This window comes from Chelonoidis abingdonii, chromosome 1 (genome assembly GCF_003597395.2).
Source record: "Chelonoidis abingdonii isolate Lonesome George chromosome 1, CheloAbing_2.0, whole genome shotgun sequence".
Taxonomy (NCBI): domain Eukaryota; kingdom Metazoa; phylum Chordata; order Testudines; family Testudinidae; genus Chelonoidis; species Chelonoidis abingdonii.
Window position 1 is genome coordinate 244,506,135 of NC_133769.1, and position 72,089 is coordinate 244,578,223.

Genomic DNA, 72,089 nt, shown 5'->3' on the forward strand with positions numbered 1-72,089 from the left:
GGTGCAGGGTGTGGCAGGGAGATCAAGGCAGGGAGTTGGGGTGCAGGGTGCAGCAGGGGGCTCGGCAGGGGGCTGGGGTGCGAGGTGCAGGCAGGAAGCTTAGGGCAGGGGGTTGGGGTACAGAAGGGATTCAGGGTGTGAAAGGGGCCTCAGGACAGGGAGTTGGAATGCATGGGGGTACAGGGTGCAGCAGGGGACTCAGGGCAGGGTGTTGGGGTGTGAGGTGCAGGCACGGGGCTCAGGGCAGGGAACTGGGGTGCAGGAGGGGTGTGGGATGCTGCAGGGGACTCAGGACAGGGAGTTGGGGGGCAGAGTGCAGGAGGGAGCTCAGGGCAGGGGGTTGGGGTGCAAGGTGCAGGCAGGGGGCTTAGGGCAGGGAGTTGGCATGCTGGACGGTGAAGGGTGCAGCAGGGAGCTCAGGACAGGGAGTTGGAGTGCAGGAGGGGTACAGGCAGGGGGCTCAGGGCACGGAGTAGGGGGCAGGGTGTAGGAGAGGTTCAGGCTCCGGCCCGGTGCCGCTTACCTGCAGCAGCGTGCCCCCTGACTGCCTTCCCTGGCCCCACGTCCTGCCACTCATCACGTCCCTGCATGACCCCTGGGGAGGGCAGCACAGGGCTCCACGCACTGCCCTTGCCATGCCTCCAGGTACCTACCCCGAAGATCCCATTGGCCGTGGTTCCCCATTCCCGGCCAATGGGAGCTGCAGGGGGCGGTGCCTGGAGCAACACAAGGAGCCCTCTGCCCCTCTCCCCCTGGGGCCCCAGGGACGTGGTGCTGTGCCGGCTGCTTCTGAGAGCAGCGCAGTACCTGCGGCACCATGGGGGACAAATCCCGCAAGCATTAGGGTGTGCCTGGGCACACCCAACACATCCCGTGAGCACACCTATGGTAATTAAAGGCCTGTCAGTCTGACATAAATCCTGGGCAAAATAATGGAGTAGCTGATATGAGACTCAACTGATAAAGAATTAAAGGAGAATAATATAATTAATGCCAATCAACATGGGTTTATGGAAAATAGATCCTGTCAAACTAATTTGATACTTTTTTTTATGATATTACAAGTTTGTCTGACAAAGATAATAGTGCTGATATAATAAATTCTTAGACTTCTGTAAGGTGCCTGACTTGGTACCACACAACATTTTGATTAAAAAACTAGGATGATATAAAATTTGCATAGCACATATTAAATAGATTAAAAGCTGGCTAACTGATAGGTCTCAAAATGTATTAAACAGGTATGCTTGTAGTAAGGTCCTGTAGGAATAGGTTCCTGGCTCTATGCTGTTTGACATTTTTATCAATGACCTGGAAGAAGACAAAATTATCAGTGATAAAGTTTACAGATGACAGAAAAATTGGGGGAGTGGAAAATAAATAAGATGACAAGTTACTGATACAGAGAGATCTGGATCATGTGGTAAGCTGGGTGCAAGCAAAGATATACATTTTAATTCAGCTAAATGTAATGTATACATCTGTAAAAAATATAGGCCATTCTTACAGAATGGGGAACTCTATCCTGGGAAGCAGTGACTCTGAAAAGATTTTGAGGTTGGGGTGGATAATCAGCTGAACACAAGCTCCTAATGTAACACTGTGGCCAAACGGGCTAATGCAATCCTTGGATGCACAAATAGGGGAATCTCAAGTTGGAGTAGAGAGGTTATAATATATCATCTCTGTATTGGCACTGGTGTGACCAGTAATGGAAAACTGTGTCCAGTTTTGATGCCCACAATTCAAGAAGGATATTGATAAACTGGAGAGGATTCAGAGAAGACCCAGGAGAATGATTAAAGTATAAAAAAGCATGCCTTATAGTGACAGGGTCAAGGAGCTTAATCTTAACAAAGAGACAATTAAGGGGTGACTTGATTACAGTCGATATGTATCTATATGGGGAACTAATATTTAATAATGGATTCTTCAAGCTAGAGGAGAAAGGTATAACATGATCCAGTGCCTGGAAGTTGAAGCTAAACAAATTCAGATGGGGAATAAGATATAATTTTTTAACAGTGGGGGGTAATTAACCACTGGAACAATTTACCTGTGCAACCACAATTATACTAAGGGCGAGGCCGAGGTCAGATGTTCCTACTTCTCCCCAGTCAGAGCCAAGGTGCCAAGGCAGCTGCTCCAGTCTCTTGGAGTCCCACTTTCACCTCTCTCCCCTCCCCACGTGCAATTTACAGGGAACAACATGCAGGGCTATGGTAGCGGAAACATGACAATATGACCATTGTCGGACCATTAGCTCTCCCCATCCTCAGTTCTGCCACCACTGGAAACGGTGGCCTCTTGGCTTGTCTGAGCCCTGCAGTGAGCAGGAAGTGGGAACCTAACGGGTCTCCCCAAAAGCCATGAGCCCAGCTGCAGCTGCTACATGGCCTGCTAGCTCCAGCCCCACCAGGGCCCCAGCTGGCCAGCTCAAGGAATCATGGCCCTGGGACTTCTTCTCCCCAGGAGCTCCTGAGAAGCACAGAGCAGGGGGAGCCAGCCTGGGCCCTACTCAGCCTTCGCCAGCTCCAGGAATGACAGCCCTGGGGCTACCCCTTCCCTGGGGGAGGCTGAGCAGAGACCAGGCCAGCTCTCTTTGCCCCTCAAAGCTAAGGGAGCTTCCGGGGAGAGGAAGCATTGGGATCATGATTCCAGGAGCTGAGTGACTCAGACCGTGGCTTTCTGAGTGGGGTGGAGATTGGTAGGCTCTGCAGTGTCTGCATTTGAACTTGGCGTCCTGGAGGTCTACCCACACCCTAGTAGCCAGGCCCACTCCTTGCAGGCTGCCAGGCTCAGACATGCTGAGTGGTCACCACTTGCAACTGCTGCCCCTGACATCTATGGGCATGGAGTAGAGGAGGCTAGACCTTGGCTTTCTGTATCTCCGTCTTCCCCCACTTTTGCATCCCTGCAATTTGCCCAGCGTTGTGGTGGATTCTCCATCACTGAACATTTTTAAATCAAGATGGGATGTTTTTGTAAAAGATCTGCGCTAGGAATCATTTCAAGGAAATTCTATGGCTTGTGTTAAATAGGAGGTCAGGCTAGATGACCACAATGGTCCTTCTGGCCTTAGAATCTATGGATCTATTAATCAAGACAATTATCAGACCTGGAATCATTTTGAGAGAGTTCAGTTGTTCTTCAGGACTATCCCACTTATTCTGGTATAGCAGCATTTAAAGTAAAGGGAGCTAATCAACTGACTTGGTCAGTCTAAATCAATGAGAACTGCGAGTTTATCAAAATGTGTAACAGTAAGAAAAGTGTCACATTATACATGTATCTTAAATGTGCACAGTAAAATCTGTGGAGGATTAGTAGCAATCTAGGGCCAACTCCTTAGCCTAGCTCCCAGTTTACTGGAATGCATGCTGGGGTAGCTGCACAGGGGAAATAAAGGGAAGAAATTTCTCCACTCAGACCTGCAAAGTGGCTGTAGAGCTCTTCCTAGGAGGATACTTCAGCACAATCGTTGTAGCTCAAGGTTTCCCTTCACAGTCTACATACAGTGAGAGAAAGAAGAGCAGATGGCTCTGTGGAGCAACATCCACCCTGTGTTTGACTGCCCTGGTCCTGACTACATCCCTGGCCATGCAGGAGCCATCCTTGAGCTGGGATCCAAGATGGGCAGGGAAGGCATGCCCTCTGCATGGCCACACACTCAGCTTTCCCCTTGCACAGTCAAACTGTAATGGTTCATTGCCAGGGGGTCCTCCACCGCGGCAGACAAGGGGGCTGGATTTGCCCCTTCATAAATAAGCAGGTCTTAAAACTGACCTCTTTCTCCTTACTACACCAGTGTCTATTTGACCAGTTAGCCTAGTCCAAATTATAATTAAAGAATGTAGATTCAATAACCTCATGAACAGCCTCCAGACAGGTCATCTTACCAGCAGGGTCACCCTCAGAACTAGGGCTATCACTAAACAAGCATTGTATCTTTAGTGTAGTAGGGAAAGGCCTGATTTTCAGTTTCTCCATTCTTGGGTAATGCAATGGAGTGGGGTAAGGATGCTCCCTACATTTTTGGGGCCATGCAGGGATCTGCTGGTCCCAGTATAAGTTAGAGCAGCCTCCATACTATGTTTCCCTTGGACAGTGAGAAGCAAAGAATAGTGATAATCACGTGCACTTTGGTGACACATCTATTCTACCTGCTATCCAGGGAGCCAGCAGGACTTGGGCTGGTGCAGACACCATTGCAGTAGCTCTGCACTTTCCAGGGAAGCCCTGTGCGCAATGGGTAGAATCAGGGGGGCCTGCATCTGTAACTTTCACTCTGTGCATCTGAAGAATTGGGGTTTTTACCCACAAAAGCTCATGTCCAAATAAATCTGTTAGTCTTTAAGGTGCCAACGGACTCCTTGTTGTTTTTGCGGATACAGACTAACACGGCTACCCCCAACACTTGACATTAGTGTAATACACTATCCGGCCTAGGTTTCCTGGGAAGGTGTGACATTTTTAAATGCAAATTAATTTTTAAAAAGCACTAACTAGCTGCTTGTTTCAATCTGACTCCACAGCAAGACTCACTAGAGTCAGTGGGAGTTTAGCTATTGACTACTGTAGAGCCAGAATTTCACCCATGCTGACGGGCTTTAGAGAAATTCAAAACTTTATTGTGAAAATCAATAACACTCCTAAACAATATTTCTACACAAGAGCAGTGCTCATGTATTCACCCAAGGATTTGCATTCTGCAGAATGAATGCCACCAACTGACTCCCTTGGAGCTGTTAACAGTGTTCCCAACTCCCACAATTTTACCATGAGTCTTGTAATATTTGGTGTTTTCTTAAAGACCCAGCTTCAGAAGACAGATAAAAACATGATTATCTAGCCCTCATGGTTGCAGAAAAAAACTTGGAACATGCAGTGAAGGCTCAGAAACTAGAAGGCAAAGAATCCCAATGTAGTATATTTTTAATTAAAATCTCATGATTTTTAAGCCAATCTTATGATTTTTGAATTCTTGCACCTGGCAATATTGAGTCAATCGCTTCTCTTTACTTTTAAACTCAGCATGAAAAGCCAGTCTGGCACCTGACAGTTGATTCAGTTTTTGTATGCAAAAGTGAGAGCAGCCAAGGAGAGAGAAATGCTTTGAGACCATATACAGCCATCCTGTTGTATGCAAAGCTCCCTTAAGATTTCTGCATGTGCTCTTCAAGAGCAGAGGATAAAAATAACTGACCTAGGGTTTGATCCTGCAAAATGCTGAGCATGCTGACCTCCATCTTGCTAAGCATGAGCTTAACTTTATGTGTATAGGTATTCCTAGTGATTTCCCTGAAGACAATAGGATTAGGAATGTGTTACAGTTAAGCACATGCCTGAGTGTTGTTGTGGATAGAAGCCAGAAGCATTTGGGTTTTTTGTTGGTTTGTTTATTCTTTGAAATGTATCCCTGGGGTGAAACCTTGGCCCCACTGAAGTTAATGGCAAAACTCCAGTCGGATCAGGATTTTACCTCCAGTCGGGTCACTTCAGTTGGGTCAGGATTTTACCGCTGGCCTTTAATTATGCCTTTCTATATTAAAATCCAACCAAACATGTAAGAAAGGGAACTTACTCACTAAGTGGCAAGTGGAAGTTTTAACAACTCTTCTAGAAACTAAATTTGCTCTGCACAGTTGTTGTCTTTATAAGACACAGGGCCTGAAGTTGGGAGACGCCAATGACCTTCAGCACAGTGAGCACTGAGGGCACTTAACACCATGCTGGAAATACCTGGCCTCTCCCAGGACGAGGCCTAAAGCTTGCAACAGCATGGGCTTGCTCCAAAGCTCATTGAAGTCAGGGGAATCTTTCTCCTGATTTCAGTGTTCTTTGGGGAAAGCTCCAAATGAGGCAGTTGAGTCTAGAGCTGGATGAAATTTTTCATCCAAAACATTTTTTCACTAAAAATGCAGATTTGGGTCAATCAAAACATTTCAAAAATTTGTGTTGATTTTTATGAATTGTTTTGGTAAAAAATATATATATATTTGAAAATGCCAGGTTAGGTTCACAAAAAGGAGGTGGTCCCCTTATACCAGATAGTGAGGACACTGATCTCAGCTGTGGGAGACCCACATTTGAATCCCCACCTCTGGAGCAGGGACTTGCACTGAGATCTTCCATATATCTGATAAGTGCTCTAACCAGCAGGCTATTGGGTAATTGTAGCATAGGACAAGCTCTTGACCTTTTCTGTTGAAGTGGTTCTACTTGGTATAAATAACTAAATATTCATTGGAGCAGGGTCTGGAATCTGGGTGTGCCACCTCCCAGGAGGATGCCCTGACCTCCATAGCCTATAGAGTCACTGTTTTTCTCTCTGGCCCAATAAACATTGAAGGAATTCAGACAAAGTGGAGCAGCTTCAACAGAAGAGATTAAGCAGACCCACCACCACTACCGAATAGCCAATAGCTTGCAAGGGAGGAGGATTAGGATTTGGGAGACCTGGCTACAATTTGTTGCTTCAGAGTAAGGATTTGAACCTGAATCTTCTACAGCCTAGCTGAGCATGCTAACCACTGGGCTATTGGGCATAAAAGGAAAGGCACCTCCTGCTCAATTTTGTAAAGTTAGGTTTCATTTCCAAATTTTCTCTGCTTTTCTTTTAAAAACAGTTAAAAATGCCCTAAATCAAAACAAAACATTTTGTTGGATGCAAAATGATTCTTTTTCTGATTTTTCAATTCACTGAAAATTTCTAAAAAAATTTGGTTTGGGATTGACCTGAAACTAATGTTATTTTTAATTTTTCAGAACTCCCTATGAACCGAAAATCAGTTATTCACACAGCACTAGCTGAGTCACCAACTAGTGGCATTGGCCAACCTCTAAGGTGATTAAAAATTGTCATCTGAAGTTTCCAGATAACAGCAATTTACTCCAAAGAAACTAAGAATGTAATGGATTCTAAACATACCTTTGCTGCAAAAAACCTTAAATGTACAAGTAATGCAACTTCAAATACTTATAACAATAAAATCTGTCTTCAGTAAGCACCAAAGCACCAAGCAAGTATTGATTCTATAGAGGAGATGGACTAACTAGAAATTGAACAAAACAGTACTGGAAATAGTGACCACATGGAAATATCCCTATGATAGCAGTTTGCTTCTAGACCAAGGCCCAGACTTTTAAAGGTATTTGGGCATTCCTGTGCTCAGCAATTGCAACATAACTGATTTAGGAGCCTAAATCTCATTTTCAAAAGGAATTTAGGCACTTAGGATGGAATTTTGGCTCCTAAGTACCCAAGTCTCTTTTGAAAATGAGATTTAGGGGCCTAAGTGCCTTAGGCACTTCTGAAAATTTTAATCTACTATTTTCTCTCTATGGTTTGTGCACTTGCTACTCTAGGGCAGAAAACATCTTAGAAGCTCCATTTCCTTTTACTACGTGGAAATATTTTCAGGCTCACCATTTCCCTTGCAAGCTTCACATTCTCATTGTGAAACAAGTCAGCTGGAGAGCACAGGCATCATACAGATTTACTGGGGGATGAAGAAAGATTTTCTGAACTTAAAAAAACAAACCCAAAAAAAAAAAAAAAACCTGAGGGGCGTATCAAAACAGTTAACTTTCAGAGTGAGGAAATTAACCGTTGCAGAAATATATGGTCATTTCCTGAGCCCGATGATCTGAGAAGTAACCAACATAAGACGTTTTCTAACAGCCAATCTGTCATTTATAGGCTTTTCATGCTACACCGTACACACTGGAGCAGGTAAGGACAACTTTTCACTTCTTTTTCATGCTCTTTTTTTAGAGTAGCTTTTCAGTAGGTGAAATACAGATTGGCTCATTTCCCTCCTATCCCCATATTCTTTACTTATGTAAAGAGCCCAAAATGGTCACTGAAAAGCAAAGAGCTTTATATGTTTGCATCACTGATGATTGGGCAATGTAGAAATAAAATGATTATTTTATGAGTTAAAGTGACTACATATTATAAAAAGGTAACTTTGCAATCAGTCAGAATTACAGCAGGCACTGTAGTAGGAAAAACAGCTAAAATGTTCACATAATCTATTATAATAAAGGGGCAACAGGTGTAAATTTTGCTTTTAGTAAGAAGAACAGTAAAAGATGTAATGCACTCCAAGTGACATCATAAAAGTGGAGAATCAGCTTCTAGTCTTTGATAGAAACCCAAATGAATAAACTTTGTACCCAATTTCTTTGTAAATCTGGACTAGATATGTATCTTTAACCTTTGCAGCGTTGCGATTTAAAGTCATTCTGAGATTGCGCCAGCAAAATATGTGCAGTGAAGTTTACAGCATGTGCACATGCACACAATAAGAATCATAAATATGCAGTCACACCATAAGAATATATAGTTTTACACTGGCTTTTGGTGACTGCCTCACAGCATAAGAGCAGAACTCTACAGACTAACACCAGACGGAAGTCTTCTTGTAGCACAGTGCACTTTTGCATCTTGTATTTGTTGTCTTTCACAATACACTATTTCTAGATGAAAGATTTTCCATATTTCAAAAAGGTCATTTGTAGGGCAGTTATAATAATGGCATGATGCCACCAGCCCATCACTACTCAATGATCCCTGGAAAGGTTCAGCTATTGTAGGCCAATGTTTTAAAAGGACCTTCTCTGCCCACAATCAGTTGTAGCATTAGACACTGGCTACCTGACTGTGCCTGCCATTTCGAATGAGCAACTTCTGGATTTTATTAATGGAAAAATACCTACATAGATTCTAGATAAGAGTTTCAAAAGCCCCCATGGGAATTAGGAACAAAAGTCCCATCAACATCCAATAGGGTTCCTAAGACATTTCTGTCTTAGGTACTTATACAACCCCCATTATTGTAGAATCTGAGCATCTCACAGTCTTTAATGTATTAACCTCACAGCATCCCAGTGAGGAAGAGAAGTGCTATTATCCCTATCATTCAGACAGGAAAGAGAGCTCAGAGGGTATGTCTAGACCAGTGGTCCCCAAACTTTTTACCTCACCTTTCTCTGTACCTCTGAAGCCAGGGCTGGGAACAGGGCTGCGGCTCCAGAAGGAGACATGAGTAACGGGGGGCAAGGCTGGGGCCACAGCTGCGGGCAGGACCAGGACCAGGAATGGATCCTCAACTGGAGGCCAAGGCCAGCAGCTCAGGCCCCAGGCATGGGAGCAGCAGTCAAAGCCGGGGGCAGAGCCTCGGGCACGGAACTAGTAGTGAAGCCCAGACATGGGGCCGGCAGCCGGCGTCCTGGAGTGCGGCCATGGGCATGGGGCCAGCAACCAGGGCCAGCAGCTAAGGCCTAGGTCAGGAATGGAGCTGGGTGGTGCTCCCTCCCCACCACTCCAGCCCCTTCCCAAGATTCTCTGTGCATCCCTAGGGGAGCACGCCTCACAGTTTGGGGACCTCTGGTCTACACTACAGCTAAGAGCAAACCTCCCAGCCCGGTACACAGATTTGTGTTAGCCTGGCTCACATTAGTGCTCTAAAATAGCTGGGTGGACATTGCAGTACCAGCGGAGGCTCAGGTTAGCCATCCAAGCTCAAGCTCAACCTGACCCCTGGGTCTGAGCTCAGGTAGCTAGCTTAAGCCTTTGCCATTGCCACAACATCCACACTGCTATTTTTGGCATGCAAGAGTGAGCCCTCGCCCCCCACAAATCTGTCTACCTGGTCTAGGAGGCTCACTTCCAGCTGCAGTGTCAACACACCGAGAGAGGGAGAGTGACTTGCTTAAGGTCACACAGGAAGTTGGTGGGGAGCCTGGAACTGAACCCACGTCTCCAGCTAGCACCCTGCACCTTTCTGCAGCCTTTTTCAAGATACTTCCAGGTATTTGTGACACTTTTACCCGGTATCATCTATACGTGCAATTAACTATGCAGGCAATTTTGCTCTCTGCAAAGCTTGCAAGTGCAAAAATGAGAGGCCAAGTTGAGGGTCTTTAAAAATTTGGCCAGTATATTCTTGCTCAGAATAAGTATTCTTGTTTGATGCTGGAATACCAGGTTGGAAGCAGGAGCGTGCACACAAAATTTAAATTCCATTCCTTTGGGGGGCATGTTCTGTGCCCCCACTGTGGCCCGGGCCACAGAAGCTCGTTCTCCCTGCTGCGGTCCCAGGACTGGAGGAGCTCAACCTTTCCAGGGGAATTTGCTCTCCCTGCCAGGGCCACGAGGCTGCTGTCAATTATTGGGGCAGGGGGCACACCTCTGCTTGCCCGCCCTCCCGCCCCTTGAGTACACCCCTGATTTGGAATGAGTACCAAAAGGAGAAAGGGGTAGGTTAGCTGTAGTGACAAAAATTGAAAGATTTACAAGAGAAACTGCCAGTGTGGTCTGCCACCATAATAAACCGTGTGTGGGCAGAAGGGTGGGGAATCATAGAACCATAGGGTTAGAAGGGACCCCAAGGGTCATCTAGTCTAACCTCCTGCCAAGATGCAGGATTTGTTGTATCTAAGCCATCCAAGACAGATGGCCATCCAGCCTTCTTTTGAAAACCTCCAGTGAAGGAGCTTCTATGACTTCTCTAGGCCGTTTCTTCCATTGTCCTACTATTCTTACGGATAGGACGTTTTTCCGTAGATTTAATCTAAATCTGCTAGGCTGTAGTTTGAACCCATTGCCTCTTGTCCTGCTCTCTGTGGCAAGAGAGAACAATTTTTATCCATCTCTTTTATGGCAGCCTTTCAAATATTTCTAGATGGCTATCATGTCTCCCCCTTGATCTTCTTTTTCCAAACTAAACATGCTCAGCCGCCAGGCCCCAACAACATCTCTTTAAGAAGCTCTGTTGTTAGGCTCGTGAAGCAGGCCTCCCATGGTCTCTTGCTGGAGAACTTCCACTGGAACATGGGGAGCAGGGCTCCTATGGCCTCTCTGTGAGTATTTGCACCCTAGGGTAGGCAAGAAGGGCTGTTAAATGAGCATAGTGGAGTTCCATGGCTATTATCTCTCAGTCATTCCTTACTGTTTGCTTTGCTTACAAATAAAAGGATGGTCTTAAACTGAAACTGAGGAGGCCAGATTCCATTTCCCAGTACTACAGTTCTGATTCAATTTCCGAACCTTCAGATTTGTTCCCATATTTTTTGTCTCTTGTTCTTTTGCCTTTGTCCAAAAATGTTTCATTCTGTTTAAGTACAGTTTGAAAATGCAGTTGTACTCCGAGAAGTGACTCTGTAGAACTGGCATCATGGGTTCCAGGTTTGCTGTGCCGTAACGAGCTGCAGATCAAACATGCTGGATTTACAAGTAAAAAGAAGCTTGTTTGCTTGTTCTGACCACCAGCCCTGAAAACTGCATGGATTCTGAAAGTCAAGCTGGTTTTCTTTCTGGGTCATGTATTACATGAAGGAAGCCTGGTAGTAGCTTCATAGTTAGGACTGTGTTCTAAAAATGGATGTAAAATGAGCAATACACTCCAGTTTTTTGCTAAAAGAAATTTCTCACAGGGTTAGATTTGATGCCCTTTGAATTGTCTGTGTAGTTTTTGTTGGGTTTCTTATACATTTTTAATGGGAAGCCTTTGAGGGCTCTGGCTGAAAAACCTACTTTTCATTGTTGATGAATATTTCTTTTAAAAAAAAGCCATCATCTACTTCCACAAAACTTCGTAATGAGGTGGATCTTGAGTAGGTCTGGTACAATAGCTAATTTTTAAAAAAATGTTGGGTCAGCCATTATTTATGTTATAACTGAAAGTTTATGCCCTACGCACATTGCTGATGGATGGGAGTAGAGTGCCTGGAAGCTTAGTGTATGGGGGCTAGACACACAAACCCTTTTTGCATAAAAGGCTACATTTTTCTATCGTATTTTATCCTATAACTGCTATGGGTACATAATCAGTTGCTGATGGATTCTCGACACTGCTTCCACCACAGGACCCCTTGCAGAACCTCCAATTAAGTACTGAAATAATTAGAAAATTAATACACAAAAAATCTTCACTGTGAAGCATTTAGAATTGCTACATACACAAACCCACAGAAAAGCAGGCAAGTGAAACGTGAAGTCATCTAATAGCACATACCATGTAGGCCACTGTCACAGATCCGATACAGCACCCCCTCCAGGCCACCCAGCAGATTGCTGTAAAGGACTCAGCCCCTGGGTCCCCAGAGTGTATTAAGCCTCTGGAGCCTGAATGAAGCCCAGACACTACCCCAATCTTTGGGTCCCTAGGCACACCCTCAGAGTGCAACCCAGCGTCCAACATTCCCTTCTGAGAGCTGGAACCCACTGTCCAGCTGACTAGCTCCTGGACTCATTGCTGACCCTTCAGACTCTCCCCTACCTAAAAATATCCTCTCCCAGAACTCCTCTCCAAGATGTGAATCTTCTCATTTACAGTTCCCTCTTTCCGGAGGCATGTGGCAGTTGTGAGGAATAGAACACACAGACACTTTGCTCAGCATTTAACTCATTCTTGCTTTTTTATTTAACAAAGCACAAGAGAGTACAGATCATTTAAAAAACAACAAACACCCTAGCTGCAATGCCCCTCATTAGTTCACCATTTCCTTGGGAGTCCTTGGGGGATCATCTGGGCTCAGGAAGTCAGGCAGGCAGCATTTTCCCTTCCTCATAAGACTATATCAGCGCCCATCACCTTGAGCCACTAAAAGTGCCAAAGATCCCAAATACATCCACTGACCTCTCCCTAGAAAAAAGAGTTTTCCTGGGGAGGCACTATCCTATTCTCTAGAGTTACGACATTTCAGAGAGAAGCAAGTTAATTCAACTAACCTCTGTTGTTATTCTTTTGCCATCAGCCTTTGGAATTTCTGTCCAATATGGAGTCAAAGAGACAACAGAGAAGGCAAAAGGTTGCACTGTAGCCTATAGAGCTAGCCTGCTTGCATATATATCTTTTCTTATGAGTCGATCATTTGTCACATTATAGGTTTGCTATTGGTTTTATAACAGGTTTATCAATTTGTATTAGAGTAGTTTAACTGTAATGCAAGGAACCTAAAGGCAACGACCTGTATGTTAATCTAAAGCAAGTTAACATATATATGATCAAGATCTTTATGTTAGATAGGTGGTGACGAGCTAAAACATACAGTATATATGTTTGTGACCTTTCACATAGATAACTGGGCAAGTTAAAGCAAATTGGTGGTTAAGACCACCCAAGTTCATGGACTTTTTCCAGAGTTAACAGGTACATCACAAAGAACACAGAAGTAACCAAAATAACCAGTGAAGACAGAAACAACAGAGGTGAGGATGAGCTAATGGGCTGTAATAGTTACGAGTATTGCTTAATACGCATGAACATGCCAGCCCATAGAGTAAGTGTACCCTAACATTTTTGTGGGTGAGGAAGTTAAGTTTGGACATGGAAGGAGGGCACTTAGGATCAGGCCCCATAATAGAGGCAAGCCACTATGTTGGGAAAGTTAAGCTTGTTTATTGTCAGCTCATCATTGTTAGTTCTTAATAGTTAGTTTTAAGTAAACGCTACATTAGCTTCTGAGATCTTTCTATAGCTTTTTGCTCCAGCTTCTTCTAAGTTCTTCACCTCTCATTCAAGACTTGAGGAACCTGGACCATTGAACTCTCTTGGCCTGCCAGGGGCAAGGCTGGTCTTTTGTCTCTTATCACTAGATTTTCAAGGACGGGTGTGAGTATAGGAATCGAGAAATCTTTATAGTACATAATACCACCTGCACTGCTAGAACAATATTACTGCTTTTGTAATTGGTTGATTATTTGATTGCTATTGCATTACTGTTCCATTTAACTCAGGAAAAGGCTTAAAGATGCCTTTTGTTCTCAGTGTGAGTTTCCTAATCAGACATCTTGATGGTTCCCTGTGTAGCCTGACTCTGGGACAAGAACCTTATTATCTTCTGATCAGATTAATTGGTGAGCCTATAACCCATATTATCTAAACAATATTATTAATCTCCCATCAAATCAGGCAACAGTTGCAGTTTGTAGTTTGGTAATGATACATAGAGAGTTCATAATTTCACGCAGAATTCATATATTGTACAGACAGATTCCCAAAATGTCACATCCTCTACACAGAAACACACACTTTACCCTTGCCACAAGTACTGTGCACCGCAGACCACATACCACAACCTTCCATCTGCCCACCTTGGGATGCCAGCTTTCCATCGCTCTCCTCAACTCCCCTCCTGCACACACACAACCCTTGACTAAACACTTTGAACATAAACAACTACTGCAATGAAAACCCACAACTAGTAGCATTGGGGAAAATAATATGGAAAAACGGTAGGTGCAAAAGAACAAGAGAGGGCAGCGCTTCTAACAATTGGGCTCAGTTGTGGGTGCTGAATACGCACTTTTGGAAATCTGGCGTATAAATGCTTTTGAGCTAACTAGCCCATTTGAAAACTGATCGTGTTATCTGTGCTTGTGTGAACTGAGAAATATCTTGAGATTTGATCATTTTGAAATACAAAATTCTTAAAGTTATTGTTTTGGGGCTCTTTTTGCAGCTCAGACATGTACGGAAAGTAAAATCTGTTACAGTGTGGAAGCACCAGCTCCGATCAGATGAAAATTCCCTAGGGAACTGCCTGTAAGTCTGACCAACATTTTGTACTCATATGGTTGTGTTTTAAGATGAAAAGTGTTGTGTTTTGTAGCAGTCTTTACTACCTAGATTGGGCAGATCAGTGACAGATGGAGTGAGAGAATGTTCAAGAGAATCTGATATATATTGGGATAAAATTAAGAAAGGACTCATTTAGGTTGAATGTTAGAAATAATTTCTAAATAATTAGTTCAATAAGACTGAGGAATAATCACCCAGGCACAAAGGAGGAAGCGCCATTGTTTGAAAGTAAACATTTAACGCTCATTTGGACACAATCCTGTTGTCCCTGAGTCTACAATGATGAAAAATGTTCTCAAATGAACCAGCACCAATCCTCGCCAAGAGGTGTGGAAAAATCTGCCAATTCTCATAAGTATAGGCTGCAATAGTAGTGGCACCTATAGTTAAGGTTGCCTATCACGTCCCATTATAAGATGCAGTATTCAGTTGCTTATAACTTTGCCAAATGCCAACCATTCTGGCTGAAATCTTCCGTGCCAAGTGTCTGCCTCTTGGGGAATATATTTTCAAAAATTTCAGTAGAAATGTTTCAGCCATATCTCAGAATGAGGTTAGGGAAAAATACATAGTTTAACATGTGAGAAAATGTTTGCAGTTGTTTTGCTGAGAGACTCCAGCACCTCTAAGCTTTGGAGCAGGTGCTTGAAATTTGCCAAGAGGGACATGCCTTTTTGCCAGTCCCATGAAAATCTGCCTGAATCTGGCCAACTTATGCGCTTCCAAAAAGCACATTTCACACAAGCCCAGTAGAAGTTTGGCAGCTAAATTCTCCAGAGTCTGTCTTCACTGAGCACGCTCCATTCCAGGCTTCAGAGGACTCTGTGGCATTAGGCACAGACACATTTGAGGAGGGCACTAGGAAATCTGAGATATGGCTGGTTGGATTCAGATCTCTGCAGTGTAGATGCTGAAGCCCCAGGTTGTGGCTCAGCTTCAAAAATTCTCAGTCTATGGTAACCAATCAGCGTAGATGCTCAAGCCCTCTGTCCTCTAACCCAGGGTCCACCAACTTGAATTCCACTAATCCTGGGCTTACACTGCAGAGTAGACATAGCTGGACAGCTGGAAGATTCTCTCTCCTGTGCTCTCAGGGTATGTCTACGTTGCAATAAAACACCTGCAGCTGGCCTGTGTCAGCTGACACGGGTTTGCGGGGCTCAGACTGCGGGGCTATAAAAATTGCAGTGTAGATATTTAGGCTCATGCCCAGGGTCTAGGCAGCCATTCTGTGACAAATTCCAGGGTTTGTTTTTCCCATTCCACTATGGAATGATATTTTTTTTCCAAATCTTGGATTTTTTTTATGACATGGAAAAATCTTGTTCCTTCTCAGCGCTAATTAAAAGAAATACTGAATATGGATAGAATTCAAGTTTCAAGGGACTCTCATAAAATGTCCCGATGCGCAGCACAGCCCTAATTTATTACCTGACACCATCTAGAAATATGCACTGAATGAGATAGCAGTCATGCGGAAAAAATAGTATGTGATGATAATTTGGCTCCCTTGTGTATGTGCATTAGAAGTTTCACGGGCAACCCTAAACGTGGCATTTCCTAACTTCTGAGCACTTGACTTTGCAAACTTAATTTTCATTAAATATAGGTTTTTATATGTAATAGTTATAGAAGACTAGTGGACAGGCAACACAGACCCCAACCTTCACATGCCAATCTAGGCGCCAAGTGGAAAGTCAAGAGCCCTGGCCCATGTCTACAATTCCCCACCACAATGATACATTACAGAGGCACAGGGATCTGCTTACAAAAGTGCACCAAGGGCAATAATGGGAAGTGACAGCAGATAACTGCAGAGAAAACTACGGTTTTCCAGGTTGATTGTAAAGTACTCAAGGAGCCGTAGCACGGCTCACATTGCAAGACACAGATAATACTATAGACAGGGAATGGTAAAGGAATGGTTAGTAGTGGGTGAATGAAACTGTGCGAGGTTCCAAAAGTCATTGAGAACATTTCAGACAGTCTGCATGGTCAGTAACGTTACAATACTTAAATCTGTCACTCTAGGTTCGTTAGAGCCCACCAATGGTATCTCAGTGTGGCATTTTGACAACACAGAAGGAAAGGAAATAAGGAATCTACATTTTTAGACGCAACCCCCCTATAGGTCACTTCAATGTTGATGACCACAAATGAGTATTTGGTAACAATTTTTCAGTCGACAGAAATACACAGCTCCTCAAAATCCATTTTGCAGATCAATCACCATTTGAGTGAGCAAAAGCTGATGGGTGCTAAATTCCCATTGACTTCAATGGGCGTAAGTTCAGGGCCTAAACTAAACTGCTTTATATATATGTTAGACAAAAACCCTGACAGCCAAAATCATTAACTGAATACATGTCTAGGCTTAAGCAATGACAACTAAATACATTTTCAAACAAAATAGCTGAAAGCCAGTTCTTCCTTTAATTCCATGCAAAGATCTGACTTCTCGGTCATGTGTTTTAACTCCAGGAGCTAATGGAATCACCTAACACCTCTAGCAGGACAAACTAGCAACAACCTGCTCCGCAGTGGGCATTAGTGATCTTGTCAGCTTCTGCACTAGAAGCATGGAACTCTAAACTCAGGTTTGGCAAGTAAAAAAGCCGGACAAATTCCCACTTGAAATAAGTCACGTTTCAGGGTGCAGGGTGCATCCTCTGAGAGATTCGGGGTCTCAAACTGTGAATTTTTTTAAAAAGCATTTTCACTTCATTAAATTAAATCAAATGTATCCTGTGGAAACTAAACTATTTTCTAGAGAACAAGTACCCAGTGCAATTTCACATGCTGTATTGGCCCAATATCTGCTTGTTCTACTCACATGATTATTCCTTTCGATATCAGTGGGATTACTTGTTGGAGTAAAGGAGGGAGCCATAAAGGTAGTTAGGAGCCTAAGTCCTGTTTTTAGACACCACTGTGATCTATAACCTCCCATTTGGCTGCCACCTAACCCTATAGGTGCCTAAACCCACTGAGCATTTAAGTTTTTGCAGTAAAAGTTCCCTAGGCACCTACGTTTCTGCCTCTGGGCATGTGCCCTGCTGATTCACTCAGAGTGTCCAGGCATCTATTCCCACCTAAGCCCTGGAACAAACTAGAAACCTGGGGGAAGCTAGGTGTTCCTCTGCCTAAGATGCATGTGGAGCCTGATCTGGTAGGCTTGCTCAGAAGCCACTTAACTTCACCTTAAAATCTTTAGCCCAGTGGTTAGGATGCTCACTGGGATCTGAGAGATTCCCAGTTAAGTGCCCCATGAAGCTAATGAAGAGAAAGGATTTGAACAGGGAGCTGCTACCTCTCAGTGAGTACTCTAACTACTGGGATACAGAGTTGTTCTAACTCTTTCTCTGGCCCAATGAATATTTATCTATTAAAGAGTAACAACTTCAATAGGCAAGGCTGAGGGAGACCCACATCAGAAGATTCCATAGTCTACATTCAGAAGTGCTCTCAATGTGGTACCTGCCTGCCATTGCCAGCCACTATATATATGGATTGGACTATCAGCAAGGCTAGCCACCATGTAGAGCCTTCCTCCCACTACAGCCAAATCGGTTTACTACCAGTATTTTGTCAGCTTCAACTTTGCCTTGTAAATCTGAAAGAGGTCGTAAATAAATGTGACATTTTCTCATGTTCAACAGACCAGAAACATACAAGCTGGATGAGTGCTAGAAATAGAAGTCACAGGTCTACAGAAAGTATTTTTGCAGCCAGCTCTGAGCCTCATTGTACAATGTGGTGCACCCTCACTTCCTGTTAACTTCACTGGGAGCTAGGCACGCTCACCAGTGGGTATTCACAAAATGGAGCTGCTATGCGCAAGGAATGCAGTTTGTCAAGCTGCATTTGACTCTTCATTTGCAGATGGATTTTATAGTGGCATCTATAGTGGTCATTAATTCTGACCATATTTTACAGCCCTTTGTACCGATGCTGCAAAGACGTCCAGCCCCACATTTCTACAATTCTGTGACCTGATGAACTTGTTGCCTGCAACAAACTGGCTTTCAGTAAAATGCCTAGAGGAAAAATAAAAGCAGCTTTGCGGGGTGGTTGGGTAATTGCCCTTTGTTGGTATCATTTTTATTTAAAAAATGACAGTGAAAATATCCAAATTATCCTGGTGATAAACTGACGACTTTAGCTCTTTGTGACATCAGCTAGGGCCCAATACTGCAAACCTGTAGCTCTGGGGAAGGACAAGTGTTATCCTGTGGAGATTCCCCTACAGGTCATAGGGCCCATCCCCAAACCTCCAAATAATACCTCAAAATAATTCTAAATGGCCAACGTTGTTATAATGAGCAATGAGCCTTTCCCCTCTAAGTCCAGTCCAGGTTGTCAGAGAACAACTGTTATCACTTGACAGTGTTTGATGACTTACGTGAAGCATCAGAAAAACTAGCATCTCAATTAGCATTTTTAGTGTCAGCCCTAGTAGTGAGGGTAAGTGTACTATCACTGTCCTTTACTGCTGGTCCTTGCCTTTTAGGTGCCCCTTGGACTCTTTAGGGTATGGCTACAGAACAATTAGACACCTATGGCTGGTCTGTGCCAGCTGGTCTGTGCCAGCCCCTCAGGCTGTGGGGCTGTTTCACTGCAGTGTAGGGCTGCAGCCTGAGCTTTGTGACCCTCCCACCTCACAGGGTCCTAGAGCCTCAGCTCCAGCCCAAGCCTGGAATACTACATTGCAGTGAAACAGCCCCTTAGCCAGAGCCCCATGAGCCTGAGCCAGCTGGCACAGACCAGCCACGGGTGTCTAACTGCTGTGTAGACAGACCTCTAGACATTGCTGTGTAGACATGCACTTAGCACGAAGGAGGCCCCATCTGGTTGGCCTCTAGGACCATTGCAATATAAATGTTAAATCATAATCATAAAGCATAACCGTCAGATTGATAAAATATAACAACTGATTTCAGATACAATAGAGAAAACCTGCAGGGAAATAAAAATCATATAACTACCCAACTAGCTTAGCTAACTAGTTGTGTAATAACAGAAATCTTGATTATAGAAAAGAAATATTAGGTAAGAAATTAGAATCTTGCATTTAAGGGCACAACCCTTTTCCATCAAAGTCAGCGGCAAAGCTCTCGCTGAGTCCACTGGGAAAATAATTCAGCACTTATCTCTCTCTCTTTCTCTCTGTACCATCACCATGTCACCTAGGGTCTCTATACTATGCAGTCAGAAATGTGATTGCAGCTTGGGTAGCTATATATCTAGCATGGCTAAGAATAGCAGTGCAGATGCAGCAGAGCAGAGCAGACTTCAGAGCGAGCTGTGGAAGCCCACCTGGAACACTGAGTAGGGACATGTATTGCCAGCCCGCATTGGAGTCCACCCTGCGGTGTCTTCACTGCAGTTTTTAGTGAACTAGCAACATTAAAGCTAGAGCAGAAATTCCTACCTAAGTAGCAGTCACCCCTCAGTGCGAAGTGTAAATGTACTCTTGGTGTTGTGCTGCTGTTTGACGTCCTCCTCAGTGACTGCATTTCCTCTCATTATAGCTAAACCACTTACCATTAACTCTCCTTTTGAAGTGGTAGGAATGCAAAGCTAGAATGTAGCACAAGAGTCATAGTGACTTCTGATTCAAAGAGATGTTCCCTTGATAATGCAAGTAAAAATATTAATTGCAGTAGCACCCAGAAGCCTTAACCGGGTCCAGGCTCCATTGTGCTAGGTGCTGCACAAATACATGACAGTCCCTGTCTCAAAGAGTTTACAGCCTAAGTATTTTTCTTTTACTTTGTCTCTATCAAACACAAACAGTGAGGATGAACTTCAGTCACTGTCTGTTCCCTTTTATACCACGATCTTGCAAAAACTTATGCATGTGCTTACAGTTATGAACCTAAATAACTCAATGGGATTGAACATGTACATAAGTTAAGTAGGTGCCTAAGTGTTTGCATGATTGGGGCCTTCCTTCTGTTACCCATCAGCCCTGTTTTTTTCTGTTGTCCTTAGAGCCTTGTCTAACAGAGGCAAATTTCCTACAGCTTTCCCATTGCTGCTAACACTGGTACCACTGCATTGCAATTAGCAATTTTGGAAGTTCTGTGTACCGACGAGGTAAAAATGAACAAGGTGTGGATTAGATTTGCTCTGAAAAATTCCAATACACTTAACATAGTGTTAAAAGCAGGTTGTCTAGATTAGGGCTCCTGACATTACTAACACTGTGGCTGCCAAGCCACTCTCAACACCAGTGAGCATTTACTAGACAATCTCTCTAGCAGAGACAAGGCCATGTATTGCATAGTTTTGCTAAAGAGAAAATATGACCTCTTCGTAATAGCAACAAGCAAAGACACCTTTAAAAGTGCTTCACATTTTGTCTCTTTGACAATGCTCATCTGTCTTAGATGGCTAGTGCTTAGGTCAGTTATACCGCATCTTAACAATCCTACCTGGTTCATTATTATATCTAATAGCAAAATGCATAAATGCAAATCCAAATAAGAATAATTTCCATACCAATACTGAAAGACCATACAAACTGAACCATCCGTTTGCTGCTAGAAATGGTCCCTTCAGTTAAGGGCTGAGGGATGAGTGGGAAACTAGCACCTGTTCTTTGAATAAACAGGAGGTCTTCAGGTTTCAAAGTGGCCATCACAACTTTTACTAACATGACAAAATGAACTTACTTTTTTTGTGTACTTTCCCCTCTTGTTTGTGCACTTTGTTTTAAATGGGACTGACCCCCTCCTCTGCCTTACAGATTGTTTCAACCACTACTTCCTGCTTTCTCCTCCCTTCTGTTTAACTCTTTGTTTGTTGTTTCTCAGGCTCCATAATTAAGCCGTTTAGTCTCATTTTTCTTCTCTAGCTTTGGTCTATGAATAGATCATTTGTATTTCTCCTCCATTAATGGGTGTGTGGGGACTGTGCTACTTTTTTCAGCTGGTTTCATAGTTGACAGGAAGAAGGAGTGTGAAGACTTAATAAAATGGTTTGGTGGGGAAGGTGGTTTTCTCTAGCTCTTATCCAGAAGTCACCTTGCATTCTCTTTCAGGAGGTGATCTTTTCCTGATCGTTCATTTTCTAATGCTATCATAGGACACGTTACAGACCTATCCCCAAATACCTTTAACAGTGACTTGATTCTCCACTACCTTCCTTACACCTTGTGTCAGCGCATACTGCTGTTTGCTCTTCCTGTGCATTTGTAGTGTGGGTAATGAAAGGAAGTTGCCAGAGACAGCTGAGGTCTTGTGTTGGGGCTGGTGTGTGCGCACAGCTACTGCTCTGTGTGCCTTCCATACATCTAATTCTCTTTAGCGGCTGACGCTGGAAGCTCATAGTTTCTCACTGATCCACCCTGCAGTATGATTCTACGGGTCTGATTTTCATTTATTCATCTGGCAGCATAAATAGGCCCTGAAGGGGTAGAAATAGCCCCCCTGGAATACTCCCTATACAGATAATCTCCTCAGCTGATGCAAGCACTTGATACTGGTCCTGCTCCCAGTATGTCAGGGTAGGGAGGGGGCAACCAATGCTTAATTTGTGAAGAAAGAGGTGCTGGGGCTCAAGCAATTTTTTTTTACATTCATAGCTGATGTGGCGAGCCCAGAGGTGCTGGGGCTATGAACTGCCAAGCCTAGTGGTGCTGGAGCACAGTCCTGGCAAGCCCTGGTACAAATTAAGTACTGGGGCAAGCCAGGGATGGGAGCAGGGACATAACTGCAACACAGTGTACTACAGTTATTCTCTGCTTCCCATCAGACTGCTCTAAATTTCATGGAAGGCTGAGCAAGCCCCTGCAGGCCTAAAAATATGAGTGCAAATGAGCTTGTCCACCTGCCTCTTTCCAAAACATACGGGCAGGAAAACTGAGACCTCTGATTCTAAGTAAAGAGCATCATCCAGCTGTTCTGTGACTTCTCCTGCCATTATGGGCAAAACTCTGCCCAGTCTTGCAGAAGTGCAATTGAGAGAGAGTAGAATCAGGCAGTGTTCCTCCCCAACCCATCCTCTCCGTGTACCTGTTGGGCCGGTTATACACCTGTGAGCGCTTGGCAGCGGATGCAGCCAAAATGTTTGAGGCACCATTGCCTGGAAGGATTGGTCAGCTGGCTTGGGGTGATCTTCACCTGTCAGAGAACTTTAACTTAAAAGGAGAAGAGACTGAGACAAAGCAGTTGCAGAAAAAAAGTCAATTTAACAGATTATTGATAAACAACACATGAAGGGGACAGTGTGTGAAACAGGAGACAGCTTACTAAGTATCACTCTGAGTGCGCATGCTGCAAAGAAAGTAGAAAAAGATCTTTCAGCACAAAGGATGGGAGTCTTAAAGGTGCAGAACCCTTGCAAAGACAAGCACTTTGGCCCATGTTGTGTCTCCAAGATCCATGTGCTGAGAGGGGCCTTTATGTGTAGATCTGCCTTCCCACATGTGGAAGGGTGAGGCATAGCTGCCTTCATGACCCTGGCCTCCCCTTCCTGGGACCCCTGAGGTTCTCACAGGAGTTGTGGGTGGGGCAAGCCATGGAGGAGGGCACACTATAGAGTTGCTCAGGGAAAGACAATACAGCATTTCTCAGCTCCACTGCTTTAAGAGGATACGGTAGCATCTCCTTCTGGGAAAGCCCTGATAGCACAGCTCCAAGGGACCCATGCTGCCAGGAAACAGAAGGAGATTCCTGGGCTCCAGAGTCAGTGCAGATGCACCAGGTCTCCATCCAATGGCCTTGGCCTTTTGTGGACCCCCCAGGGTCCTTAGTACTTGGAGGGAAAACTGCCAGCTGCTTCCTTGGCTGTTCCCTGATAGAAATATTTGGAGTGGAACTCTATGAACTTCTGGTGGAGTTTTCCCTCTCCTCAACCCTGTACATAAGGTTTTACCATGACTCAGTGACTTTAAGGCCAGAAGGAACCATCATGACCATCTAGTCTGACCTCCTGCACACCACAGGCCACAGAACCTCGCCCACCCACTCCATAATTCTTGGCTGAGTTACTGAAATCTAGCAATCTTGAGAGATGGTAATCAGGCCTGTAACTATTATTTATTATTGCATGTTTGAGTAGGTGTAATACCTGCCATCTTGGCTGACACAAAGGACTGAACTGGAGACCTCCAGAACTAAAAGTCTAAGCCTTGGTAGCTTGAGCTAAAGATTCAACAACTGTAGGTGGGAGCTGTAACAGACTCTTACACAGTGGGGAGAAAGATAACACATATTGACTAGTGGGTTACATAAGTACGCTAAGATTTGGCTGTAAGTGGCATAGCAGGCATGGGTTTAGCATGTGCTTTCTATAGGAAGGTGCGTTCTAACCAAATTAACAGTCTCTAAAAATGTTGGTGGCTTTCTGTGCTGCTTGTGTGATTGAGCTGCCCCTGCCCACAATCACTTTATACACCCAAGTTTCCAAAGAACCTTTTTCAAAAAACCAAAACTTGCTCTTGTCAGTTGAACTTGTGCGGTGTGAGGTTATGTGGGTTCCTGAACTTGCTGAAAGGGTTGTGAATAATCTATTAAATCAAAAATCCCCACCCAGCAAACAACGAGAACAGAAACTGGGCTGCAGTACATGGTGTAATAGTAGGCACTTGATGCCTACAGAAATGCAGCCAGAAAATCTCACTGTACCCTGCACTCACTGTCCAAAGACAGGATACTGAGCTAGCTGGACCTTTAGTCTGACCCAGTATGGCCATTCTTATGTTTACATGGAGAGTGATTTTCTAAAGTGACCAGTGATTTTGGGTACCTCTGTTTTTGGGTGCCCAATTTGAACTCCCTTAAAGAGTTCTAATTTTCAGAAAATACTGAGTACCCACCCCTGAAAAGCAGTCCCCTTACAGTCTCAAGTAGGGCGTCCGGAAAATCACTAGTCATGTTGGAAAACCTTGGCTTAACTTTTGAATTATTTCCTTGGCCTTGTTTCATCATGGTTGCCTCATGGAGCTACTCAATATACTTCTGTGGATCTGCAAAGGTTATGTTGCAGGGGAGCGGCCCTAGGCTCTGTCCTGCAAAACCATGACACTTGCTTAGCTTTACCATGTTAGCAGGTAAAGCTGAAGACAACAGGACTATCCAAATGCTTAAAGTTATGCATATATGTTAGGGTTTGAAGCATGAGGGTTAGTTTCTACAAGGGGCTTCACAGGAGCACATTCACCTGATGTATTGGCCAACACACTTTCCCAGCCCACTGCTGCTTACTTTGGGGGTTGGCATGAACAAGAGTGAATCCAGTCAATAATATTTACAAATTTTATGAGGTAGTTTTAAAACTCAGAAACAACTTTGTCTCTCTAGCAGAGAAAAAATTAAATGACTAGAGGGTTGCCCAGAACTCATAAAAGAACAGAAGCAGCTTCTGAAGCAAAGGAGCTAATGCATTACACCAAAAGACTTCATCTTATGACAAGCAATAAGTGCTCCTAGGCCAAATCAGATTAGTAATATAGGCTAGGTGTTGGCAATTTCCAAAGGCTTACTGTTCTTTTTATAATAATAAAAGTTAGCACTTCTACAGTGATGTACATGTCCAAAGTGATAGACAATCATGGACTAATTAATCCTCACATACCCCTGAAAAGTAAATAAGCAAGTATGATCATCTCCCTGGTTTAGATGGGGAAACTAAATCAGAGAAGAGAAGTGACTTGCCCAAAGTCACTTAGTAAGACAGTGACGGAGCCAGCACTGAAAGTCAGGATTATCTGAGTGCCAAAGTCATTCACTCTTCTCCAGTGTCAGGGCACCAGCTGCAGCAGGGTCAGTCTCCTAGCAACATACTGGACACAGCTGATCCTGGAAGGGGCTGCCTAACTGATTGCATTTCCTGATTGATGGAGGGATAGATTCAGCAGCGCCCAGAACTTGCTGGCTACTCAATGTGTTCACCATCGTTGATTCCCCTGATCTCACTTCCTGACTGCATTTCTGGCTCACCCATGGACTCTGACATTTGGCTTCTGATCCCTGACTCTGACACTTGGCTTTTTTCTTGACTGTGCCCCTGCATGTCCCACGGTTCTGACTCTTGAATCTAACTTGGCTGTGCTTTAACCTCCAGACATGGCCCACTCCTGTGGTTCTCTCCTTCAGGCATCAGGACTGGCCCACAACATTTTGACACCTGAGGCGGGGAGCTTAAATGATGCACCCATGCCCCCTCGCTTGGGCCAAAATTTTGAAAGGTCTCAATTCTGCCTTCTTCCTGTTCTACTCCTCTCATGGTACTGCTCTGCTACCTACCCCAAGAAAAGAGAACAACTTAAAATGCCTTGTTCACAAATTTTAAATCACACTAAACTTTCAAATGCCTGAACAGCAAAAGTAACTTTTCTTGTCTGCATAGTAAACACTGGCATTTTTATCTGTTTGAATAATCAAAGTGGTGTTTTCCGTGCCTTCTTGGTTGCAAAGATTTGAAATGCTTCCTGAAGGTCCACAGTCTGGGTGAGCTATTGCCCTATTGAGATAGTTGCAAGGCTGACCAGCCTCTCCTGTGTCATTGTGGAGCATAGATGTGTTTTTATTAACTTCAGCATGGAGAAGCTGCGTTCTCCACTAGCAACTGTTACAGGAAGTGTTAGAAGTATGCTTAGAGCAACAAAAGCATTTGGAAAGAGGGTGGTCATCGTATTTGCGCACATATATTCCAGAACAGCCTCTGGAGTTGATCCTGCCAAAATGTATCTTGAAAGGGCTTTTAGTTCAGCACCTAAATCACTTGCATCAATATTGCATCATGTGTCAACACTGTCTCTAGTGCCCTGCATTGCTGGTATAGGTATTCTTCAGGTATAGTGAGGAGTTTTATAACAATAATTGGAGACATATCTACCTTCTAGAACTGGAAGAGACCTTGAAAGGTCATTGAGTCCAGCCTTCACTAGCAGGATCAAGTACTGATTTTTTGCCCCAGATCCCTAAGTGGCCTCCTCAAGCATTGAACTCACAACCCTGGGTTTAACAGGCCAATGCTCAAATCACTACACTATCCTTCCTCCATGTTTTGGAACATCATACAACAGCCAAAATATACTGCTGTGTTCCTTGAGCTGCATGAAACCTTCTTCATAGATTCATAGACTCTAGGACTGGAAGGGACCTCAAGAGGTCATCGAGTCCAGTCCCCTGCCCTCATGGTAGGACCAAATACTATCTAGACCACCTAATAACATTATCTAACCTACTCTTAAATAATCCCAGAGATGGAGATTCCACAACCTCCCTAGCAATTTATTTAGTGTTTAACTACTTACAGTTAGGACTTTTTCAATTCCAACCTAAATTCTCCTTCTCAGTTTAAGCCCATTGCTTCTGTTCTATCATTGAGAGGCTAAGGTGACAAGTTTTCTCCCTCCTCTTGACACCCTTAGTACCCTGAAACTTGCTATCATGTCCCTCTCAGTCTGCTCTTTTCAACTAATTAACCCAACTTTCAGCTCCTTACAGGTCAGTTCTCAAGAACTTTAATCTATCTTGTTGCTTTCTCTGGACCTTCTCCAAGTGTCTCACATCTTTCTTGAAAGCAGGCCAGACTGGACCCAATACTCCAGTGAGGCTAAACACGCAGAGTAGAGCGAAGAGATCTTGTGTTCTGTTACAAACCACCTGTTAGCATCTCCAAATCACGTTTGCTTTTTTTGCAACCAGTATCACACTGTGACTCTATTTGCTTGTGGCCACTATGTACCCTAGATCTCTTTCTGCCATACTCCTTCCTAGACAGTCTCTTCCCATTCTGTATTGTGAAACTGATTTGTCCTTCCTAAGTGGAAGCACTTTGCATTTGTCTTTAATGAACTTCATCCCGGTTTACCTCAGACCATTTCTCCAATTATCCAGATCATTTGAATTCAGTCTGACTGTATTGTACAATTCAGCACCTGGTTAAAGAATCAATCTTTGAATTGTTTTTGGAGTCTCTTATGGGATTACCCACACCCAAATGTTCTTGGTGACTCTTGTATTCTGAATGGGTGAGAAATAGCCTTCAGTGTGAATTCCTGCCAATGTGTGCACTCTTCAGACATTTTGAAAATCCTCATCTGACTGTATAGACTGTAGGTATGCACTTTGCTTAGTCGTTTCCATTGCTCCAGGATATATCATATAAGTCAACACCTTTGCGTCTCTGCTTATAACATTTATTTCAAACAGTATGTCATGCCACACCTAAGCACACACAGAATTGAAGTTATTATGTTCTAGGGATTCATTCCTCCTGACACTGTTCTCCACGACCATTCCTGTCATCAGCATTTCCTCCAATGGAAACTATTGGTCATCATATCTTTCCACTTGGTGTTTGTTATGGCTTTATCGCTCCCTGACTCCTATCATGGCACTCAGTGGTTCAGTGTTGGAAGGGATGGTTCAGAGTTCTTTCAAATTATTTGCCATTGAATGCGCTGATGAAAGAAAAAAATAATGATGCTTGAAATACATTAAAAATTCAGCAGCCTCACTAGAAGCTTATGCTGCATCACTGACCATCAAGTTCAATGAATGAGTACTGCCTGGACAAAAAAGCTCGCGGGTTAACTGTGGGATCATGTGTCTCTCTTTCCTTCAATTTGGCCCAATCATTAGCCCTACTTCCTATATGTCAGCAAATTGCAATTCCCGTATCTTCCAGCTTTTAAGAAGCACATTGTCCATACCAGCTCCTGAGTATCATCAATGTCAATAATTCTTAGAAAATGCTCCTGACAATTACCATTGCCAGGGACATTTCACTAGGTCTTTGTTCCTTAGATGAATGTCAGGTGGTGCAGTCCAGAATAACAGATATATCTTCCTGAACTTCAGATCTGCCACAATCTTCTGTTGACTTTGTTGCCTGTAACTGTATGATTCTCACTTTGAATTGTTTTTCCAAGGTCAGTGTGTGCGCTACATTTCTTAGGTGGGATCTTCTCAGAGTGCTCCTGGAGACAACATTCAACTCAGCCATCAGCTCCACAATTGATAAGGAATTTCATGTTGTAGGCATTACAGCTGATCTGAAGTGCCATCAGTGTAGGTTGTGGTAGCAAGCATCCTCACATGGCAATGCCAGTAAGAGACTCTGATGCAATCTTCTCTTGATGATCGATCATCATATTGGTGCTCTAACCTTAGTCTTCTCTCAAGGCTCTTTTCCAAATATGGAATGCTCTCTGGTGATTTGCTGCCTCTCATGGCATGCCAGATTTATACAGATTTTTCCAGTTCTTGTTCCTGAAGAAACCCAGTTGTGGCTGGAACATTAGACTGAAAGTTGCAAAAAAACGTATGCCAGCATTTCTGGGTTTTTGAACATAAGCCATAGGCCTCTCCACTTTATCACCATTGGGCGATTTTCACCCAATAATTATGGATGGAAAATTCTATGTTTAATTGTCTTGGGGAACAATGAAGCTTTTCCCACCTTTTGCTTGTGGCCCACCGGCAGGAGAAGTGTTACGTGGCCTATGCTCTGCAGGGACGAGACACACACACCACACCACCGTGAAAAACAAGAGTGGAGTGATATGCTTTTTATGAAGGTAGAAGAAAACACGACCCGCAATGGGGACTCTGCACGGTTTGCTAGTCTCAAAGCATCGGGAACGAGTCCAAAGCAGCAAGACAAATCCTACTAAATACTAACTCTATGCTAATAGCATGTAAAACAACTCATACATAGGCATGTGGGAGCTTTCCCACAACTGAACTATCTTTAATGGCAAAGGGCCAGGCTTTTCTAAAGACGCCAGCTTCCCAGGCTGAGCTGCAATCAGCATTTGCTAGCACATAACACCCTTTAGTAACCTGTCCCGGAGAAGGCGACCAGCCTCAGCTAAACCACCGTGACAAAATCTTCCGCAGTCCCTTACAAGAAGGAAGTCCCTCAGACTACTACTCAGGTGGGTCCACAGTCCTTGATCATCTAGACTTAAGGAACTAACTGCAGCAACAGCTGTTTCCTGCACCTCCACCACACTCTTCTCTGATCTACACTATTCTTCAAGAATGAGCATGGTTACATCCATTTCAGATGGAGATATGGATGCTGCAGTAGCTGCCAGCTCACCTGTATGCTGACTAACTGGAAGATCAGGCATTTCATCACCACTCACATCCTCACTGGGGCCGGAAGGCTCACTGTGAACATTTGTGTCTACGTATTTCAGGAGAGCTCCTTCTTGCTTAGATAGAAAAGCTTCCTTTTCTGAATGCTGTCCCAGAGGGGCATTTTCTTCTTTCGCTCATGACTGCTGCTCTGTGCCAGCTATAGTGGCTCTCAACACTCAATTGAAGGGGACAAATAAGCAGGCTGGTAGCAGGGCCTGAGTGGGGGAAGATATCAGCGTCTTAAGGACCTAACTGGCTCCTACTACTTCACTTGACTGCCTTTTCTCCTCAAGTGGGTTTAGGGAAACAGTAGGAAACACCACCTGAGAAGCTGCTGTTAATCAGTCCAGGATCCTGGAGGTGCTAGAGACGTACATAAGAGGCTCCTCCTCCTTTCTCTCCCTGCAGCTCCTGCTGCTTTCTGTTATTCCCTCTCACCTTTTCTCCTGCCTGCCTATGTTTCTTGTGTCCTCCTTCCTCCAGCACAGCACTCCACTCCACCATCTCTGTGCATCTAGAGCAGAAAGAATACATGTGCCCAAGCAGCAGACACAATTTTCCACACTCTGAGTCCTAGTGGCACCCCCACAGTCTAGCCCCTGAGGTGGCTGCCTCAGTTCACCTCATGGTAAGGCCAGCCCTGTTCAGGCATGACCACCTCATCCAGTTGTGTCCTTGTCATCCATATCATACTAGCTCTCAACTGATTCCTGGCTCTTTCAATTGACTGATACTGACTTGAGTGAGAGGTATTTCCACAGAAAGCTTTGGGAAGGCCTGTAATGATTTCACCTAATTCCCAACGATGCCTTTAGAAAAAGTGATAATGAAGAGATACATCCAAGGTTTTAGGCTGGGCCCAGTGCATGCTGGGACAGCACTTGGGAAGTTTTGGTTAGTGCTTCATAGAAGCCCATGCACTGTAGGCATGTTCAACAAGATGACTAATTGCTTTAATGCTTAGTCATCATGCATGAATTATTCAGCCTCTACAGCAACTTCATACTCATGCAAAGTTGTCTGCTAACATCACTGCTACTCTCATGGATATACATGGAAAAAGGAGGGAAACACGGTGTGGGGTTTGGTTAGGTTTTGTGTATGTTTTTGTTTGTTTTGCCTTTGCCAGGGGATGGAACCCAGGTTGGAACTCTGCTGCTAAATGACTCTCCTCCAAACCACTATACTGAATTACATTTTATTGCTGAGGTTGCCAATTCAAAGAAATCTCTGATCATAAGTCGCTAACCAGTTTTTACCCTCCGTTTCCCACAAATGATGAAATTTAGTATGGCAAATCAGGATTTATACAGAAATGAAATAAAATCCTGTTCCCAATGGTGCTAGCGCTAGATTATTGTTTTGCTTGTAATAAAATACTAACAGTGCAGGCAGCCAGTTTGCGCATGATATGACCTAAAAATAGAAGACTAGAATGAACACAGTTCAGAAAGTGGTTGGTTTGTCTTGTGATTCACATGGCCATTTAAAAATATTTCCTGTTGTGAAAGTATAAACTGTTTTTTAAAAAATACATTTTGGTTGTTGATTTTCTAAGTGTCTTCTTTTTCCAGTTGTCCTTGGTAGAGGAGAATAATTTGCTACTGCAATTTAGTGCAACTGGCAAATAAAATAAAGCATATTTTTGTGTAGTGTCATCATCCATATATTGATATGATAGAATGCTTCAAAATCTATTACAGTCTATACAGTGTAAAAGAAAACAATGCACGTATCATAGGTTATGGTGTAGCATAGAGGTAACATCTGTAGAGATGGTATGGGAGTGGTGGAAGAGTTAATGTGAGTAAACCACATTCACATTTGTTTTTGATATTTTTCTAAAGAGTTTCGCAGAAGTGAAAGAGGAAGAAAGAGGGACCGTCTGAGCAGAAAGTACTAGCGTAAAAATTCCTTATCATGCGAGGAGCAGCTTTTTATCATTGCACCTTATCTTTAATATCTAAGATGTCTGAATGTTCTGTCTTTGCTCACCTGCAATACTGGCAAGGTAGTTCTAGAAAAGATTTCAACAAACAACATGTCCTTCCTAGATTTGTTCACAAAAATAGAATTAATAACCTTACTTTAAAAAAAAAAAAAAAAAGACTTTTTAAGCTTGAAATTCTGCTTTTCTACTGGGTAGGGGAGTGAGAGAGAGAGTGAAGAATATTCTAAATTTACTTTCCTGAAATTCACATTGACTGTTTATTTTCTTTGAGATGGATTTTCTTTTGAGATTTGGTTGAGACTATCAAAAGCAGTGATGGGGACTTAGCCATACATTTTCCATTAAACATAATCCCTTTTTTGATTTTCTTTTGAGATTTGGTTGAGACTATCAAAAGCAGTGATGGGGACTTAGCCATACATTTTCCATTAAACATAATCCCTTTTATCATTATATCTGAATACTATTTTCTTTACTTTGGGGATGTAGGTACTATATAATTTCTAGCACTGGACAACCCATCAGCCCATATCTTCATTATTTCAGCAGTCCCAAATAATGACACTTGGACAGCTATGGAAATTTCCAAATGCTGCTTCATTCCTTCTTCTCCAATAGCAAAATGGAGATGTGATCTCTCACATCTGTATGTATCTGGTGGCATAGCTACTGCCGCCTCTTTTGGTATCCCTATTCCCTTTGAGCTATGAGGTAGGAGCTATTCTCTTTTTCAGTAGATTGCCACCAAAGAAGTTCTTTACCACACAGGATAGAAAATCTTGGGTCTTCTTACTCCCTTTAGTGCAGCGTTCCTCCTGGTTGTCAGATTAAATAACAACAATCTCTCAAGATTCACACACGAACACACTTTGGAAAGCAGATATCCAGTATGCTTCTTTCTAGTAGTGAGTTATTTTACTAAAAAAAAGGCTAGTATTAAGAGTTTAAAATGTTTACAAATATGTTTTTGGAAAGAATACTCATTTCCTTATGCTTCACCTACTGCATGATAAATCTATGAGCTAGCTCTGCTCCCATCAAAATTCTCATTGGCTACTAAGGAAGTAAGAGTGGGCCCTAAAACAGAAAGAGAATGAAACACCAGAAAAGAGAAAACCCCCAAAGAAAGAAGATAGAGACTCACTAAACAGTGGTGATCTTTCTGAATACATTCACAGCAGGTAGACACAAGAGTAGGATTTTCAGAAGTGCTAAGCAGTGGCCTAGCTCTGTTTCCATTGAAGTCAAGGATAGAATCTGGCTTTTGGAGGCTGGTTAGATGGATACATCAGAGTTCTGGGTACAGGGCAACCATTGCCTTTGAAACAGGCCCCTGACAACGAAGAGACTTCCACAGCAAAGTCTCCTCTATGGTCCAGTAATTATCTAGGACAATGGGCGGGGAGAAAGGGGGGTGGGGGGATAACCCAAAACATTTATGTAGAGGAGGCCTCAGGAATAACTAGAATTCAACCTTTTGATATTCTCAGAGGTCTTTGGTGTCTCATTTTACATTGACTTCCACTTACTTTGCACAAGTTTCAGGGCAGCAGTGAATCATCCTATTAGAGTATTACTTAAAGGCTCCCTTTAACGTGGAACACAACAATCATTGTAACTCCTCTTTGGAGGGCAGGAGGGACGACATTTTAAAAAGAAACAAAAAATCTCCAAATGATATCACAACCTGCACTGTCATCATAATGACCCTTGCGGTACTTTCTCATGACCTGACTCAATATAAGATACATCTAATGCAATTTCCACCCCACAGAAGTCATTCTGAGATTTCTCTGGCCTTGTGTTGGCATCTGTAATTGGAAAATTGGACCCATTTTTCTAGACACATTTTGTTTTTTTAAGGTAATTGTCACTTTAAAATAAAAATAGCCATCTGATACATCAGAATTCAGCCTGAGAAAGGAGGGTCAGGACCACAGATTGTACCTGTGAGCCGCTGGAAACACTGCAGCAAACTAAAAATGTGGGTTTGCTCTTCATGACCTGATTGAGGCATGAGAATTCTTTTGTTCGATACCCCATTAGCTGCAAAATATAAAGTAATAAAACATAAGCTGCCTAATATTTTTTAAATAAAGAGAGAAATTAATTACACTCTTCGAACCATAATATCTAACATTTAAAACCCCTCTTTTTAACTTTCCCAGGATTCCAAACAAAGAAACAAACAAAAAGAAGAAAGAAAGAAGCATTACTAATCACTTAGATGCTCAAGTCCTGTTTTTCAGGGCCGCCCGGGGGGAAGGGCAAGTGGGGCAATTTGCCCCAAGTGCCCCCATCAGAATATAGTATTCTATAGTATTGCAACTGTTTTTTTTATGGAAGGAGCCCCTGAAATTGCTTTTCCCCAGGCCCCCTCAATCCTCTGGGCAGCCCTGCTGTTTTTAGGCACAACGTGACCCACAAAACTCCCACTCAGCTGCTGCCTGATCCTGTTGGCGCCTAAACTCACTTGGCACCTAAGTTTTTGCCTATGAGAATGTAAAGTGCTGCCTAGCTCTAAGCATCTGGGTGCCTAACTCCTGCTTCAGCCTCAGAGCAATCCATTACCAGGGGAAAGAAAGGTGTTCCTCCACCTAAGTCATGTGGCACCGGATCCAGTAGGCATAGTCAAAGGCCACTTAACTCCACACAAAACAACCAGGAAAGAGGAGGCTCTATTATAACTTTTAGCCCAGTGACCAAGACACTCACCCAGGATGTGGGAGACTCCCAGTTCAAGTCTCCCCTCTGCCTGCTGAGGAGAAGGGATTTGAACGGTGATCTACCAACTCTTAGGTAAGTGTGCTAACTGCTGGGGTACGGAATATTCTGATGCAAGGGGTCCCTCAATCACTCCTATTCAAGTTGTTCCACCTTAATTACACAACTGAATAATTAAATATTAATCGGGACAGATAAAAAGTTAGAATGACTGTATAACCTACTGAGAGGGAACAGATTCCTGTTCACATCCCTTCTGCTCATCAGGCAGAGGTGGGGAGTTAAACTGTTCATCTCCTATATCTGAGCAGACTACCCTGACCACTGGGCTAAAGGTTATAAGGGAGCTCCTCTGCCCCCCAAGCTGTTTTGTGGGGAGTTAGGCAGCCCCTGAGCACACCTACTGAACTAGGCCCCAATCATGACTTAAATGGTCAAACGCCTGTCCTTCTCCAGTTTGTGAATCACAAGCAGAGATAGGTACCTCCCTGCAGCCTGAACTTGCCTCTGAGAGGGAACAGTGCTTTGCACACATCTGTCTGGTCATTGGCTACCTTAGGCGGCTTCCTGCCTGGCATGTAGGCTTTGTGGATCCCATTCTACAGTTCCAGTGTCTCCGCATTCATTGTTTAAGGAGCCTACTGTGGCTAACTCAGGCACTGTGGATTGCAGTGTGTTCCTCTAAGCACCTAAAAGTTAGGTGCTGTGACACTCATCACAACACCTAAGTTACTTTTGTGGATCCAGGCTTTATATAGCACCTGACATCCAAGAAACTCAGGGCACATTACAGACATCAATGTTAACTCCAGTAAAATTAATGACATAACATTGGGGTCATAGTGAAGTCAGTGAGAGCACAATCAGCCCCATTAATTCAACTAACCACAAAGCTCTCTTGTGCTCTGCCTATGACTACTAAATATATATTATAGTTAAGAGAAATATGTAATTTTTCACTAAGAGAAGAAATGGGGAAATTTTAGAAGGGTGATAGAATCACTTGTTGATCTGTAGGGGATTTATACGCACAATTTATCTGAGCATGAAGGGGAATATTGAGGAACAGTTTGCACTTCAGTATTAGAAAACTTTATGTCCTTTAGTTAGCTTTCAATAGAAGGGAACTTTGGCCTGTATAACTCTGCATACTGTCTAAAACACATTTGCAAGGGAATGGAACAACTATTACTGAGTGGGTTGTTGTGCTTTCAGCACATTAGCACTGTTATTTTTACGAATCCTTGTGGTCCACTTATTGGTGGGCTAGCACCAGTAGGCCTAAAAGGTCAAAAAGCAAGAAGAACTTTTGTTAAAACCCCTTCTCTCTCCTCCCTTTCCACATTCTTTGCCTCCCATGTGCTATTGCTTGCACGTCTAGGTGTATGGCTACAGAGTCCGCAGAAGTGAGCCTCCCAGCCTGGGTTGACAGAACTCATGCTCTAAAAAATAACTGTGCAGACAGCACTTTGAAGTTGTGCCTTGGGCTAGAGCGTGGGAGAGAAGGACGCATGCTCAGAGCATTCTGCTGGCTGTGTAGACATACCCTAGAAGGTAATGCATTAACAGACTTGAGGGAATTCAGAGAAGAGCAACAAAAATAACGAAAGGCCTGGAAGAACACACTCATTTTCTCAGTTGGTGTAGATCAACTGGCTATTGCAATTAACTGTTTCTAAGGTGCCTCTCACCTTTGTACTTTATATCTGAGTAGTTCTGTGCACAAAAATGCCATTAGATTCAGTGGGAGTTACATAAATGTAAGAGTTGCAGCCCCTAAGATTATTGGGCCCTGGTCATTCCCATGATTACTTTAGAGAGTTCAGTGGCAATGCACGTGCCCTGAATTGCTCAGAGGTGGAAAGACAGAAGCAGCACATGACTGTCCTGGAGATCTGTGTACCAAACACCATGGGGGAAAAGGGGGGGCATGGCCAGGGGCAGTCAGCCATTGGGTCCCATGATTGCAATCTGTATCCTGTTGACTGTCCTATTAAAAAACTGCAACATTAATAGTACAACATAGCAACTTCTCCTACTAACAGGACTTTTACCAGATATAAAACCCATATGTAATTGACCAACATTCATAGAAAATACAGTGCCAGAAACATGGCCCTAACTTACGCTTCACACTGGGTGGGGTGACAAACAAAAGGAGAAGCTATGGCATGATGAGGGCTACAACAGTGAAAGATCTCTTGGGAAAAACAGCAATTATATAGCCTGGGAGGATCACATAAAATGAGCAGAGTGAGCACACAACACTGGTCTGTAGGAACAAGGTGCGGGAGCATTGTCCAAAATGATAGTTGGGGACATTAGCATCACAGAGCGCTCACTCTTCCAAGTGCCTGGAGTGGCATGACCTCAAAATCCCTGTGTGGGAATAGCTGTCCCAGCAACACTTCTCCAATAGACACGTTTACCTGTTCCCAATAGGGCAGTGACTTCAATGGGGTTGTACACATGTCACTGAGAGATTATCACATATTTTGTGGAAATAACAAATGGGCATCAGAGTTAGGATGACCACTGTTTAGTCTGTCAAAAGCCATATTCACCCACAAAAACTTATGCTCCAATACGTCTGTTAGTCTATAAGGTGCCGCAGGACTTTTTGTTTCTTTTTACAGATCCAGACTAACACGGCTACCCCTCTGATGCTTGACACTGTTTGGTCTGTTTTTCTTTACCTCTGCTGTCTGTGTTTCTCCCTGACCTGTCCCTACTGCTTAGCTCTCGGCTCCTTTCTTTTCTGTACATTTATCTTTCTTCTTTTATTTTCTTTTTAGGTATCCACTCATTCTTTTCTGTCCTCTTAATTCTGCCATTTTCCCTCTTTTTATGTGCTCTTTTTTCTTTTTCTTCTGTTGTTATGTTTTTCATCACTTTCTCCTCCACTTTTGTGCCTCACTCCCCTCCCCCGCTCTTTATCCAGGATTGGTCAGAAGTGCTCCCTGTGTAAGAGACTGCAGAAGGTGAATATTCTAATACATTTCTCTTAGAGGTCTTTTTGCCTCATCCATGGGGAGTCTGACTAGGAAAAGACAGATTCCTTCTGCATGCGGCAAAGCTCTTATGGAAGGAGCCTGATCAATTTTCCTTTCCAGCAGCAAAGAGTCAGATACAGAAGAAAATTAACTAGTCCAGGTCACTTTATATCTCACCAAGCTCACAGGATCCTGCACAGGAGCTGTAGTAATTGTATTTTGTAGCCTGTTCGAGGGCAGGGGGATTGGCATATCCTGATGATTGACCAAACAGTAGAATAATTTTTAATTCATGTGTGAGCCAGATGCATACATTGATTGGACACATTTGGCCCATATGCCAGGAGTTTGCCTTGAGGAAATAAAGAGGAGGCATTTTTGGATTATGTAAAACAGTCAGTCTCACAGGTAAACTGTGAGTGAATAAGAAAGATGTGCTGAACAATTACTAACAGCCAGACAAAAAACGTGTGTTTTACATGCTTTGTTACATTTTCTTTTGAGTTTTATGTATGGCATTTTCATTTCAGAACCAAGAGATGTACTTTACAAAAATAGGTAAAACTGGTTAAAATATATGGAGACAGAATAAGAATGATCAATGTCAGGCAGATAAACCTTTTTTGGGACTCCAATTTTGTGGCTACTGATTTTCACATGCAATCATTCTACTATGCCTTGGATCTGCAAGAAACAAATCATGTTTTATTTGACTGATTTATATTCAAATAGGGTGCTCAGTGCTTCCCTCATTGCAGGAGGTGGCAAAACAGTTATGGGCTTCGAGCAAAGCTGGATCGGGCCTATACTCAGAACTCAGATAGATGCTTCTCTTTGATTGTATACACTGATTGTGGTATATAACTGCAAACTATTTATCTTTGTGATGTCCTGGCACCAACATATCTACAACAACACTGCTTAACAGTCTCTTGTTTTCATGTCAGAATAAATTCTGGGCTAAAGGCAACTGTTCTATTCTCATGACCCAGACACAGTTCTTGCAGCAACCTGTGAAATATTCTAGAGAATACATAGAAGAAGGGAAAGCCTGTGAACGATCTAAACACAGGCTAACATAATGAAGGGCCCAGTCCTGACAAAAGTTATGTGCATGCTTATCTTTTGCAAATGAGTAATCCATTGGGGCAGATCTTCAGCCCGTGTAAACTGTCCTAGACATATAGCTTCAATGGAGCTATCACTATTTACGCTACCTGAGGATATGCCCCATTAACTTCAATGGGATTAGTCACATGCTTAAAGTTTAGCACATGTGAACATCTTTGCAGGATCAGGGCCTAATTGCTAAAGTGACACATAAAACCTTAGGGAGACAAGCTGGGTGAGGTAATACCTTTTACTGGACCAAATTCTGTTGGTGAGAGACAAGCTTTCCAGTTTATGCAGAGCTCTTTTTCAAGTGTGGGAAACTAATTCAGAGTGTTCCCTGTCTAACCTCAAAAGTTTGTCTCTCACTCACCTTGTCTCTGTGATATCCTGGCACCAACATGTCTACAACAACACTGCAAACATAAAAACCTTGTTTCTCAGTCAGATTGCAAGGGCTGTGTTTTAAAAACAAAGAGCTAAACCATGTGGTTGTAGTACAGAAAATTCACACACAAAGCAAAACATAAACATGTTTTTTGTTGACACATGCCAGCCTCTAGGAAGGATTTATACATAGTTGTAAATCAAGTATAGTTCTGTACAACTTGATACAGTGTACCCACAATTACAGCAACTCTATCACTGAATATGTAAATATAAACCTGCACTGGGATCCAGAGTTAAATACAGGTGGTAAGTATGAAACAGGTCTGCTGATGCTTATTTTCAGTTAGAAACAAGGCCGTAAAGATTTTAGTATTATTAATAAACTGAAACCTGTCTTAAAAGCTCCCTCAAGGAGCTGAAAACAATTGGCTATTTAACTGAAATAATCCTCTAATAACTACAGAGTAGAATTTTACTCGTGTTTGTGGATACACTGGAGAGAACTCTTAAGATGGTATGTTCCCTAATAAAGGTAGTCTCTTTGTTATTGTTATCCTTGTACCACTTAAAGGTCCCAACCCCACTGTGTTGAGCTCCGTGTAAACACGATTAAAAGATGGTCCTGGCCCTGAGGAATATAATGTATAGATTTCACTGTGATAAAAATAATAGTAAAGCAATGTGTGTCCACTCAGTGGGGCTCATACACAGGCCCTTCCGCTCACAGGTCTCTACCACTAGACTTAAAAAACCTCTCTTTTATAGGTGAGATAGTAGGAAGTTGTAAAGTCACAGGGACCAGCAACTCAGGGGAAGACCTAATTATGTACACACTAGGTCACTGTACTACCTATTATCCCATATTCTCCTAAGGTTCACAGGTGTTCGACTCCTACCCATAGGGGCATTTTGTAATGAACTATCATTGCATACATAGCCAGCAAAGTCATCAGTGGAGACTGAACCCAGAGCCTTCAGCGCTAAACCTACTGACAGACTCCATCATGTCTTAAACTGAACAGCAACAATGACATACTGCCATATCCTTAATGCACAGAAAAGAGAAAAAGAAAGCAAATGTCTTTTACATGTGAGTTTTCTGTTTGTGAAGATAAACTTTTAAAGTGCATGTACGGGTCTGACTGGATTCTTCAGTGGGCTGAATAGGTGAGGAAAGCTTGGCCAGAGTTTCACAGAACAGGATGAGAGAAAAAATAAGCCAGGCATTTAAACTGGGAAAAGTACACATTAGAATACTACCTATAATCTACAGAGTAAATATACAATTGTGGGCAGGATTTTTCCTGAATTTTGAGGAGTTTGTAAAAATATCTCCTTATATTAGCAACAGACAGCCTCAATGTACAAACTGTCACTCATTTCCTGGCCCAGGCAGGTCAGGCCATAAGGGAAATGAGCAACTGTACATCTTCCGCTTAGTTTCACCACAATCATATGATGCAATCACTAGTGCTAGAGAACAATCACAGAACCGGAACCCATAATCCCTTGATCTCTGATATAGACAATACTCAAAAGATTTAATACAAATAGAAACCAGTTAGTATATTAATTAAACTTAGCACTGATACAGTGCATTGTCAAAGCACGGTCTAATCATTAACAGATAATTCTCATAACAACTTTTTGGGATGGTTAATTCAGTATCATTCTAAATCTCTACTGGGGTTCCTTCTGGAACAGCATAGTTCTGCATTTCCCTTACCCTCTGTACAGGGCACAAATGAGCCTCTGGGGACTGGTTCCCCACTGCCATGCACACTGTATGATCATTTGGGAGCACTAGACAGGGACTTAGGAATGCCAGCCTGTGGGCTGACCTTGGGCAAGTTACTTTCACTCTAGGTGCCTCATTTCCACTGTAAAATAGGGATAATAACAATTCTTTTGTAAATCAGTTTGAGATCTACAGATGAAAAACACAATATAAAAGTTAGATTTCAGTATTTAGACCAGAGTGTAAAGTAGGTGTAAAATGCCGCCATTTTTCTTTATAGTGTTTCAAATCCACTTTCCACAGATGTAAATGATTACACAAGTTTTGAGTACACTAAGGCCTGGTCTACACTACGAATTTAGCCATGTTAGGTTGATTTAAAAATGAATGCGTCCACACAACGAACCCCCTTCCGCCAACCTAAAGGGCTCTTAAAATCAACTTCTGTACTCCTCCTCGGTGAGGGGAGTAGCGCTAAAATCAACTTTGCTGGGTCAAATTTGGGGTAGTGCAGATGCAAATTAATGATATTGGCTTCCGGGAGCTATCCCAGAGTGCTCCAATGGGACCACTCTGGACAGCATTTGAACTCCGATGCACTAGCCAGGTACACAGGAAAAGCTCCAGGAACTTTTGAATTTCATTTCCTGTTTGGTCAGTGTGGTGAATTAAGCAGCACAGGTGACCATGCAATCCCCCACAGTGTAGTATGTTTCTACGCTCCCCCTATCATCTTCGTCCCTGAGGTTATCGCAGATTAGAAAACGAAAAAAACGCACTCGCGATGACATGTTTTCCGAGGTCATGCAGTCCTCCCATGCTGATCATGCATTAAGCTGTGCCCTGAGGTATTCAGTGGCAGAAGCCAGGAAAGAATTAAGTTAGCGCAAAGAGCGGAGGCAGGATGAGATGATGAGGCTAATGGAGGAGCAAACAGACATGATGACGCATCTGTTGGACCTGCAGGAAAGCCAACAAGAGCACAGGCCCCTGCTGTATGCACTGTATAACCACATGCCCTCCTTCCCATGTTCCATAGTCTCCTCACCCAGATGCCCAAGAACACATGGGGGGAGGCTCCAGGCACCCAGCCACTCTACTGCAGAGGATGGCCCAAGCAACAGAAGGCTGTCATTCAAACAGTTTGATTTTAGTGTGGCTACAGTAAGTCATGTGGCTTTGTCCTTCCCTCCTCCCCCACCCCACCCCACCCATGCTACCTTGTCCGTTATCTCATTTTTTAAAATTAATAAAGAAAGAATACATGGTTTCAAAACAATAGTTACTTTATTTCAAAGGGAGGAGGGTGGTTGGTTTACAGGGATTTAAAAGCAACAAAGGAGGAAAGTTTGCATCAAGGAGAAACACACACAACTGTCACACCGAAACCTAGCCAGTCATGAAACTGGTTTTCAAAGCCCCTCTGATGCGCAGCGCGCCTTGCTGTGCTCTTCTAATCACCCCCACAGTAGACTTGCCCACAACAGCAGTGATCACGGTGAGATGAGCGGGCTCCATGCTTGCCGTGGTATGGCGTCTGCATAGGTAACCCAAGAAAAAAGGTGAGAAACGATTGTCTGTCATTGCTTTCACAGAGGGAGGGGCAACTGAGGACATGTACCCCAAACCACCCACGACAACGTTTTGGCCCCATCCAGCATTGGGAGCTTAACCCAGAATTCCAGTGGGTGACTGGAGACTGCGGGGACTGTGGGATAGCTACCCAGAATGCATCGCTCCATAAGTCGATGCTAGCCCGAGTAGTGAGGACGCACTCCATCGACTTAATGCTCTTAGTGTGGATTTACACAATCGACTGTATAAAATCAGTTTCTAAAAACTGACTTCTATAAAATCAACCTAATTTCGTAGGGTAGACATACCCTAAGGCAACAATGACTATACTTGTCTATATTTAAAGTTGAGCCAATTTAACTCAGGACTTGTCCACATGAGAAACTTGTACTGGTTTAAACCTAAGATGTGACCTGAAATCAATTTAGTTAAACAGGTGCAAACTGCTGTGAGGACATTCTTATTTGGGCTTGGGTGGCTGTTTTCAGTTTAGCTTAAATTGTAGGTCTAAGATAAACTGAAATAAGCCAGTTCTGAAGTAAGTGCATTGTGGTTCTTGCACTGGTTTAGCTACATATGTTTAAAATCCTATTTTAGGACTTGTTTACATAGTGCAATGCACACTGTGGGGTGTGTGATTTCTAAAGTGCACTGTGTTGCACACTAACTGGTCCATGTAGACTCTGCTGGTGTGCACTAAAATTTCCCTAGTGCGCCTTAACGTAGTGCTGTTTGAAACACTAGGGAACTTTTAGTGCACACCAGCAGGGTCTACATGAACCAGTTAGTGTGCAACACATTCTTGTGCTTTAGAAATCACACCCCCATAGTGCACATTGCTGGAGTGTGTTGATAAGCCTTACACGACAACAGTGCAGCTTCTGTGGACAAGGGCAAAAAGTGAAATTATAAACTGATTCACTGGAGCAGTGCAAAACCTTGTGTGGACACTTCATTTGACTGAAACCAGTATCAATTTAGCTTAACTAGACAAATCAGTAAGTCAAGTTAAATCCATCTGAGTCAGGTTGCAATCAAATTAAGAGGGTGCCCACAGAGTTTTGCATTAATTTAACTGAGTGTTTATACCAAAAATCAAACTGGTGAACTCTTAAATACTCTCAAGGTCTAAGGTCCTTTTCTAAAAATGTTCCCCTCCCACAGCAACATTTGGAGTCCTAGAGCCAGATCCTCACTCCACTGACATCAACATTTAAATCAGAGCTTTGCCTAATTACACCAGCTGAGGTTCTGGGCCTTAGTATAGACAAGGCTCATTTTTAAGACCAACTTTATTGGACTGGTTCTGAGCAGATTTAATTGACATGATGTGTAAGATGGCGATGGCCATGGGAACCTTTTCTAGATTGGGGCTCTCAATGTTGCTAACACCAGCAGAGCTACCAGCATTGCTGATTCAGCATTAGCAAAGGTAGAAATTAAAAAAAAAATGTTCCCTTAGTTTTGACAAGAAGCCTGTGCAATAGTGTTCTGTGAAAACAGATTCATGAAGCATGTTAAGAAATCCAGGAAAGAGACAGGAAACTAAAAACTATCTGTTTACAGTTAATAAAAACTCCTTAGCTAGTCTAACAGATTAACACAGCATTGCTTGTTTTTTCCCCTTCTACGTGAGTAGATTTCACACCTAAGACTTTTGGTTGGCATATGCAAATCTGGTCATTGGAGTAAATAAGATAAATCAGCACCTCGGGATAACTGAAATGCTCTTTATTTGATGGAAATAAAGTTCTCTTGCAAATGTGGGTGGTTGTGCTTGAACTGGCTTATTCTCTGAGCTCAATCTTTTACAGGTCTCAGGCACTGAGGTCTGAAATATGAGGGAGCTGGTGACACTTATACGTATGTTTTCACTGAAAAAAACAGTTGTGTTTTCACCTAAAGATAATTTGAGACAACTAACTCAATGTAGAATCCTGGTGGAGACAAGGCACAGGTAGTTTTATCTTGACTTAGCTAGTTGAGGTCAACCCTATAGCCTCACCTATAGCTTACCCTAACTAGCTACCTCAGGTTAAAACCTATAGTGCCTTATCTATCTCCACTAGGATTTTACACTGAGAATATGATGAAAAACAAGAACTATGGTTTTGTTTTCATCCTTCAAAGGTCAAAACTTAATGGGTAAGAAATGATGTAACTATTTAGTGTTAAATTTTCAAAAGTGCAAATCTGAATCCACAGGCATGTGCACAGAAGGCAGAATTGGCAGGTGCCCATAATTTTGGGGGGTTTTTTTAAAGGAAGGGAGCTAAAAATGGGTGAAAATTAAGAGTTATGCCCATATGCCAATACAACCACAAGCTCAGTGAGCAAGAATTGTGCCTTGATTATTGCAGAGACATTTTCAAAAATACCCCAGGCATTAGGAAACAGTGTAAGGCACATGGCAGCAGAGGTCCCAGTATAAAGCAGAATGCTTAGTTCAGAAAAGGCTTGGGCCTAGATCCACAGACTGAGGGATTGTGATGCTGAGAATAAGAGTGCATAACTTTTAGGTGCCTAGAAAATCACAGGAACACATTATATACACTGCATGGGGAGAGATAGGAGTTTTACAATGTGATACACAAAATCCAGCATGCTAGGCAGGTAGCCAGCTAAGCTAGACCATGGGAGATGCCAGGGCCGGCGCTTCCATTTAGGTGACCTAGGCGGTTGTCTAGGGTGCCAGGATTTGGGAGGACGGCATTTTGCCATCCTCGGCGGCAGGGGGTCCTTCCGCGCTCCGGGTCTTCGGCGGCAATTCTGCAGCGGGTCCTTCACTCGCTCCGGGACCCTTCGCCAAAGTGCCCCGAAGACCGGGAGCGCGGAAGGACCCCCCACCACAGAATTGCCGCCAACGACCGGGGGCTCGGAAGGACCCCTGCTTAGGACGCCAAAAACCCTGGCGCCGCTCCTGGGAGATGCTGATGACAGGGGTAGCCACTAAGCCCTGTGGAGCTTTCCAAGATCAGTGCCTAACTCCAGAGAGGCATCCATGAACGGGAACCCACTGCCTGGAGTCAGGTGGCTTAGGCACCTAAGTAGTTTCTTGCAGAAGTGAGTTAGGTGCCTGTCTCGCTCCACATAAAACACCTGGAGGAGGAGGAGGTGGTGCCCACCTAATAGCTTTTAGCCCAGTGGTCAGAGCACTCATCTGGGATATGGGACACCCAAGTTCAATTACTTTTATGGCTTTTTGGAAAAAGGGAGCTGAACAGGGTCTCAGAAGAGGGCTCTAACCACTGAGTAGAAAGTCAGATATGGGGCTTCCTCAGTCTCTCCTGTTGAAGCTGTACCAGTGTGGATAAATAATGAAAGGGTCACTGGAGGAGGGGCATTGGCCCCTGGGTCTCCTACGTGGGTGCCTGAGCCACCAGGCTACAGCATCATTCTCATTCTCTTCCTCTCTCTTTCTGGCCTCATAACTATTTAAATATTGTGACAAAGTTCCTCCTCTACCTTGGTGGGTCATGCGCTTATTGGCGGATTTGTTCACCTCAGTGATCGTCCCCTCTTGTGGAAACCACAGTCTGGGTCAGCTCCTCCTGTGTCTGATCAGGAGTGAAGTTTGGGGGAACCTGGGCCTGCCCTCTACTCCGGTTCCAGCCAGGGCCTGTGGACGCAGCTGTCTATAGTGCCTCCTGTAACAGCTTTATGAAAGCTACAACTCCCTGGGCTTACTTCCCCATGGCCTCCTCCAAACCTTCTTTATCCTCACCAGACACTTCCTCCTGGTGTCTGATAATGCTTGTCCTCCTCAATCTCCAGCAGTACACTCTCTCACTCTCAGCTCCTGCCTCTGCTCCAGCCTCTCACATGCTCCTTCTCCTCTGGCTCCTCCCTGCGACTGGAGTGAGCTCCTTTTTAAACCCAGGTGCCCTGATTGCCTGCCTGATTGGCTGCAGGTTGTTCTATATAAAGTAGCTATCTCTACTGCCTTCTAGAAAGATCTTAATTGGCCCCAGGTACCTTGATTAACCTGGAGCAACTGCCATTTGGTTACCAGGGTACTAGGGATTTGTTTAGCCTGGGGCTAACATACCTGTTTCTCAGTACTTTACTGTAGCCATTTGGCCTTGCCCCATCACAATATTTATCCACTTCCACAGTGGAACAGTCCCCCACGGCCCATGTACCACCTTCTGCTGCTATCAGATTTTGCATAGGACCCAATCCAGTAGGTGGCCTCTGAGCACAACTACTGGATCAGGCCCTGCATTCAAGTTACGTAGGCGAACACCTGTCTACCCCCAACATCTATGTGGCTCAGTGCCTCAGTGACTATCCTGTGAAGGTGGGCCCCTCAAACATCACTGCCACATGCGGGGCAAAAAGGGAAAGAAAAGACACACAGCTCAAGAAAGGCAAAGAAATAAAAGGTGGTTCTAGAAAAGAAGGAATCCTCTGAAAGAATCACTTTTCAGGATTCAGCTGTCCAGCCACGTTGTCACTTAAGCCCCAACATAAGCAAGTCCCATCACGTGCCTCTGAGAGCTGCCTTAACTGTTAGAACATGTGGGGAAATACAGAGGACACAGAAATAGAAAATGAAAACTTTTAACAGATGAAAACAATAATAAATTTGTAGAACAAGAAAAAATTTACAATCCTGTTTTCTTCTTGCATGTTTAAATTTAAACAGGAAAAACTCAATGGCAAATTACGAGGATGAGACAATAGAAAAGGAAACAATTATCGTATGTTCAGTCCTCTCTCCCATATCAAGTCCATCTTTTGAGAACTGCCACAGAAGACCTGGCAGACAAAAACAGAAGACAAGACTTTAGAGAAAAGCATATTGCAATAATGGAAAACCACTAAGTAAAGCCATCACCTCAGTTTGTGGCTATCCCCGAGAATAGCTTAGATTCAAAGTCTCTATTGTAGTTTTCTCCGGCTATGTCTTTGCTGCAAATATAGTGTGTTGTCATATTGAGATAGCTATCTTAATGTAAAATGCCAATGTAAACAAGGGCACAGGTCATTTTTATTTCTATAGCTAGACTAGGGCAATGCTAGGCCTCTCACTTAGAGGGTATAACTCTATATAGTGATGAAAATAATCAAGGTAAAAGATACAGTGCCTTGTCTCCACTAGGATTTTACATCAAGCTAGCTCTCTGCATGTGAAAACATACCTTTTATTTTTTCAGTGGAGACAGAGCCTTATTAACTCTGCAATAACCAAACCCTGGGCTGATAAACATCTCTGCCTGTGAGAGTTTATTCACAGTGAATATCTCAGTCTGCACCCCCCAAAGTTTATATTTAGCAGAATGAGGTTATTACAACCAGGGAGCACTCGCCAGTTATTAACTTAGGCCCTGTTGCAGTAAAGCACACACTTAATTTTAAGCATACGCTTATATCTATTCTTATTGAACAAAGCACATAAGCACATTCTTTAGTTCAATGGGACGCAAGCATGTATTTAAGTGCTTTACTGAATCAGGACCTAAAAGCAGGCCATACTATATTTCAGGAACAGAAACTGAGATGTGATAATGAGGTTCTTTTCTTCTCTTTTTCTTTGAAAACCCATTGCTTTACCTAGCTACCTATTGAGTATTTCTATGAATGCTACCACTCCCTGAAACTTCTCCATCTTCCTCACATACGATCAGAAAAAGAAATTCATTCACTTAGAATACCGTGCCTCATTGACCAAATGCCCTGTCACCAACTTGGTGATCCAGAGGCTCCATGTAGAATTAAATCCTCAGCTGAATATTTACTAATTGTGTGGTTTTCATTATGTTTTTTCCTTCTTTGCTTATATTTAGGCAACCAAACTGTCTTCCAGGGATGGAACAATGTCCTCAATACATATGCAAGCAATAAAAAGTCTTCTGTGTTGCTTTATGTTTAAGCTTTTCTATTTAGTTTGATGTATTTATTTTATCAGGATGTAATAAATGTGTTATAGAATAAGAGTAAATTGAAAGGTATTCTACTACCTGATCTCAAGCTTTCACTTTCCTTTGATGATCAATCAGAGATATTACAGGAAAAGTAAAGAATATCTTGTGCTATCTTGTTATAAGAAAAACAGGGTTTCTCTAATACTCCAGTGCTCTCGGATTATCTCCACCCCAGAGACATATGAGGTGAGACAGACCTATAAGGATACCTAGCAGCAAGTTGCCTGGTCTTACTACAGAGGAAATGTGAATTCCTTGTGAGTGAGGGTGAGATTGTGCCAGAACTTGTCAGTGTGAAATCTTATTAGTTTTAGACAGGCTTAGACTAAGGCATCCAGTCCAAACCTGAACTCAAAAACTTTGTAGATTCACCCAAGACTGAATATTTGTTGTGCCAGTCATAAGTTTCACACATACACTTGGTGATGTATTAACTAAAAGAGAAAAAATGTGTGAGAGGAAAACCATCTGTTTTATTTAGCACTTTCATATGAGGAAAGTAGACATTTCTTTTGGTGTTACCCTACTGTGAGAAAAAGCCCACAGTCCCATCTCCTTTCTTTTTTCCCATTTGGATAAGGATATTGCTGTTATTGTGTGATTTACATTTGGCTGCCAATTGGAGGGGCGGGGGGGAAATTACAGCTCCTGTCACCAGAGCTAACATGCAGGTGGTCGTCTTTACTCGCACATCAGAAGAAAAATCTGATTTTACGTAAGCTACAAAGAGCTGTGGTATTGGGATGTGGCTGACCAGAGACAAGTATGATCAGAAGAAATCCCTTCTATGCTACAACTTCAGAGTGCTTATGAGGACTCAGGTCATCTTACCATCATGAGTTAACTGAAATAAATCAACCCATATAACCCTCCATAAAAGTCCATATTAAGACAAGAGGAAGTTTAACTGCTTAAAACCCCTGTCTTTTGATATATGAGAACCCAGAAATTGAGAGGAGTGGCTCCCTTTTCTCTTCCACCTTTGAAAACCCCTTAGTCACATGATCTGTCTAATTAGTAACCCTTCTAATGCACCTGTCAGCAAGGTACAAGCATAACCATGACATTTTAACATGAATATTTTTGTGGCTAAACTATGTGTAAAGTTTAAAATTTTAAATAGTTCTGGGACAAATTCTCCCCATTCAACCCAGGCAATTCCACTAATTTCAATTGTGTTGGAAGGATATAACTGAAGGAAAAGTCTTCGGCGGTAAGAAAAATATGTCATGAATAAACCCAACTCTAACTCAAATATGGTTTTAAGCACAAAAATTACTACAATTGTTCTTTTAACATCAAGTATTGAATTTTCAAGTTAGACAACAGGTGACAGAAAAGACTGTGGTTGGTAGAAGGACATAAAAATTGTACAGAAAAGCATGAAAATATACACACTAAACAAAAACAGACACAATATAGGTACAATTAAACTAGATCAACACGCTTCAGGCAACTGCCTTTTTTGGTAGTTAGACCATTTAAATTTATCTATGTTAAGAAAAGTAATCAAAGAGGAAGGATAATCTGCTGGTTAGGGTAACTGTCAAAGACTCGAGGGACCTGGGTTTAGTTCCCAGATTTATCAAAGATTTCTGGTGTGTCCTTGCGCAAGTCATTTAGTTTCTCTGTGCCTCAATTCCCTTGCTGAAAGATGGGGATAGTAATGCTGCATGTGTTATGCGGAGGTCAGAGTAGATGATCATAATGCCACCTTTTAGATTTAAAGTCTATGAGAAAGCTGATCAGACTTCTGCAATTTTTTTCTGATTCCAGTCATTCTTGTCATCTGTTCTTCCAGTGCCTACTTATGTCATATGCCACTGTGGCCCTGATCCAGTAAGACACTTAAGCTATTAGCTTATACTCACATGCTTTAAGGTACACATCCATATAAAGATTTGCTGGATCAGAGCCTACAATAAATGTTTTTCTGTAAAAGCCATGGACAGACTGAGGCGGGAGAGAGACTTCTGCACGTGCAGCACTTCAACAGTTTTGTGTCAGGAAGTGACTTGGCAATTCCCTCTTAAAAGCAGAGGGCCAGTTTCATTTCTAGTGTAACTCCACTAACACGAATGAAATTCAGCTGTGATGAATTTGCTCCTAAGGGTTTTGTGCAATTGTGATCATGGGATTCAGTTATTTCTTGGCATGTGTGAATTTCTTTTCATGTGAATTGCATATTAGAACTTATCTCTGGGTTCTTGTAGATTCTGCCTCTTGTCTGCCTTGTTCTGTGTCTCAGATTGCTTAGCAAGACCCACACACACTGTGGCTACAAACTTTGAGAGGACAAACAACAATAACTGATGTTATCTGTTTGATACAGACCCTTATTAGTATCAAATCTTTTTTAGGACATTTGAATTATCGTATGTTAAAAGGATTCCAAGGCTGCTAACTCAAAAAAAAATTGGGGAATTTAAGGCTATACAGGGCTCATGCTCTCAACCCCCTCCCTTCTGTCTTTGTAGCTCCTCATAACTCCTTGTCTGATTTTAGCTTGTAAAGTCTCTGGGGCAACAGTCATATAGTTTAGTTTATTCTGGCAGAAGTCTAGAAAGTTTTGGGGCACTATGAGAAATAGCTAATAATTAAAACATTCATCAATAGTTGCCACCAGCTGGATATAGTGGGTCCTACAGGCCTTTCTACACTACTATCAGTCCCCACCGCTGCCAGTTGCATTAGCCTTGACCTCATTCTGGGCTCCCGTTAAGTCCACCATAGAATTCTTCTATTGTTATGTGCAGTGTTGTAATCGTGTGAGTCTCAGGATATAGGAGAGACAAGATGGGTGAGGTAATACCTTTTATTAGACCAACTTCTGTTGGTGAGAGAGACAAGCTTTCAAGCTACACAGAGCTCTTCTTCAGATCTGGGAAATATACTGAGTGTTTTCCACCTTGTCTCATCACAGAGCTAACTTTTGATCTGTCATTTCCCTTTCTCTTCTTTGGCTGCAATGCATTCACATCTTTGACCCCACACTGTTGTTGGACAAACACAGGAATATAAAGTGGGAATGGTAAAGGGCAGCCAGAATTTGGGAGTGAAATCCTGTCCCCACTGAAGTTAATGGCAATTTTGCCATGACTTCAATAGGGCTAGGATTTCACACTTAATATTTCCAGAGTGATGTAATGACAGTTCGATTCAAAAGTAACTTGAAATGTGATCGTAAATAATGCTATTGTTTTACATTTAATTAACAGGGAAAATGTATTTTAACTATTGTTTTGACATATCTCTTTTCTTTATATTTTCCCTTTAGATTTTAACTGAACTCTCATGATATGATCCAGAAGGCTTTTAAGAATCAACAATTTCCTTTTCCATAATGCATACAAATAAATCCCAACTGGATGATGAAACAATGGCCATGCTTCAGAACAGAGCTATTGCAATCACCCTCCCAGCTGTGTACTCCTTGGTGGCCCTCATCAGCATCCCTGGGAATGTGTTCTCCCTTTGGGTGCTCTGCTGCCACATCAAACCCAAAACACCTTCAGTTATCTTCATGATTAACCTTAGCATCACAGACCTCACACTGGCTTGCTGCTTTCCCTTCCAGATTATCTATCACATCAAGAACAACAACTGGATCTTTGGTAAGAGTCTTTGCAGCTTAGTCACAGTGATGTTCTACTCAAACATGTATTCTTCCATACTCACCATGACCTGCATCAGCATAGAGCGGTTCTTGGGAGTGGTGTATCCCATGAAGTTAGTCAAGTGGAGAAGAAAGAGATATGCACTTGCTACCTGCCTGGGCACATGGGCTGTTTTGCTATTGGCCCTATACCCACTGGCAAGCACAGATCTGACCTATGAAGTAAAAGCACTAGGAATCATAACTTGTTTTGATGTGCTTAAATGGGACATGCTGCCCAATGTTATGGCATGGGCAGCCTTTCTTCTGACACTGTTTGTTCTTCTCTTCCTGATCCCATTCATAGTGACAGTAGCCTGCTACATTGGTACTATTCGGAAGCTCATTCAGGCCTCTAGCAGATATGGTAACAGGCAGAAGACTAGGTCTATTTACCTGGCTGGAATTGTTCTCTTGGTATTCGTCACTTGCTTCGCCCCTAATAACTTTATTCTACTTGTGCACATGATTAGCCGTCTCTTTTTCAACAAGAGTTTCTACCCTGCTTACAAACTCACCCTATGCCTCAGTTGCCTGAACATCTGTATAGATCCATTCATTTACTATTTTGCATCCAAAGAATTTTATCAGAAATTTATGCAGGTAATAGGTCATAAGGTACTGCTCACTGACAGTCTGGAGACCAGAAGAGAAAGCTTATTTTCTGGCAGGACAATGTCGGCCAGGTCAATGTCAAGTGGGCCTATGGAAGGGTTAGATGGAGTTAAGGAATGTTTGCAAAGGCAAGAAAGTGTTTTTTAACTACAGACTTCAAATCAGATGTGGGAAGGCAGTAGTAAGTTCTCAGTGGAGAAAGAAAGGGATTTTTCGTAAATGATATTCTGATAAACATCAATGCCCATAGCAACAATAGTCCAAACACACTGAACAGCAAGTATCTCACACATGTCAAAAATCAGTAAACACTTGCTGGGAAGTAATAGAGAAGGAGTAAGATGAACCAAAATTATCAAAGCAAGAAAGTGATCCAGTCCAAGTCCAGTGATCCAAGACAAAACTGACAAACAAGGATGCAGATTGAATTAATTCTACTGAACACTTCTGAATATGATCAGAAAGCAAGGACAAACCAAAAGTACTTTCAGAATCAGAGATCTCAGTGCTTAACCAAATATTTATGGATCTCACTTATCATACTAAAGGAAAATAATGTTAAAGTGGATTTGGGGGCAGGGAGTTGCCTTTGTAAATAATATGTTAATTGCTTATAGAGGTATGAATATCTCTTTTGTGTTGTTGCAGAAAAAGAATGAATATATCTTGCCATTTTATCATGATACATTATGTGTAGCCACCATGAACTCATCACAACACTTATGTATCACTTGCTTGATTTATACACAGCTTAACCTAACCACATTAACCTTCAAAGAGGTTAGCTTGGTTAATAGTTATTTATTTCAATTTCGTCTATAGAAATATCTCGTAAAATGAAGTAAAAAAGAAAGACCAACGTCAGTACCCTAAACCACATCAATGCCCCAGCTGCTGAGTGGGTTACATCACTGTTAGAACTAGACACTTCTAAGGAGGGAGGTGAAGTGCAGATGGCTTACATGGCAATTCTCTCACAAAGACTCACTACACTAAGATTGCAGAGCTGGCATTCACTTAACATAGTTTATTTGTTTGTTTTACAATGGGCCAAACTCTATGGTCCTGTACTGAATACAGTTCCCATTGCAGACAGTTTGAGTATTGCTTTATGTAGTTTATTTTGCTTTCCTCTAGGAGCTAGTTCAGATAATGATCCAGATTCTCATCTGCTGTAAAGGGGAGTAATCCCATTTATCTCAATTGCATTACGCCAATATAAACAAGCTGAAGATTTGTCTCCTGAGTCTTGGCATTACCTCATTTGCTTTTGATACTTTACATGTTTGGACTACAGGTTTTACAGACAGAAAGAAAAGCACTGGGCAGTTGAAATTTACCAACCTTCCTGCAGCTAGCTCATGTATTATTAGTGCAGTGGTATGGTCAGACCCTCGGTACCCTGTCCCAACATATTGCATCATACCGTGCTACTCCTCATATCTCAGAAATTGAATGGTTGCTTAGAAATACAATAAAACAGCATCTCCGTTTTTCTTTTTAATCTCAAATGACTTTTTTCCTATTTTTTTATTTGAAATTGTGCATAATTTCAACACTCATTAAAATGAGGAGCTAATGACACTTTTTAGAGCCAAGCAAGCTTCCCCTCACCACTGGGCCAAAACAACTCAACAATACTTCTAATATCCTAGTGCTTGATCTAACTCTCAGTGAGCTCAGCAGGAAACTTACCATTGACACTGATATGAGCATCGAATCAGGCCTCAAGTAATTGGCCAGCCTGGAGCAGTGACCGCCAGCTATGTGAACTGTGTGGTAGTTCCGTAACATGGACAAAAATATTTAGAAGGTGCTAGACCACTAAAAATGTATCTGCCTTTTCATCTAAAGTATGATTCAAACTCGGCAATCCAAATGTTAATAGTTCCATACATTAGTCTTGTGCACCATCTACTTTCTAACCCATGCTTTGTTATAGTCACTGGATAACCAAAAAACTTGTTTTAGAATTTATAAGGATTCTTCCTACCTATTATCCTCCCTGTCAAAGAGTTAAGTACTGATGGAGATTACAACCGAGATGAAAAGCAACACATATTAGTGCTTTACAGTATAACCTCAGAGTTATGAAAACCTCGGGAATTGAAGTTGTTTGTAACTCTGAAACATTATAGTAGTTCTTTCAAAAGTATACAACTGAACATTGGCTTAATACAGCCTTGAAACTTTACTATGCAGAAGAAATATGCTGCTTTTAACCATCTTAATTTAAATGAAACGAGCACAGAAACAGCTTCCTTACCTTGTCAAATCTTTTTTTTAAAACTTTCCCTTTATTTTTTAGTAGTTTATGTTTAACACAGTACTGTACTCTGTTTGGTTTTTTGTTTGTTTGTTTGTTTGTTTGTTATTGATTTTTTGTGTCTTTGCTGGTGCCTGATTGCATACTTCTGGTTCCAAAGGAGGTGTGTGGTTGACCGATCAGTTCGTAAATCTGGTGTTCATAACTCTGAGATTCTACTATAGTTCTAAAGTTACCTGAAGTGTTTCATGTCACTTCTCAGTAATATTTTTAAGCACTCCATGAAAATTCTGCTTATCTTTAAAAAATACACTGCACATTAACTTTCTTTAAGCACATGGGAAGTTATCAGGTATGGCACCTACAGTAAGAAAGAAAAGAAAGAAAGAAAGAAGCAGATAAAGTACTAATTTATAATAATAAGTACACAATGAAAGCATAATATTTTTTAAAAATTAATACTCAAAAGAGGGAGGATGCACATTATGTGAATTTGAGGCATTTGCATATGTACTCTATTTATTTACTGTGTCTGAGAAGATTCTGAGAACAGATTCTCTTTAACCCATCCCACATTCATCATCTAGAAATTCAGTGACTTTATTTATGTCTTGCAAATGTGCTTATAGGTTTAGTAGCACATGGTTTCACTTTGCTATTTGAGCTATTCAGCCATCAGCTTTCAAGAATTCCAGCATTCTTGCTATCAAATCGGTGTTCTACACTTATGATGGCAGCAATTTTGCTCTGGATTACATATTTAAATATCCAGGGGGTTTTAAATGCAAATATTGTCCAGTTAAAAATTGGTAATTTTCCCCAGCTCTAGAGCAGATTTTTTGATGTGCTTTAGTTAGGGCCCAATCCTGTCAGGGACTGAATGCTCTTAGCTGTCACTCACTTCAAAAGGAATTTGACAGTGCAGAAACTTTGCAGGATCAGACCCTCACAGATTTATGGTTTCAGAAGTGCTGAAATGGGCTATGGCTAGGCTATGGGCTAGATCTCGGAGTGCCTACTCCAGGGCTGCCCGGGGTGGGGTGGGGGCAAGTGGGGCAATTTGCCCCAGGACCCTGGGCCCTGCAGGGCCCTCCATGATAATATAGTATTCTATAGTATTGCAACTTTTCTTTTATGGAAGGGGCCCCTGAAATTGCTTTGCCTCAGGCCCCCTGAATCCTCTGGGCGGCCCTGGCCAACTCAGGTGAAACTCCTGTCAAAGTCAGTAGGGCTGTTGCCTGACTGAAGAACATAGCATCTGGCTCTATGTACATAGTCTTTAGGACCTGGTAGTGCATGTTGTGAAGGTAATTTGCTAGAAAATGTATTTCTGTTTTCATGAGGAGCAGTCTGGGGAGATGTTCTTTGAACCATTGAAAATATTCTCTTGCCACCTTGTTATCCTTCATGTTCAACATGCACACAGGGCCATTTAGAAGGTTTGTGAGGAGCCATGGGATACATCTACATTTTGAGCTAGAGATGTAACTTCCAGCTCACGTAAACATACATATGCTAGCTACCATACCACCTGAGACCCTAGGTATGTGCTTGGAGTGACTAACTCCTCCCACCTTAGCTACATGGATATTTTCAGCTTGCTAGCTCCATCACAGCTGGTGTGCATACATCCACACAAGCTCAACATGACACCCGTAGCTTGAAGTGTGGATACAGTGCTTTCACTCTGGGGAAATGTAGACTGCTAAGGAAGTTGCACCTTTTGTTTATTAATTGTTTGGATAGTTGATTACATTTTGGGATGATTGTATAGGCTTCTGATTTTTTTGTATTTGCTGTATGATACTGCTGTGAAAATGCCTACTGTAGTTAATAAAATAAATATAAAGGCCCATTTTAAGTATGATTCCTCTGTGTGTGTTTACAATGTATGAGTTGCTCCCAAACTTGTAACAGGGCAGGGCAGCTAAATATGAAGTAACAGGAGTTTGTTTTCCATTTCTATTATGTCTTTAGATTATTTTTTCCTTTACAGCTTCTTCAGTTTTCCCAAGCATCTTGAAAGCTGAATATTTTGCATTTCTGTTCACTTCTTTTTCCTTATAGAAACCAGGGCCAGCATTAACATTCACATTTTCCTCAATCAAACTTGTAAAGCAGATTTTAAAAATACCACAAAACAAAAGTTCAGCCTTGCAAAGGCCTGGGCTGTCCCTGCACACCCTCAGTGTGGCACTACAGGTGTGTGCCCTGCCTTAATTTCCCCTAACTGGCAACACTGCACTCACTATAACAAACTGGGGCAAGGAAGAGCCAATGCACATGAACAAATAGCATGTCCCCTTTTTAATAAGGCTTCAGAACAAGAGCTATTAAAAGAATTCATAAGGTACATCCACAAAACAAAGTCTCTGAACCTGCTCTGCTAGAGCATGAGAGAAGCCACCTCCCCACTGCAGTCTGTATAACTTCTACTCTTGTGTCCCTAACTTGACTTCCTCTGCCTATTTATATAGCCCAGGCCTTCTTGATTATACCCCAGGCTGCCTCATGTATAGGCTCCTGTCTGTTTCTTAAGGGGCAGTATTCTCTTTCACAAACCTACATTCAGATTTTCCTCATTTGCATGGAAGTGACACTCTGGTACATTTTTGCTTCATTTCATTGCAGTTTGCAAATAAATATTAATGCTCAGTATCTGTGAGTTTTTGGTGTTCCTTAGTGGTAAAGAGTCATCAAAAATACATTCAGCTATATGTGTTAATTTATATTGTATACATTGTTCAATGTATCAAATGCAAAAAGGCTTTATAGATGACATCGTTACAACCTGATCTAGTTCCATTCTCTACCAACATCAACCTTGTGAGTGAAACCATTCAATCCCTAAGCTCCCCCACCTCCCTGGGCTGAGCAGTGACTGGTCACTCTTCCTAGCTGAGAGTCACAAAGGTGCCCACCACAGGTGCAGATTGCATGTCTGTCACCCTTTTTGGCAGCAGGACCCTGCTGATCAGCCACCTAGACCTGGAACCAGTGCCACAACCCCTCCTCCCCAGTTACTTAGACATGTGCCCCCCGGAGTCCACCTAGCTGGGTGATCCCTAGTTTCTCAAGTTACTTTGTTCAAGAACCACATGGCAGGTAAAGTAAGGAACACAGGCTTAGCAAAATAACTTCTTAAACACACATTTTACTCTTAGACTGCACAAAGAGCAGTACAGATCTAGGCAAAACAACAAACACTTGAATGCAGTCCCCCACCAGACTGATCTGATCTCTGTTCTTGATCCAAGATCTGTCCATGTTCTGGCCAGGAGAGACTTCCTTTTCTTCCCTGCAGCAGTGGTTGGCTTCCTTTGCTTTCCTTTTAAAAGCAATTTCTGACACCTTTTCCTGCTTCTCGTCTTATGCTGGTATTTTCCATTCTCCAACGCCACCTCTCTGGGCTGGTGTGCATAAACGTTGCTAACAGTTAATGGTTCCACTAGTAGCCCCCTATTGTTCCTCCAGAGTAGGACTATTCAAGATAGATGGCACTGTTTCAACTTCTCAGACATCAGCTTGGTCTACACATACATTTTGCTTGCATAGCTGTCTTGGTTAGGGATGTGATTTCCCTCCCGCCTCTTACTGATGTAGTACATCAGAAAAAGCCCTGTTGTAGATGCAGTCATGCCAATAAAAAAGTCAGTTTGCTAGTATTGCTTACTGTCTTCGGCGAACTGGCATTAAAGAATTCTTTAGTCAGTATAAATTAAATCTCCAGTAGGGAGATTTGTTGGTATAGCTCTATTGGCAAACACTTTCAAGTGTAGCCAATTCTATAATCCGTGTTTTGCCCCAGAATGGAAGTTCTAATTCATAGTGACTGTCACAGCTCCAACTAGTGTTCATAAAACCAAAAGGCATTCATAACTGGACACAGACATATTCCCCAAACAGTCACAGGCACCCTTTGATAATTGATGTCAAAAGAGAGACTAAGCATTTTAAGGTTCTCAGACTTACTGAAAAACTTTGTCCAACCTCCCCACTTCCCCCACAAAAAAAACCCCAAACAAAACTGATAGTAGCCCATGCAGTAATTTTGTGACCATACATTAAATATGAAGTAATCTTCATAACGGTTAGGAAAGCATGGTTTCTGCAACTCTCAGAAAGTTCAGATTTAATGTCATCCTGCCATAATAAATATGACCACAGAGCTCCAGTTTGTTGGACTTGCCACCTCAGAAAGCAAGATTTGGGTTAATATTTTAAAAAATCCAAGATGGAGTCAGAAAGGTTCTGAAAGCTAATTGGAACATTTTGTGCACATCCACATCGATAAACAATAGGATGTTCTAATACCACAGTTATGCTGCAGATACAGGGCCTTCAAGGGGTGATTCTGGATTTATGCCAATGTAACCAAGAGCAGAATGTTATATCCTTGGGGGCAGCCGGTTTAGAAAGAAATCACTTGAGGTCAGACAGCAGACAGCTAACAAAACTACCATTTATTTACAGACACAGAGCTCGCCTAACCGGCCGAAGCTGGCTAGACTATCCCCTAATAATCTAGCTCAGTTGCCCTGGGAACAAAAACCATGACAACCAAATACACAACATATTCCTCCCCCCCCAATAAGAACATCCCCTAAATAAAACACACACTAGACTAGAGAAGGAGGGTAGACTGCCCCCATTCCCGGCTAAACCCTGGGGATTATTTTGCCCCATAACCGTGGGTTCGCCCTAGCTAAAGATCCAGCTGATGAGGAGGCCTTCTGTCTCTAGGTGGATTACGGCGAACTTCTGGTATTGTTGCACCCGAAAGTACCATGGGCTCAGGGTCCGCAGCACGAACGGGTGAGAAGGTGGTATCAGCTCGTGCTGGGCAAAGGGGTATCTCAGCTGCTGGCAGTAATGAAGGAGAACAGTCAGGAACAGGTGATTCGTGATTCGGTGTCTCACCAGAAGAGGTGAAGTCAGACCACTCAACTGCAGATGTGTCCTGAGGACTGGCATGACCTGGTAACAGCTTGTAAATGAGGGTATTGCCAGGGCTCGACCCTCCCTGGTGAGGAGTGGAGCCACACCGGCCTCGACCTGTCGTCTGAGGGTCTCAGTTCTCGGAACTGCAGTTCACCATCCAGGTAGCTCAGTCCCTGTGGATAGGACAGAGCAACGGCACAGTCAAAGGGGGCCCAGCCCTTGGTTCGGGCGGGGCACCAAACACACAGTTATCTCAGCTCCGGCCCTCTTGATTCAGGGTCGGGCTGTCAAGAGTTCAGGTCACTTGGGCCCTTTGGGACAGGGCCGAGCAGTGGCACAGTCAAAGGAGGCCCAGCCCTTGGTTCGGGTGGGGCACCAAACACACAGTTATCTCAGCTCCGGCCCTCTTGATTCAGGGGGGAGCTGTCAATAGTTCAGGTAGCTCGGGCCCTTTGGGGCAGGGCCGAGCAGTGGCACAGTCAAAAGGGGCCCAGCACTTGGTTCGGGTGGGGCACCAAACACACAGTTATCTCAGCTCTGGCCCTCTTGATTCAGGGGGAGAGCTGTCAATAGTTCAGGTAGCTCAGGCCCTTTGGGGCAGGACCAAGCACTGGCACAGTCAAAGGAGGCCCAGCCCTTGGTTCGGGTGGGGCACCAAACACACGGCTATAGCAGCTCCATTTAAATGGCCTCCTTAGGCCGGGGGGAGGGGGATTCTGCCACCCGGGGACGGGTGGCAGGGGGAACGCAGGCCCACCCACTCCACTGCGTTCCAGCCCGGGGCCCTGGTAGCAGTGGTCACCGCTGCAGGTGGTTAGTGGGGATCCTGACCACAACACACTGCCATGGGTACCGGAAAATCTGCAGCCTGACTAGGGTCGGCTGCCCCCGGGTTACTTCCACTATCCCCCTCCGTGCCTACCTGGTCCATGGTGTCAGCTTCAGGGATGTCCCACAATATAGGTTCCTCGCAGCTAGGGCTGGGCAGCAAGTCCGGCAGCTCCTCCGGGAAGTCTGGCCAGGCCTGCTCCGGGGTTTCCTCGGGGCCGTAGCAGGGATGGGGACGCTCTGGCAGCTCCTCTTTGTAGCGAGCACGGGGAAGCTCTGGCAGCTCCTCGTCGTAGTGAGCGCGGGGAAGCTCTGGCAGCTCCTTGTCGTAGCAAGCGCAGGGAAGCTCTGGCAGCTCCTCGTCGTAGTGAGCGTGGGGAAGCTCTGGCAGCTCCTTGTCGTAGCGAGCGCGAGGAAGCTCTGGCAGCTCCTCGTTGTAGTGAGCACGGTGAAGCTCTGGCCAGTCCAGGCACCGGCCCCCGGCCTCAGCAGCTTCCCAGTCAGGAGCACCTGCAGGCAGGTCTGCTCCTGTCGGCGGTTGGGCTCCAACTGAGGGCTGAGGGCTGGCTTTTATCCTTCTGGGCCGCCGCCTGACCCTCTGAGGGGCGGGACTTCTGCTCAGAGGCCCCGCCCCTATGGGTGATTGACGGGGCCTTCGGGACCCTGGCCATGGTGAGGAGGGGAGTCATCACCACCTGCGTTACATGAGCTGATCTAGCATGTGCTGCCAGGTTCAAGATTCCTGTAGTCCGGACTGTGTAGGAGAAACAGGTCCGTTGGGTGAGTGATGATGGCAGGGACGCCATCTTCACCGCGGGGAGTAATAGGTATCGAGCCAAAGTACTAGGCTGTCGCGCTAAATGGTTCGGTCCTTTGCTCTGGTGTGCGCCGTCTGATGACTTGATATTGGCTGGGGCTGATAATGCACAATTTGGTGGGGTTGCAGAATGGTTTCAGCAGATCAAGTAGCAAGTGTTGCAGCTTGTTGGTCCCATCAATTAGAAAGGCCAGGGGAATGTCTGGGTTCGTAGCAGGAGGTGTGTTTCTGTAGGAAAGCAAGAAGGGGATATCCAGACGCTTTTGATGGAGTTGTTGTTCTCCGTTGGGCGATTCAAAGCGGTTGCATTGGCTGCTACAAATCTTTCAGCTAATCCACTGGTGGATGGAAGATATGGTGCTGCACGTGATGTTGGGTGTATCCCCATTGCCCTGTAAAGTTTTGAAACTTCCGGAGAGACGAACTGCGGCCGTTCGTAGCTCACAGTTGTTCTGCGCAGACCGAAATGACTAAAGAGTCCTCGTGGATGCTTTTGGATAGTACTCTCTTGCAGTAAGATGGACGCGTAATATGAGACTTCTTGGTCTGCCATTATTAGAATGGGCAGTGTCTACTGCCGGAACAAAATTGATTCCTTCAAGGGGCCAGTGAAGAGTCAATGTTAATACATTGCGCACGAGGTTTCAGGCCCGTCCCAGGTGTGGGATAAGAAACATGAATGATGAAAGGAAAAAGAGGGAACAAAAAAAATATGGAATGATGAGTAGAACCGCATCTCCCCAACAACAACAACAGATTGGACCTGAATAACTCAGTCCTCCTGGACACGTAGTAACAAGGGTCGGGTGAGACCAGAGAGGTTGTCAAGATCTTCCATGCATCACTAGTCCATAACTTGGGCAAAGCTGGTCAGCGCAAGTTGCTTCCGGTATCTGAGTTTAGCAGGATGGGTGTATTCTACCTGTCAACTAGTAGAAGATTTCCTGTTGGGGCACGTACTTGATTTTGATCCAGCAAAGGCAACCTTGAGAAGGCCCATTGCATTGCCGTGCAGAGTGGATTTCCGATATTTGATTTCATATGTGTGTGCTTAAGAACAAATGCCCAACGTGCATACGACTAGGCAGCTAATGGGGATGCTGTATAGGGTCCAAAAACGATGTCAAGAGGTCGATGGTCGTGAGAAGGAGTAATATCTGCACGACCAAACACGACTTGATGAACCCCCGAATCCAAAAAACTATTTCCTAATGCCCTGCATGTTTGAATTTAGGCATAGTGTTTCTGCTTTGCTTAGAGTGCGTGAAGACCAAAAGCAATAGGTCCTCTTCTCCCGAAGGGCAAATATGGTGTGACACGACTGCTTCCCATCAATAAGGGGAAGGCATCGCAGGCCATATTGTAGGGCGTAAGGATGGATCAAAGTGCGTTAGAACTTCAGAATTTAGCAAATGCATTCCCTTAGCTTTTGAAAATGCAGACATACAGGCCTAGCAAGTCCACTTCCAGGCCTGTGTCGCCCAAGGAGCTCATGAAAGGTTTTAGCAGCAGGGTGGCTAACGGGAGCATGATTCCAAAAGTTCAGTAGTCCTAGAAACGTAGCGCAACTGGTTCATTTCGAGGTGGGGAGGCCTCCACAATAGCCTTAAACTTTTGAGGGGCCTTATGAAGACCTGCCGAAATCAAGATGTGTCCCAAATATTGTAACGAAGGCTTGAAAAATTCCACACTTGTCTTGCGAAACTCGTAGGCCATACTCTTCCAGTCTTTGTAGGGAGCCTCTAAATTCTTTAAGTGATCCTTTTCATTCCTTCCTGTGACCAGGATATCATCCAGAAAGCGCATAAACTCCTGCTAAGCCACACAATATCTGGTCCAAAGCCTCGTGAACAGGGCGAGAGCAGATGTTATCCGAAGGGTAAGGCGACAGTATCGATAAAAGCCCTTATGAAGTCACAGTAGTTCAGCAGCTCTTGGGACTTTTCATCGATGGCATTGTAAATATGTGACATCAGATTCAATCCTACTGAACTTGTTGTCCCCCAGCCAGGCCTGCAAAGAGGTCATTGATGTGGGGAAATGGGTATTGCTCTGCACGCAACCTGGGTTGACAGTGACTTTAAAATCACGCAAATCCAGAGGTAGCCACTTTCTTCACTATTGGAATGATAGGAGTGGTCCATGGGCTATGGGTAACTGGTATTTAGGACTCCATTGGTGACCAGGCGCTCCAGGTCTGCTTTAACATTTGGCCTGATGGCATATGGCACAGTTCAGGCTTTCAGAGATTTTGGTGGACTGTCAGGCTTAATGTTCAATGTCACAGTGATTCCCTTCATACTCCCAAATCCTCTCCAAAACAGCAACATGTTTCCTTAGTATAGGGTTAGACTGGTTTCTCTTTAGTCATCCGGTGCACTTCTGCCCCGTTCAGCTGAATCTACCCAAGCCAAGACCTACCCATTAAGGCTGGGTAGTTACCTCTCACCACAAACAGTGGCAATTTAGCAGCCTGCCCATTGAGCTCCACCTTAACATCAATAGTGCCCAACATGGCACAGCTTCTCCGTATAAGCCTTCAGAACAGTTTTTGTTGCCTTAAGCGGAAGGTGCTGTAGCTTTTCTTTATACACAGTCTCGGAGACCAGCGAGACGGCTGAACCGGTGTCCAGTTCCATGGTATAGGTTTGCCATCCAAAAACGGGGTTACCCAGTATTCATGTGAGCCCACTGACAAAGACAAAACATGCAGTGGCACTTCCTCTTGCGATGAGGGTCCATTGATCATCCTGGGTCTGCTCTAGGGTATGCAGCGTTCCTTTTTTGTCGGCCAGACACCAGGCCTCTTTTTCTTTGTTTACAGGCACACTCAATGTGTTCCTTTTTGCCACAGTGTCGACACACCAGGTCCTTACACCAGCATTCTGATGCCTGGTGACCTGGCTTACCACAGCGGTAACATTCCTGACTCTGCACAGTTTGTGGGTAGGTTCTTGTGACACTTTTTGCACCCTAGGGCATGCACCAATGTATTGCGCCTCCCTTGTAGCCAGTTCCATGGAGACAGCAATATTAACAGCCTTCTGTAATGTAAGCTGAGCTTCCGTCAGTAGGCACTTCCATATAGCTTCACTGTACAGGCACACACACTAACCTGTCACGCAGGGCATCATTTAACATCTCTTTAAATTCATAGTGTTCTGCTAGTTTTTTTAAAATTGCTACAAATTGTACAACTGTTTCATCTTCTTTTTGGTCTCTTTTGTGGAACCGTAATCTTTCAGCAATTACCAGTGGTTTTGGGGAAAAATGAGACCCCAGGATTTCCACAATGTCACTGTAAGATTTAGTCTCAGGCTTAAAAGGGTGTAGTAAGTTGCGTAGCAGGGAGTAGGTTTTAGCCCCTACAACACTTAAGAATACTGGCACTTCTTCTCTTCTGTAATGTCATTTGCAATAACAAAAAGCTCAAAACGCTCAGTATACACATGCCACTGCACCATATTCTCATCAAAAGGTTCCAGTGGCCCGGTCAGAGTAGCCATGATTTTTAGTTTCACTTTCACAGTCAGAGTGCAAACAAGCAGTTTTTTTTGTTTGTTTGTTCTTTACCTTGACTTCTACTTCCTTCTGTTACTGGAGCAGCACTGGAATCCAATCCTCATCGCCACTTGTTATATCCTTGGGGGCAGCCGGTTTAGGAAGAAATCACTTGAGGCCAGATAGTAGACAGCTAACAAAACTACCATTTATTTACAGACACAGAGCTCGCCTAACCGGCCGAAGCTGGCTGGGCTATCCCCTAATAATCTAACTCAGTTGCCATAGGAACAAAAACCATGAAAATTAAATACACAACACAGAACATGAACCACACTATACACTTCCATGTATTCACAAAGTGACAAAATGGATTTTGAACTTCACCTTCCCAAATGCTGCCAAATTCTGCTGCCAAATCTATTAACAAGTCTTTGCACTGTACATCAGTGAATACTTGAGGAGTGAATATAGTTCCACTTTGTATTGTGGCTGATATCAGGTGAACAAACACTAAAGCATATTAATTATTATCAGAGTACCCTATCTGGTATTCTTCAATGTTGCCAAATGTTGTGATTTTATTTTTTGTGATGTTTAGTGTTTTTCTTAAAGCCCCAGAATTATGCTGGAATTATGCTATTATCCCAAAATCTTCAACTGTCATTTAAAAAAAAATGGAGCTCTTCCGGTAGAAGAGAAAACCTTGAAGATGTGAAGTAAGTGCACTGTGAAGGATGAAAAACCAGAAGGCAAAGAAAAAGAATTCAACATTTATTATTTCAAACAATCTCATGATTTTTGAACATTTTTGATTAGCTGCTCTTATCTGTAAGGCTTGTACATTACCACAGCTGGGAGTCAAAATGGGACCTTCATGGTCCACAAGCAGTTCTGATAGGTTAGCCGAAGTAATCCTCCCTTTAGCTAATCTAATTAAAACTATTCAAAGTTTGTCTGGCCAGCCATTAGCATTAAGAGTGGCTTTCTAAATTTGGGGGAGAAAATTACACTCTGGTTCAGAAGGAGCTGCTGGCAATTGTGTTCAGCTGTCACATCATAGTTAGAAACAAGTCAATTGTGGTGAATCCACCAGCATGGAAGGGGTTAAGAACAGCCTTTGGGCCCAGCTGGCCCCGCTCCGTTATACCTGCAGCCACTGTCAAGCCTGGAGGGGAGCTTGGGGCTGACAGGTGAAAAGGCAGGAGCCTACCTATCTGCCACCCTACCTGAGGAAAGGATCACTAGCTTGCAGACTGAGGCAGCCACCAGGGATGAAGCACTGTCTTCTTGGCTGATAGAGACAGAGAAAGAGGCTTAGGAGCACCCAGCCTGAGAGGAACTCCAGTGACCGAAGCACAGAGACCTCGGGGAAGTGGGGGTTCTGACTCCACCAAACTTATGGCTGCCCTGCCTGGAGAAACCTGGGGACCACAGCAGGATACCACCCAGGGTCCATGAGGGGGCACTACTAAGAGACAAGCCACCACAGGAACTTGGATCATAAGGGCCATGCCCCAAACTAAAGGGAAACAGTAGGAAGTAGCCCTGGGCAGTGAATGTAGACTCCCTGCTGTAGACTCAGTACTCAAGAGTGAAATAAACGGCGCCTTGGGCTGGGACCATAGGCATAGTTTGACTTCTGTACTTGGAGGGACAGCTTCAGTCAGGCCAACTGTACTGGGTGGAGGGGGAGGGCACAAATTCTGCAGCTGCCTGATATTTGCAGTTTGTGGGGGGAGCAATGCCTCCCCTAACCTGCAAACTATATCCATGGTTGGGACCTGGTAGGGACCTTAAAGACTAAGGCACCTTGATGACAGAAGCAGGGGCAGGAAGCCAGGTATTCCAATCACTAGACCGGTTGGCTTTCCAAGCCCCACATTATGTCACTGAAATGACTTAGTCTCTTAGACCCACTGAAAATCCAAAGTATAATGAGTAAAGCTGGTCCAACAATTCTGAACCTCAAAGCTTTTCAACTAAACAAGGGAATATGATTTTCACAAAAAGAATTTATGACAAATTTTCTCGTTTTTGGTTGAAAATGTCAGACTTTGAAGTTTTTCAATGAAAAAAGGGACATGTTGTGGAAGTGGGCTCTTATTTCCACCATCCCAGTTCCTTTTATACCTACCCTGGCCCCATCTCCCTGGGACCCCAGCCACTTTGTCAGCCTCCATCCCCGATTCCCAGCCAGCACATCATCCCAATTTCTGCTTAAGTGCCTCAATCCGCTGCCACCACCCACTTAACTTGCCCAGGACTGCAGGACAAGGTTAACAGCTTGCCAGCTTTGCCAGTTTGAAAAGATGCCTGTCCAATGACATTAGGAGTTCCATTGCCAACATAAATTTTGCCTCAGGTTTTTTCCTGGCCCCTAACTGCTGTTGCTGGGCTAGAGATGAGTGAGGAGGTGGGATTCTGTGGTTAGTGAAAGTCCTAAGACTGACTGGGAGGCCCGATCAGCCTGGCACTCTCTTCTTGTGCACATTAGCAGGATTGTGGAAGGAGAAGAGCAATGCACATGAGGGAGGTATGAAGGGATCCAAGGTGAAGGGTTGGAACCATGTAGCACGGCAGGCTGTGGAGTGGTCAAGGCAGGGAGCTGTGATCAGCTGAGGGGCTGGACATGGACATTGGAGAGTGCCTGAGTCAAAGGAGCTAGATGGTATAGCTTTATCTATTGGCTTCCTTTGCATAAACAGAAAGTTAAATGATACTGATGAATAATGTAATGGGTGTATATTTTCACCTTAAATACCAGCATGCATGAGGTTTTGTGCAGAGATAAATGTATCTAAAGTTTTCAAGGTCAAAACCAAGCCATTTGTATATTAAAGAGATACAGAAATATAATGTTAGATGTCAGATGACTTTTTTTTAAAGAATGTTTTTAACTCCTTCATATCCATAAGATACTGAACAGATTTACTATTAACTTTCTAGAAGATTGTCTGTGCACTAACTGTATGTAGTGTACGTTCTGTGAGGATACACTTTAATCTTCATATCTAACAAAGGGATTTAGCCCCTGAATGGGACTACTTAGATACTTAAAGTTATGCACATGCTTAAGTGCTTTGCTTGATCACGTCCTTAATCCTTGTTACAACTACAAATCTCAACACAGTCTAAATATGAAGCTATTACCTATGCCCTTTTATGTCCTTCTTCCTGCAAACACTTACATACATGCTTAACTTCTCATACGCTTAAAGTCAAGCACGTATATAAATGTTTGCAGGAATGAGGCCTTAAACTATAAACAGAAATGAACAAGAAATTATAGTTATGCTATGGTTGTTACTTAAAAGCTAAGAAGCTTGGGCAATATAGAGCAGGGTTTGAAACAGGGGTCACCGCTTGTATAGGGAAAGCCCCTGGCGGGCCGGGCCATTGTGTTTACCAGCCCCATCTGCAGGTCCAGCCGATTGCGGCGCCCACTGGCCGTGGATAGCTGCTCTGGGACAATGGGAGCTGCTGGAAGCGGTGGCCAATAAGTCCCTCGGCCTGCACCGCTTCCAGCAGCTCCCACTGGCCCAGAGCCACGATTGGCTGGACCTGCGGATGGGGAAGGTAAACACACCAGCCCAGACTGCCAGGGGTTTTCGCTACACAAGCAGTGACCCCTGTTTGAGAAATCCTGATATAGAGAAAACTGACGTAATATACTGCCATCTTGTGGCTAAATGAATGAGAAGCTATTCAGGAAAAAAAAGAACATACTGGTGGTATGCATAAGTGTAGGAAACTACTGAATTAGGACTAACAATTAATTTTACAGAAGTGTTAATATTTTGCCTGAACTGGCAAATGTTTTATCACCAATATCCTTTTCAAAAGACCTTTACTGGAGTTACACTATTTTTCTTCCTATGACCATCACAGTTTGCAAGGTAAAAGTCTTTGAGGAACAGAAATTTAAAAAAATTAAATAACTTTTGTTTCACAAAATACCGAATCTAAACTGCTTTATGGGCTAACTGCTGTGCAAATTTTAAGTTTAAACAATGTTTGTTTCATTGGTTGCACAGACCAAACAATAGTTTGATTTTACCAACTTATTAATTTAACTTGTTTCTGAGTAGAAGCTGTATTTTTTCCTCATAGTTTTCATTCTGGGAAACATAAAGTTACATTTATAACAATGAATGTGTTAAGAAGAAAAGAAAAAATCTGAGTCATTTTGTTTTAAGGTTTACAATATTTTAGTGACTAATTCTGGAATCCTTTGTCCTTGAAGACTAGAAAGATGAGTCACTAAAACAAGAAATATATTTAAAAACATTGGGCTAGTTTCAGCTCTTAGTTTTACCTGTGTAAAGCTATTAACTTCAGTGTGGTTGCAGAGGTCTAACTGAGAAAACAGAATTTGGCCTATTTTTCTGATGTCTCCAGAATTAAAGGGTTGTTGATGTTTTGGTTTGGTTTTTGGTTTGGGGTTTTTTCTTTACAGAAATCAGTGTAAACTCTGCAAGTACAGTTAAAGGATTACAACATCTGTGGTTACAAATGTCACAAACAAACTGCTTTGTAGTTTCATGAAAAAAATACCTCCAGTTTTTTAAAAAAAATTTTTTTTAATATACTTTCTTCATTGTTCCCAGTTTACACTCTCAGGCACATTGCAAAAAAAGCCCTCCTGAGTACATTTTATAACATTAAACAGGAAAAAAAGTATAGATCTATCAGCTTAGCTGCCACTCACAGATGCTACTTTCTCCTTATATTACTATATTTCTCTGGCTAACCAGATTATTAACTGGACCTTCAGATAAAATGTATTTGATCTGTCTCGCAAAAGACCCATAACGTGATTGAAACCCTGACAGAATTAGCATGAGCATGAGGGTTTATCTTCATTGCAGAGTTAACTGAAATTATTGTTAAATTAAGTGTTATAGTCTAGCTTGACTGAGAGCAGTCATGCTGCAAAGTATGTGAGCTACACAAAGCAAGTGGATTAGCAGCACAGAGTGGCTTCATCTCCACTGCAATACTAGCCTGAGGCCACGTCTAGACTACGCGCCGTATCGGCGCGTTAAAATCGATTACTCGGGGATCGATATATCGCATCTAATCTAGATGGGATATATCGATCCCTGAGCGCACTTATATCGATTCCGGAACTCCACCAACCCAAACAGTGGTAGTGGAGTTGACAGGGGGAGCTGCGGACATCGATCCCGCGCGGTGAGGACGGGTGAGTAAATCAATTTTAGATATTCGACTTCAGCTACGTTATTCACGTAGCTGAAATTGCGTATCTAAAATCGATTTTACCCCGTAGTGTAGAACAGCCCTGAGTATCAGCACCCTGCAAATTTACAAAGGCTAGAGATTTTGTGTGTGCGCAGCTGTCAGGTTGGGGCAACACTTGAGTTATTGTATAATTCAAGCTAACAATGGAGTGAAGACAAGTCCGGAATGTGACTATCAAACAGATGTTGCGAGACTTGGGAGAAAAAATACACGGGTGGGGGAATATAGATATATTAACAGAAAGAAGAATTTGGAGGAATTTCCAAATAGGGGAGCTAAAACATTCCCACCAATAGGGATGAAAGTAGTGGAAACCAACTCTTTAAGTCCAAATGTCTGTCAAAGAGAAGTGGGAGAGAGCTGAGATAATATTTTTCCTTCCTGCCATCCCATCAGTAGCCCACTGTGCACACAATATGCAATTGAGTTTCCCTGTCAGTTTGGGAGGAGTGGATTGGTGATGGGAGAGGGCAGAGAAAGAGGTGGTAGAGCTGAGATAGATTCCCTCACCATAACCTCTCAGCACCTGGAAATCTGGGGGAATTTTCCCGAAGTAAGTTAATGCTGACAGTATGGCCGCAAGAAAGAAAACACAACACACAGTGAACTTTTAGAACTCGTTGCCAGGGGATATTGTAAAGGCCAAAACAATAACTGGGTTAAAAAAATTAAATACGTTCATGGAGGATAGGTCCTTCAATGGCTATTAGCCAAGCTGGTCTGGGATGCAACTCACCCCATTCTCTGGATGTTCATAAGACAGAGAGTACCAGAAGCTGGGACTGGATGACAGGGGATGGATCACTTGATAATTGCTCTCTTCTGTTCATTTGCTCAGGAGACAGGATACTGGGTTAGATGGATCTTTGGTCTGATCCAGTATAGCGATTCTTATGTTATGTTCCAATATCATTGAGATAATGTGCTAGATAAGGCGAGTCAGGTTTCCTGGCTATTTCCCACTCCAAGAAAGTGCTCGTAGCCCTTGAAAGCTGTAAAGGACTGTGACAGGGCAGCTGCCCCTCACTGGCTGGCAAAGGATTAATAGCAGCCCTTGGAGTGGCTGTGCAGAACCCAGACAACTAGAGGAAGGCTTAGAAGCAGCCAATCAGGGCTAGGCTGGGTCCTATAAGAAGGGCTGCTGGACAGAAAGGAGCTCAGTCTCTTCCTGGAGCTTGAGGGAGAAGGACTGGTTGCCTATAAGGAGAAGTACCTGGGACAGAGCAGTGCTGGGCAGGGTCAGGGGAGCAAGCAGAGCTCCAGCCTGGCAGGCTCCCAGTCTATGGCCATGTGTAGCAAAGCGAAGACTCACTGTTGTGGCACCTCCTACTGGAAGTCTTGGGCATTAGCTCTTCAGCATCAGAGCGCCTCCTGGTGCCAGTGTCTTGCCTGCTTCAGGTCCCCTGTGTCCCTCCTGGATCCCAGTGCCCTTTACCTCAGAGTTCTGCCCACTGCAGTACCCCCACATGCAGGGTCTCCCCTCCCAGGCAAATCCCCAATCTTCTCACCTACCTTGCTTCAGTGGCTACTGCCAGTCATCATCTTAGCCCCTGCTCAGTGAGGCAGACTGCAGTGTAATGGCCACTCATCATTGGCAAGGGGTTAGGATCTGCTGCCTCTGCCTATTCCCAGGCTGCACCTCTGTAGCCCCAGTGCTTTTGTAGGCCTTCAACAAGGCCTGCAGCATGGGGGTTTACCAGGCTGGAACTCCCCAGCTCGCTTGCCCTATTCCCCAGCACTGCTCCAGTTCAGCTACCTTCCTCTCAGGCAGCTAGCCCTTCTCCCTCCAGGGCTGGAGAGAGACTTCCTGCTTTCTCCCCAGAAGCTCTTCTTATAGTGGCCCAGCCAGGCCCTGATTGGCTGCCTCAAGCCCGTCCATGATTGTCTCCCTGGGGTAGCCCTTTCCCGGGGCTGTTTTAACCCCGTCAGGGTCGGAGGGAGATGAGCACCCCGCTACACCTTGATACAGGGGCCGAGTAGGTGCTGGGGCTACGGGGAAGTGGCCCAGGGAAAGCAGGTAGCGGCAGAGGGGAAGGAGAGGCAGTGAGCGGCTACCAGCTATAGGGTCCCTGGGTTGGGGCCCAGAGAAGCGGGTGAG

At 43.5% G+C, this 72,089-nt stretch overlaps 1 protein-coding gene across 3 annotated transcripts; it reads left to right on the forward strand.

Annotated features, from left to right (window-relative positions):
* The first annotated feature begins 7,409 nt into the window (after nt 1–7,409).
* On the forward strand, nt 7,410–56,500 carry LOC116829685 (P2Y purinoceptor 8). Of its 3 annotated transcripts, none has more exons than XM_032788649.2 (3): nt 7,410–7,735; nt 14,473–14,555; nt 51,381–56,500. In XM_032788649.2, the coding sequence occupies exon 3, from the start codon at nt 51,447–51,449 to the stop codon at nt 52,518–52,520; it is 1,074 nt and encodes a 357-aa protein (XP_032644540.1). In that variant the 5' UTR covers nt 7,410–7,735; nt 14,473–14,555; nt 51,381–51,446; the 3' UTR covers nt 52,521–56,500. The 3 variants fall into 3 exon arrangements, with proteins under 3 accessions (XP_032644540.1, XP_074916833.1, XP_032644546.1); XM_075060732.1 differs by lacking the exon at nt 7,410–7,735 and adding an exon at nt 9,731–9,818; XM_032788655.2 differs by lacking the exons at nt 7,410–7,735; nt 14,473–14,555 and adding an exon at nt 9,731–9,818.
* The last annotated feature ends 15,589 nt before the right edge of the window (nt 56,501–72,089 follow it).

Bases quoted from the DNA above. Each gene is read 5' to 3' on its own strand.
- LOC116829685 (XM_032788649.2), top strand. From the start codon at position 51,447: ATGCATACAAATAAATCCCAACTGGATGATGAAACAATGGCCATGCTT.